Source organism: Apodemus sylvaticus, chromosome 9 (assembly GCF_947179515.1).
Source record: "Apodemus sylvaticus chromosome 9, mApoSyl1.1, whole genome shotgun sequence".
Lineage (NCBI taxonomy): Eukaryota > Metazoa > Chordata > Mammalia > Rodentia > Muridae > Apodemus > Apodemus sylvaticus.
In genome coordinates, this window is record NC_067480.1 from 40,394,022 (window position 1) to 40,465,855 (window position 71,834).

At 46.2% G+C, this 71,834-nt stretch overlaps 1 protein-coding gene across 2 annotated transcripts; it reads right to left on the reverse strand.

Annotated features, from left to right (window-relative positions):
- Positions 1-8,023: 8,023 nt before the first annotated feature.
- Smarcal1 (SWI/SNF related, matrix associated, actin dependent regulator of chromatin, subfamily a like 1) lies at positions 8,024-59,693 on the reverse strand. 2 transcript variants are annotated; one of them, XM_052192425.1, is made up of 17 exons: positions 59,501-59,692; positions 56,541-57,307; positions 55,796-55,846; positions 52,378-52,590; positions 51,771-51,821; positions 46,996-47,182; positions 45,020-45,170; positions 43,463-43,621; positions 40,905-40,970; positions 29,950-30,090; positions 28,451-28,666; positions 24,046-24,116; positions 20,811-20,913; positions 13,738-13,920; positions 13,323-13,423; positions 12,030-12,126; positions 8,024-8,616 (listed from the first exon to the last, which is right to left on the reverse strand). In XM_052192425.1, exons 2-17 carry the CDS (start codon positions 57,247-57,249, stop codon positions 8,395-8,397), a joined length of 2,721 nt encoding a protein of 906 aa, XP_052048385.1. In that variant the 5' UTR covers positions 57,250-57,307; positions 59,501-59,692; the 3' UTR covers positions 8,024-8,394. The 2 variants fall into 2 exon arrangements, with proteins under 2 accessions (XP_052048385.1, XP_052048386.1); XM_052192426.1 differs by lacking the exon at positions 12,030-12,126 and having other exon boundaries at positions 8,433-8,616; positions 59,501-59,693.
- Between the last annotated feature and the right edge of the window lie 12,141 nt (positions 59,694-71,834).

Sequence of the window (71,834 nt, forward strand, 5' to 3'; positions counted from 1 at the left end):
CACGACCTTCATAAAGTTGGAAAGGCAATGAGCTGAATGCATTCAGTGTTCATCGTGGTGCCGAGACCTAGCAAGCACCACACAGCTGTAATATCACTGTCTGGATGAAGAATTGAAAGCTGGGAATGTAGAACTCTGCGCAGTATCTCCCAGCAGTGTAGGGGGTGGGGCTAGAACACAGTCTTAGGCTGACTGACCCCAAAGGCATCTCTCTCTAAAGTTAGCAGGCACTAAGCTGTATCATAGTAACACTGACAAAAAAAAAAAAAAAAAATCAGCCAGGGTGCAGGGCAGATTCTGTAAGTACCGTATGGTATGACGTTGGGGAGACTCAGTCCCTTGAATAAAGTACCATTTCCCCACTTCGTAATCTGAAGAAAATACTTGAAAATAATCCCAGCAAAGGTGGACGTGGTGGCAAATGTCTGCCATCCCAGCACTTGGGAAGTAGAGGTAGGTGGTTAAAGGTCATCTTCAGCTATGTAGTGGGTTCAAGGCCAACCTGAGCTACTTTAGACCCTGTCTCAATTTTTTATTAGCTCCAACAACCCCAGTGGCAATAAGGACGCTCAGATCTTGGTTTCTCATATCATCCCCTGGCCCTGGAAAAACTATAAAGCAAAACTAAGGTTCCCCAGAGAAGCAGTGGACTCCATCCAGCACTGTGCAGGAAACATGTAGGATGTCTGGAGCCAGAAAATGAGGCCATGTCCTCAAATCCAGAAAATCCTATAATAACGGAGGAAAGTTGTAGACACAGGAGCCGATGAAAGAGCTCTTAGTAGACAGAAACGTGTGAAGAAAACATGAAATGGTACAGCTTTACTGTCCAAGGAATAAAATTAATATCCATGAGCTCATAGAAATAATTGAATAAATAAGTACTTGATAAGAAGAGAAAAATTGGGCCGGGAGAGATGCCTCAACAGTTGAGGGTACTGACTGCTTTTCCAGAAGCCCAGGGTTCAAATCCCAGCACCCACATGGCAGCTTGCAACTGTCTGTTACTCCAAGATCTGACACCTTCATACAGACAAAGCAGGCAAAACACCAATGCACAGAAGATGGAAATAATTTTTAAAAATTATTTCCTCTTTGGAACAATCTAAGTAATTTATGTGAGCAGGGAGGTGGTGGTGCACGCCTTTAATCACAGCACGCAGGAGGCAGAGCCAGGTGGATCTCTGAGTTTGAGGTCAGCCTGGTCTACAGAACAAGTTCCAGGATGGCCAGGGCTACACAGAGAAAAAGTCTCCAAAAAAAGTAATTTATGTGGAGCCTAAAAAAAAGTAATTTATGTGGAACCTAAAAAAACAGTAATTTATGTGGATCCTTTGCCTCCCATCAAGCAGGAGCATACATGCCACTCTCTCAGCATGGGCTGCACAAAACTTTCTTTGAAAGATGGCAAGTCCAGAAAAAGGACTTTAGAGAGGCCTCAAAAGCACCACCTTGACCAGGTGGTCAAGGTCAACATTAGCAATGATGTCATATTGGTGACCTGGGCTCTTGCTGTGATGTGATGCCTTTGTGATTGCCACAGCTAGCACAGCGTGGTTCTGAAAACCTGACCTGGGTGACAAGAGCAAAGAGAGGACAAACACACAAGGCACACAGACAGGAAAGCTGGGATCAGGTGGGCTCTGTTCACGCCCATGGAGGCATCCAATTACACAACCCAGAACCTCAGGGCACTTTGTGCAAAGGAAGGAGAGAGGTTAGCTGGTCTGTGTGGGAGGCCTCTGTGGGGAAGTGGTCTCAGGCTGTGAGCATCCAGGAGGGCGCTGTGGTGGATCCTTCTCTACACCGCCTATATTCCCACACAGACCAGAGGAACGGTTTGCCGGTTCTCTGATCCTGACCCAAGGAAAGCTTTGTCAGATCCCATGGTCTCAGGTAATAGTTCCTGTCAAGAGTACACATTCGCTGAGGGCTCTTACCCTTAAACACATACTCCTTAGGTGTGGTGTGCGTGTGAACGCCTGAAAGACACCTCGATCATTCCCCCACTTTATTCAGTAAGGCAGGGTCTCTCAACGGACCACAAAAGCTTGTAAACCCAGCTATTCTGGGTAAGCAGTTTATTTCAGGGGTCCCTTGTCTTCTTTCTAGTGATGGAACTGCAAGTGTGCTACCTCGTCTGCCCAGTGTTGAAGATTCTGATTCTGAACATGGCTGCTCTGGTAAAAAGATCACATCCAAAGACCTTCTTGGCCTGTGTGACCCAGCTGGAATATGGGCACACCGTTAATCCCAGGAGATGGAGGCGAGCAGAGCTCTGAGTTCAAGGGCAACTTGGTATAGAGCAAGATTTTTGTTTTTTTGGGTTTTTTTTTGGATTTGGTTTTTTCGAGACAGGGTTTCTCTGTATAGCCCTGGCTATCCTGGAACTCACTCTGTAGACCAGGCTGGCCTTGAACTCAGAAATCCACCTGTCTCTGCCTCCCAGAGTGCTGGGATTATAGGCGTGCGCCACCACAGCCCAGCGCCTTAGGTGTCTCTTGATAGCCATGAGGCTGCTTGCTGGCTTAGCTTTTTTGTTTGTTTGTTTTGTTTTGTTTTTTTGAGACAGGGTTTCTCTGTTTAGCCCTGGCTGTGTAGAGCAAGTTTTGAGAAAGAAAAGCTCAAGTTCAGGCATGGTGGTATATACTCTCTCTCTCTGTCTCTCTGTCTCTCTCTCTCTCTCTCTCTCTCTCTCTCTCTCTCCCTCACTCTCCTAGATTTACTTAATATATGTGAATACACTGTCACATGCATCAGATCCCATTACAGATGGTTGTAAGGCACCATGTGGTTGCTAGGAAAAAGATCTCTGGAGGAGTGGAAGAGTGGTCCACACTCAACCTCTGAGCCATCTCTCCAGTCCCGGTATATACCTTTGATCCCAGCACTCAGAAGACAGAGGCAGGCAGCTCTCTGAGTTTTAGTCAGTTCAGTTGAGTCAGTGAATTGAGAGGCAGTGCAGAACGGTGGAACTGAGTTCATGGCAGTTCAGTTCCTGGAATTTAGGGGCAGTTTTATGAAGTGTTTCACAGAGAGACTGAAGATAGAGGAAGCTAGACACATGGAAAGGCAGAACAGACCAGAGAATGAAAAGAGCCAAAGATTACAACAGATTGCCAGAGTTAGTCTGAGGCCAAGCAGAGCAATTCAATGAGAAACAGAAATAAATGGGTTTGGATCAGTCAGCTTGGAGAAGAGTTCTGAGCCAGAACAGCTGAGTTGAACTCAGATCTAGAAAGGGTGAGTTTATTCAGCAGTAAGTTTTGAGACTAAAAACATTGTAGGCCTAGGTCAACAGAAAGAGGCAGTCAGCAGACAGAGGCATTAAGCCTCCAGAGGACAATTCTACCAGGTGAATAAAAGACACTCTTACAACCCAGCATTTAAATGGGTTCTAGAAATCCCAAATGTTGCCATCACACCTGAATGACAAGTGCTTTAGCTACCGTGTCCTCCCTGTTGGCCCATCGTCCTGTTCTAACCACGGGAGAAATAAATCCTAATAGGCTCCTACAAAAGTCCTCACCAGAACCTCTCAAAATTGTAAACGTCACCAAAACCTCGCAGAAGCCTGAAGTCACATGAGGTCTAAATGTGTCTAAGAACTGTGAGGGTTCAGGAATCATCCCACAAACCATGGGAAGACTGACCTCAGGCAAGAATAGTTTATTGAACCCACACCTTAATTCTGAACCAGGGACATAGTTCAGAACTGGGTCTGAAACTATGACAACGGACTTTTTTTTTTTTTTTTTTTTTTGGTTTTTCAAGACAGGGTTTCTCTCTGTACCCCTGGCTGTCCTGGAACTCACTCTGTAGACCAGGCTGGCCTTGAACTCAGAAATCCGCCTGCCTCTGCCTCCCAAGTGCTGGGATTACAGGTGTGTGCCACCACGCCTGGCTCAGACATCTTTTTCTGTCAGCTTATAAGGGAAAAAACCCACAAAATCCACTATGAGCTGATAAGCAGGTGCAGGAAGTGTTGTCCAGTGGTCAGCTCTGACAAGCTATTTTAGACATAAGTTTATATATTACCTTTGTTTTTTTTTTTAAGATTTATTTATTTATTGCTTATGAGTACACTGTAGTTATCTTCAGACACACCAGAAGAGGACATCAAATCCCATTACAGATGGTTATGAGCCACCATGTGGTTGCTGGGAACTGAATTCAGGACCTCTGGAAGAGCAGTCAGTGCTCTTAACTGCTGAGCCATCTCTCCAGCCCATGATATGATTTGATTTGATGGGCCCCACATAAAACTTTGTGGAATTTCTTAAGAGTAACAGACCTCAGATCATAACAGGGGATCTGGTCAGCAAGATCCTGCTTGCTCTGAGTCGTGGCTTTTCTGTGTCACCAACTGGCACACATGTTACAGTAACAATGCAATAGCTGGCAGGCGTGGGACAAGGTGGCCACAGCAATTCTGGGTGGGGGTGGGGAGGGGTTAGACCACAACAGAAACCATGGGACAGAATAAAAGATATTGTAAAAACCAAGATCTGAGTAAATCAGGGAGTTACTAAAACTATTAATATAGGTTCATTAATTGGGTGAAAAGATATACAAAATATCTGCAGTATTTTATCAGTTTTCTGTAAATCCAGAACTGTTCTAGCCACCACCGAACAGGTTTCTATCTGAAACCAGCACTCAGGAGATCCATAACTATTGAGGGCACTGCTGTGCTGGTCTTTGCATCCCAGTGCACTCTACCCTGGTTCTATAGTCTAATATGGATCACCAGTCAGCAAATGAACTTCCTTGCTTGGCATGGCCTCTGGCCTGCTGGGTCAGGGATGAGAAGAGACTGCGCATGAGTGAGATGTGGCAAAGTGGCCGAAAAGGAGACACTTCATGACAGGAGGAAACTGTTCATGCTCACAGCAATCACGTCAAACCAAACAGTTCTCTCTAAATAGCAAGCTCAAGGAGATACAAATAGCTCTCATGAAATCAGCTCTAAGTGACTGTGGAAAAGTATGCCTCTCATAAATTCTCAATTCGTCTGATTTATGGGCAAATTTCTCTGCTATTAGAGGACCATGAATTATAGACATTCACCACATCATGTTCCCATGCAAGTCTCAGTAAAAATCTCTTCTGAATCAATCACCTCATTCTTTAGAAGCACTCAAAGTTCACCTTTCATCTCTAAGATCATTAACTAAAGTCACTTCCAGAGAGAGATCCTTTTAGCTGTCGAGTCAACCAGTTTTCTTGGGGCATATGCAACATTTTATTCTTAAAAGCCATCTGAGGCACAGGTTCATCTCATGACACAGACATAAAGGTTTATCCCAGAGTCACAGGAATGTCCAGCGTCCTGTTGATGCCTCCATAGCTAGTTCTGGGCACAGAGATCAACATGTCCAAAACAGGTTCACATACATATATCCTTTTCTTTCTTCTATAGCTCCTTAAATTCATTTAAGAAAATCACCCAGGTGCCGGGCGGTGGTGGCGCATGCCTTTAATCCCAGCACTTGGGATGCAGAGGCAGGTGGATTTCCGAGTTCGAAGCCAGCCTGGTCTACAGAGTGAATTCCAGGTCAGTCAGGGCTATACAAAGAGACCCTGTCTTGAAAAACAAAAACAAAAACAAAAAGAAAAAATCAGCCAGGTTTTGTTAAAGGACCAATCCCAAGAAGGCATCTGACAGAATTACAGACCACTTTAAAGGAGACAGAATAGACCAATCTGAAACATCGTGAGCAAGTGTATCATAGGAAATGAACCACAGCAGTCCAACAAATTCAGTACAATTTTTGCAAACAACTTTTAGGTATATACAGAACAAATTACAAATGGCCCCACCTCATTCAAATTGTATTAATCACCTTTGAGAAATAGTAGGCTGAGGTGAGAGGGAGAACGTAGGATTTTAATTTTTTTCTTATTCATTTCTAGAATAGTTTTACATCAAATACATAGTAGTGAGTAAGTGTCCGCACAGAGCAACAGCTGAAAGGATGGCCTTTTAATATATGGTGCTGAGAACAGCTGCATTTTCTTCCAGGACAAATGAGCTGCCTTGACCTATCTCATCCCAGGCGGGTAACTCCAAACATCAAGGCCAAGCAGCAACGGTTCTAGGTAGCATCTTTATAACACTGGGCTGTGCTTACTCAGTGCTTACTCTCAGATAAGCTGCAAACTGTTTTGTGAACTTTTTGGCATATTTTACCCTCAGAACAAAAGGATTGGAAGAGTGGCTGGCAATACAATCCATCAAATGGGAGAAGGGAAAACATGGGCAGAGAGTGCTGCAAAACTGAGTGACTGGCAGCTGCCGTGGTACCCAGAGGCTCACAGGCTTAGTGCCGTTTGCAGAGGTTAGGACTGTTTCCCTCACTGAGACACCATAGGAGAACAAAACCAAACACAGGTGTTTGAGACGCTCTAATGAACCCCGTCCAAGGCCCTTGTGGTGATATTCCTGAACTGACTTGGTGGGAAGTGGAAGGATCAGACCTGATGTATCCCTTTTTGCAAAATGAGCAGTTTTGGATGCAACGCCTGTCAATAAGATGCGGATGAGCCTATAAGTTTAAGGAGGAAACAGGAGGTGGGACATCCAGTTGGGAGACTGAATTCTGGGATACAGCTAAGTTCGAGAAGATTCACCTGGAAACATGGAGGAGGTCAGAATCATGTGAGCTGAGCAGAGGTAACCAGCCATGTTGCAGAACTTAGATCAGAGTAAATGGGTTATTAGTGTATAAGATGGTCAGAGAATGGCCAAAGCTTACTGGCCTAGGTATTTCTAAATATATTTGAATCTCACAGTTATTCTGGGAGCCTGGGGCCAGGAGGAAAAAACACCAACTTTTACAGGGTTCTTTGTTTTCCTATGGGGTCTCATGTCCCCGAAGACAGCCTCAGGTCATGAGGGAGAACTTCCTGATGTTTCTCAAAGCATGTGATATCAAACACACACAGCATGGATGAAGATGGGTGTAGAAGTGGGTGACAAATGTTCCTTTCTGATTTTCTCAAAACAAAACAAAAATCTCTCTGGTTCTTAACTCATTCCAAAGAATTTTTCTCCTAATGGTGTGACTGCTGTCTCCATTAATGAGTTAGGTGGGTCGGGAGGGGGTGTATACCTCCAGCACCAGGGAGGTAGAAACGGGAAGACCAGCAGTTCAAGGTTATCCTTTGACACATAAAGACCAACTTGGGATATAAGAAAGGAACCCTGTCCCAAAAACCTCAAGTTTTTATGTTAGTATGTTGACTGTAGTAGGAGAAATACATTGCCTTTGCTTCTAAATTTAATGTTAGAAAAATAAATCACACTATGTGGTTTGTATATCACTATTGGACTATGTTGCTTTAATCAGAGGCTGGCAAACTATGGACCACACATGCGCACGCACTATCTGCCCACTGCCTGCATCTAAGTTTGTGACCTCAGAATGTTTTTTCACATCTGTGATGGTTTTAAAAAAATCAAAATAAAGCCAGGCGGTGGTGGCACATGCCTTTAATCCCAGCACTTGGGAGACAGAGTTTGAGGCCAGCCTGGTCTACAGAATGAGTTCCAGGACAGCCAGGGATACACAGAGAAACCCTGTCTCGGAAAAAAAAAAAAAAAAAACCCGCACCCCCCCCCCCCAAAATCAAAATTCATGATATGAAGATCAAGTTTTACATTTCATGTCCATAAATACACCTTTTCTGTATTAGGAAGGAGGGTTCGCCATCACTGCTGCTTTTCCTGTTGGATCCCCTCACCAAGGCTTTGCCTTTAGTTTAGAAGGTTACTACCTTGGACAGTGTCTGTACCATGAGGTGCTTAATAAATGTACTAGTTGAAGTTTTTAACTAGATACTGGGGAGTTATATAGGAAGCACCTCATTATTTAAGAATGTAAATTATGACCACTCTAAGCCATGGTATCTTTTTTTTTATAGATTTATTTATTTTATGTATATGAGTACACTGTAGCTGTACAGATGGTTGTGAGCCTTCATGTGCTTGCTGGGAATTGAATTTAGGACGTCTGCTTGCTCCAGCCCAAAGATTTATTTTATTATCATATGTAAGTACACTGTAGCTGTCTTTAGACACACCAGAAGAGGGCGTCAGATCTTAGTACAGATGGTTGTGAGCCACCAACTAGTTGCTGGGGCTTGAATTCACCCACTGAGCCATCTCACCAGCCCCACAGTATCTTTTAATCCAGAAAAGCTAAAAATAATTAAGCCTCCAAGCAAGCCCCTGTTTAGGAACACAGGAAAGGAAATGTTGGTCCCCACTGGCCTTGGACTCTTCTGCTGCATGACAAAAGGCATACAGGCTTTTAAACAAAATACTTTATTTTAATGAGACCCATGATTTTTTGAATGCTTTCTTTCACTTCTTTTCTTTCTTTGACCCATTCAAAAGGGAGAGGTAAAGCTGTCCCAATTATCATAGAATTCAAATCTCCTTTTCTGTGGTGGACTGTCAATGTCTTCATCTAAGAGATCTCCTAGATCCTGGAAAGTATGTCCAATACTTCCTAGTTCAAAGGACTCTGCTGCTTCCAGGAATTCCATGTCATTTCCATCGTCTTCAAAAGACTGCTGGAACAGGTCATAGATCGTCTGCTGCTTTGGGTCCTTTATTAGAGAGAAGAGGAGAAAATGTAAATGGAAGAAGCTAGGCCTAACACTGCCCCAGGACCTAAGGTGAGAGATGGTGCAGTGTTTAGTCAGGGAACTACAGTAACATCAGACTGGCAGTAACCAGCGACCTGCAGATGTCACCTCCTTGCATCTTCTCTTCACTGCTAGAGATAAACAGAAAAGACAGGTGCAACAAAGAGGCTGCTCTCACAGTCAACTTTATGATGGGAATTTCTTTTCCTTCCTTTTTAATTTTTCGTATCTTCATATTACAATAGCTGCAGTAACCCACTCCTTCCTAAACCCATGTCTTTCTAAATGGAAGTTATTTAAGCTGTAATTTGTCTTTATGATCATTTGTTGTGCCTCACTTTCTGAGTGGATCTGTCCTTGTGTCTAATGTTAAAGCTACAGATGATCAAAATCCACCCCACATCTGTCCACTGTAGGCAATGTTAAAGCCAAGCCCAGCGGTGACAACCATGACACAACAGGCTGACTCTAAACTCTTAATGCCGACTATCTCATGGTCCAGGGATACATTTTTAACATCATTGTGGCAATCCACAGATCCAGAAAGCTGTTTAAAATCAAATGCTGAGATGGCTCAGTATGTAAACAAATGCTCTCCAACCCAGCTTCTCCCTCACTTCACTAGTCCACCAGTGTTCTCACAGACCCTCTGCTTGAAATTGCCCATATGTTGACTCAACAGGCTTATTCCCGCCATCACTTTTTCTTAACAAGTTGCTTTTAAAAACAGATTTTTTAAATGTCTATGTATATGTGCCATGTATGTGGTACCTGAGGAGGCCAACGGAAGGCATCACATTCCTGGAGTTACAGAACTATAGGCAGCTGTGCGCTATCCAGTGTGGATGCTTGGATTTGAACCCTGGTCCTCTGGAGGAGCAGTGAACACTCTTAACCACTGAGCCATCTTTCCAGCCCCTCCAAGTTATTTGTAACTCGAGCCACATCCCTTGGACTATGCAAAGACTACCATAGCTCAACAGCATTTCTGCCCAGCTTCTTCTCAGCCGCACAAGCCGGATTTTACTCCGGGAAGTCCTTTAGCAGGAGTCCTGTTGTGAGTCATGGTCTCTCATGTCCACCTCAAGTCTGAAGTAGCTTCCCCGGCTTTCTGGTTCTGCAACTAGGTCTCAACCTAACTAGTCCCTGTTTCTTACAGAATTTTTCAACACTGATGAACATCCTTGAAAACTATCAGGGGAGCATGTCACATAATTCCAGATTATTCTATCAGCCCATGCCCCAGGATCCTACCCTTTCAAAACGAAGTGATTTTCAAGACTATTAAGGCTGAATTTATCTTCATGTGCTCCCAAATACACTTGGTGGTTCCTTTGTGAACAAGTGCAGGGGCGAGGAGATGCTGAGATGGGAGGCAGCCTGGTGCAGCCAGGGGCTTGCCCAGGCTCTTTAGATTAAGAGGGTGACAACACTATTCACAGACCTGGAACATGCACAGTTGCCTGAAAAGGAGTTCCAAGATCAGATGATTCTTTATTTCCCCTCTTGGGAGGAAGGCTGTTTGACTGAACATAAGCTCTGTTTACTTTTGTCTTCATGAAGGAGGAAGCATTTTCTTTTTCTAGTTGCTAGAAAATTCTCAGCCCTGTCTTAGTAAAAGTAGGCAAGCTTTAATCAAAATAAATACTGATAAGTCTCATTTATATCACTCTGCACTTATATTTTAGGCAGAAGGTTTTTTTATGCATTCAAAGTTTCTGAGGGTAAGACCAGGATGAGAAGGGTTGAGGACAATCCTTCAGAATAAACCTTTTCAAAGGACATGAGTAACTTAGGGTCCTTAGTGTAGTCACCACCCAAATGTCAGAGTGCCAGCAAAACTTCCAGGGAAGGCCATTTTCCAGTGTCTTAGTTCCTGTTTTTGTCTAAAAGGGTAAGTTATGGTTTAGTGATTTGAATAGGAATGCCCCCAGGCTCGTGTGTTTGAATAGTTGAGCTACAGGGAATGGTACTATTAGGAGGCATGGTCTTGCTGGAGTAGATGTGGCCTTGTGGAGGAAGTATGTCACTAGGGGGTGGGCTTTGAGTTCTTGGAAGCTCAAGCCAGGTCCTGCTACCAGTGGATCAGATGCAGACCTCTCAGCTCCTCCTTCAGCTCCTGTGTGCCTGCGTCCCACCATGCTGCCTGCATGATGATAATGGACTGAAGCCTTGGACTAGCCTTAATTAAATGTTTTCCTTTATAAGAGTTGCTTTGGTCATGGTGTTTCTTCACAGCAATAAAATCCTAAGGCATATGGTCAACATTCAAAACTATGGTGTCTGTTGAATGTGGTATCTCAGGCCTACAATGCACAAGCAATCAGGATGCTGAACAGAAGGACCTTGAGTTCAAGACCTGCCTGGGTGATAGGACAGCCTGACTCAAAAAGGCAATTATTCCAATAATTACAGGAGCACTTGCACACACACTTTTCAGATTTTTAAGTTGTACCACATGCTCTATAGCACTTCACTCAAACAGTGCTGAAGAAGCCCGGGGTGGGTAAGAGAGGAGTGGAAGGAAGCCCTGAGTGACCGTGTCAGGCGGACGGCCATGTCAAGGACCCGAGGCAGCGGCAAAGTCGCCTCGGTCCAAGTGGGATGATGACAGTGTGTACAAGAACAAGTATTTACAAATAACCAGCTTCCTCCTCCAGTGATGGAAACCTGGGACTGCTTCTCACATAAGCCCCCACCGATGTTAGCTAACTTCTCATTGCTACACACAGTAAACACGAACTTTTAGCTTGATTTGTAGTATCTGCTGCCTTTAGCAGAGTGAGCCTAGCCCACCTGATCCCAGCTTTTCTGTATGTGTGTCTACCCTTTATTTCCTAGTCACCCCAAACATTTAGGTTCCCAGGCCCAAGCCGTGTATGATGTGCCAAGGCCTGGTGGCCCCATCCTCTCGGAGCCAAGACACCTCCTTTTGGCACCTTTTAGCAGGCACTTGCCATGGGGGATGTTCTCTGGTCTCTTTACATCACTTCACATTTGATGTTACAGCTGATGTTACAGGAGGAAGCTGGTTTCACATGTCATGTAGCTATGCTGGACAGTTCTGTGGTGGCCCTGCTGTATGGCTGAGACTGCCATCTTATTTATGGGGACAACTAACAATTGCCATGGGGAATGTCCATCTTTTCCTCATGGCCTGATGAAAGAGACAGCAGGTCAGCCTTGGTTTTGGAGAGTCTTTAGGGCACATGAGAAGCAGCAGCAATGACTACCAACCCCTTCCTCATAAGGGATCACACAGATGAACAGAATTACTGCAGAGTGACTGACACCTCCCCATTCAGGACCCAAGAGCCTGGCAGCCAGCTCACTGCTCGCTTTCTATAGGATGAGGAGTCATGTGCTGGCGTTACCTTGTAGACACAGCCAGTAGCTTCCACCATCTCCGAGAATTTGGTCTCAGAAAGCCCAGCTTCCCCCAGAACTTTAACCTTCTCTTGAATCAGAGGCCTGTGGGGAGAAATGAGCTGAAATGAACTCCCCCATACAGGACCGGAAGGCTGACAGATGAGGCCCCTTCATTCCTTCAGGCCTGTGAGGCGGTATCAGAGGCTCATCTTTGCATCTCTCAGTCCTTCCTGAAATACTTGCTCTGTCTCAACCGGAAATAGCCCACACTCTGCTCATAATTCCAGATTCAACATTCCCTCTAGCACAAGATGTCTAGGAAATAAATTCTGCCTCTTTACAAGAGAAATCTGAGTTTGCTGTTAGAAGCTGCCCCATGAGCAAATCCATTCACAAAGAGGGGAGGCAGGGTGACCTGCCTGCGCTGCAGAGGTCAGGCACGCATGTCACCACTGAACACTGCACAGAGAGCTGTACTAATGGGATACCTGGGGAACCTCACACCAGGAAGAGGGAAAGGGATTGAGAAAGACTCTGGAGGACTTTTACTTAGATGATAGACACAAGCTTCAACGGTTGAAATGTGATCCTTTAGGCCTGGTGGAGCAGGCCTATAATCTCAGCACCATAAGAGTCTGAGGCTGAAGGAGCCAAAGTTCAAGATAACCTGGGCTGCAGAGACTTCAAGGCCAGCACAGGGCAAACTTAGTGAGGTTCTATCTCAAAATGAAAAATGAGTACTGCATGGTAAGGCTGAGAGGCAGAGAACTTGCTTAGCCTATGCGAGACCCTATGCTCAGTCTTCTATAATATAGCATACACACACACACACACACACACACACACACACACACACACACACACACAGACTGCAGCCCCTGCCATGAAGCATGAAGCATGAAGCATGAAGCACTGCATGGTTAAGAAGCACTCTCTCCATGCCTAGCCCTGAAAGAAGTCACCATCATATTGCATATCACAAAAGAGAAAAGAACACTGACCCTATCCTAAAAAGTGCCACAGCTGAGAACAGTTTTCTTAAGTGAACTCCATTTAATATCTAAGTTCTTCTCCTTCTTTGACCAGTGGGAAGAGTCGTTGCTTTCATTATAACTGGTTTTACCCTGCACCCTCCAAGTCTCCAAGGAACGCTAGTGAGGAGGGCCAAGCATGGTGCTGGGAAACAGAAAGCCATCACTAACTGGTCTCAGCAAAAGCTTAAGTACTGAAAGAGCAAAGAAACCACAGTCTGTGATGCAAGACAGCTCAACACAGCCAAGGCACTCGCCCACACATACCAGAGGTAGTCATCTGCTGTGCCTTTTGCCACCAGATAATGGATGCCCACACAGTGTGTCTGTCCAATGCGGTGCACACGGTCCTCGGCCTGGATCAGCACCTGTGTGTCCAGGGAACAAGACAGTTAAGGAAAGGCCTAAGGACGTCCATCCTATCCCACTGAGGGATCTATCCATTAAGTCCCACTGAGCTGCCTCTACCACACATTTCCCCTATCTCTTATAAAACTGAGATTCTAACAAACCTCAGGACCTGGTATCTAGCAGGAATCACACCTGGGCACTGTGCTGGGGCTTGTGGGTAAAGCATGGATACACTCTGCCTCCATTCTAGGTGCAGGGGGTAGGGGTGGGGCAAATGATAGAAATAGGCACACTTTCCTTTCTAATCTCTGGAAAATTAGAAGTTTCTTACCCCTGGGTTCCAAAACAGCTCAGCAAACACCACCAGGTCAGCTGAGGAGAAGGTGAGGCCCATGTTGGCGGCTGTGATGGACAACAGGGCCACTGTATGCCCTTTGGCTAGTTGGAACTGCTGGCACAGAGCCTCCCGGTCTGCTGAGGGGGTGGAGCCATCAATCCGGATGTACAGAACATTCTGTAACAAAGGGGGAACTGAGGTGAGCAGCTACAGTCCACAGGGGTTGCCCAGACAGCTCGTCTAGGTAGAGCCCACAGGCAGAACTGCTCTGCTACCCAATCCTTTAATTTCAGGGCTGTCTCCCTTTACAAAACACAATTATACAAGCACATATATGTCAAAGGAAACAATACAAACAGGCCTCTGTACATGGTGCAAAGTTTCCCATGCAGTAGGCTTTTGTATAAGTATAGAATAGTATTACCACCAGGACGCCAACTTTGATACAACTCAGAGATCTTCAGATATCCCACGCTACCCGTGTACCTGTGTGTGCATACACATGAGGGTGGGGTGGGGGTAGGAGGCTGTGTGTGTGTGTGTGTGTGTGTGTGTGTGTGAGTGTGTATGTGTGAGTGTATGTGTGTATATATGTGTGTGCCCATGTCTTTACAGGGATACTCATTCCACACATTTTCATCAGCAGGGATTTTTATGTATTCATCTCCATAATGGTGATGAATGGTTCCTCGATCACAGGGTCCTTCTGAAGCCGTTTAAGAATCGACTCCCCTACCTCTTTTTTCCCCAGTGAGGCCCCCTGCCCCAGTACAGTGCCTGCATATCCTGTATTCTACAGTGTTCAATCCATAAGCATTATATAAATGTGATCAACATGATGTCTGCGGGCTGAGCTTTCCCGCCCCCCCCCCCCCCCAGCAACATTCACTGTAGAGCTGTCCGGTGTCCACATCAACAGTCTGCTCATGGTACTGTGGGGCGGTCCCTGCACCGTGGCACACACCTAGGATCCCATGTGGCAGGCCCATGGGAGGTCACTGCCAGGAAATCTGATAAGAATGTTTGTGAACAGGCTATTCTGTGAGAACTTAAGTTTTTGTTTCTTTGAGGTTGCCCTGGAGCCAACTTCTAGATTGTATAGTAATTACATGTTTTGTCTGGCTGTGCATATCTTTCAAAGAAAAATTGTATTTTATCTTTCACCCAAGTCATATTTAAAGCTGCTAAAATATTTTTAAATTTATGTGACAAATAATTTAACATTTTCTTTCCCTCCCCCCTCTTTTCCTCCCTCTCTCCTTTCTTCCCTCCCCCCTCCCTCCTTTCCTTCCTTCTTTTCATTCTTTCTCTCCTCACCCCCAAGACAGGCTTTCTGTGTATAGCCCTGGTTGTTCTAGAACTCACTTTGTAGAGCAAGCTGGCCTTGAACTCAGAGATCCACCTGCCTCTGCATTCCTAGTAATGGGATTTATAGATTTAGGAGTTATCTGATTTTTTTCTAAAACCGAAGTGTTTGTAGGTATTTATTCATCAATAGGCGAGCTAAAAAAAAAAAAAAAAGTAAAAAAAAAAATCCCTGTGGTGTATCTATGCAGTGAGGCTTTTCTTAGCACTGAAAACACTGTTGATAAAACAATGATGAATCCCAGTATATGAACAAGCGACGAAAACCAAACACACAAACGAAAGCTAAAAAACCCAGAGTCCATACTGAATGATTCCACACTTATCCCAAACTCTGAACAATGCAAACCAATCAAGACTGAGAGTGGCTGAGCTCAGCCCAGAGAGGGGCAGGAGGGGCAAGAGGGGAGGAGGACAGAGAGCCGGGGAGGGGGGGGCAGAGGGTGATGGCCAAGCTCACTGTCTCATCAAACTGTGCAGTCTGTCTGTAATATATCATCACACTGCAATGATTTTCTTAGGTTACAAAACTCAAATACCCTAGCAAAAGGAAAAACAAACAAACAAAACCCCAAGATTCTCCCTATCTTTGCCAGGTTGCTGTGTGACATAGACCGAGTCGGAGCCACGCCAGGGGGCTCCACCCTTATCAACAGTGCAGCAGCACACACTTAGAGCCCTGGATGATCTCAAGGAAGACAAACTTTTGCCGAGTGTGGTGGTACACACCTGTAAGTCCAGCATCTAGAGAGGATGGAGGCTGGGCAGGTGTGAGTCTAGCCTGGGCTATACTGGGCAAGATCCTGTCTCAAAAAAAGATTAAAAGAAAGGAATCGTGCTCTGTTTCCCTCGCGCGGTCATGGGCCAGTGTTGGTTTTACACGCAGCTGACGCTGTGTCTACTTCACACTGCTCGTTCCCTTTTATCAGTTTTCTTCCAAATCCTCTTTTACTCTGCATTTAGAAATATCTTAGCTTTCCACATGAGAAGGTTCAGTGGGCAAAGCCGTGTCCTGCCCAGTCTGAGCCCAGGAGGGGAGCCCAGCACCCACAGTGTAACACAGTAAACAGTCAGGTAAAGAGTCTCGGACTTCCTCTCCCTGCCTCAGTTACCCAGAGAGCTCCCCAACAGTTATCTGAGGAATAAACTAACGACTCCTTGGTTACACGCTTCCTAGCTATCCGATGCCATGATCCAGTGCTAGTGACGTGTGCATTATATTTAATATAAGATGTTCAGGATCAAGTCTCCAATACTGCTGTTCTTTCTCAGACCTCTCCTGCTTATTTTCTGAGATGTCCCTTAGGATAATAGCTGAGGTTCCTTTTATAATCCAAGTTTAACTGAGCTCTGCTGAGTTGTCCAAGTCCCTAGTCCAGCTATTTGGAGGCTGACATGGGAGGACCACAAGTTCAAAGCCCTGTCTGGCTAACTCAATGAGATACTCTATCGAATTTTTAAAAATTAAAAAAGGGGGCCAGGCTAGCTCCATGGTAGAACACCTTTGACTGCTGAACCATCCTTTCACACATAGCCAGTGTATTTTTAAAAATAACTCATTTAGTATACTTATTTGAAATCCATGGATTGTACTAAACTGTTTTTATTCTAATAGTTTTGTCATTAACTGTCTTAGGTTTATTGAAAACCCAGAAAACTCTTCTAGAGATTATAAATTTAGCTATTTCAGCCTGCTCCTAAACTGTTTTGTATGCAAGAACCAAACTCCAGAAGGTTAAGAAGTCACCTCTACAACTCCAGATAAAAATTCCAAGAGACCAGGCTGGCCTCGAACTCAGAAACCCACCTGCCTCTACCTTCTAAGTGCTGGGATCAAAGGCATGTGCTACCACTACCTGGCTAATATCCAGAATTCATAAAGAATTTCGAACACCCAGAGGAAGCTCCACCTCCAGGCACCCAAGATCATAGGATCAGAGGTGAGGAGGACTTAACATCTGTCCCAACACCGGTAGTTACTGGGAACAGCAGGACTCAGTTTCCTTCCAGGCTGGGCCAGTGCCCTGAGCAGACCTTGGGCACCAACTCTTCTTCTTCTGGGAGAGGAAGCTCCACTCCCTGGTGCTTTTACATGCCCAGGATCCCAGGATCCCTAGATCCCAGGAGCCCAGGAGCTTGGTCACACCAGGATCTCAGGGTCCCATAGGCAGCTCAACTCCCAGGAGCTCAGAAACACCCAGGATCTCAGGATCACAGGATCACAAAATCACAGGACCACAGAGATAGCTTGACTCTGAGGAGTTTTGACACAACCAGGATCACAGGAAGGTTCCAGTCAGATATAGCGAGGGCAGGTAGCACTAAAGATAACCAGATGGCGGGAGGCAAGCATAAGAACACAAGCAACAGAAACCAAGGTTACTTGGCATCATCAGAACCCATTCTCCCACCATAGCAAGTCCTGGATATACCATCACACTGGAAAAGCAAGATTTGGATCTAAAATCACTTCTCATGATTATGATAGAGGACTTTAAGAAGGACATAAATAACTCCCTTAAATAAATACAGGAGAACACAGGTAAACAGTTAGAAGTCCTTAAGAAGAAACACAAAAATTCCTTAAAGAATTACAGGAAAACACAACCAAACAGGTGAAGGAAATGAACAAAACCATCCAGGATCTAAAAGAGGAACTAGAAATAATAAAGAAATCACAAAGGGAGATAACCTTGGAGCTAGAAAACCTAGGAGAGAGATCAGGAGTCATTGATGTAAGCATCACCAACAGAATACAAGAGATAGGAGAGAAAATCTCAGGTGCAGAAGATAACATAGAAAACACTGACATAACAGTTAAAGAAAATACAAAAAGGAAAAAGCTCCTACCCCAAAACCATCTAGGAAATCCAGGACATTGTAAGAAGACCAAACCTAAGGATAATAGGTATAGAAGAGAGTGAAGATTCCCAACTTAAAGGACCAGTACATATCTTCAACAAAATTATAGAAAAAAACTTCCATTACCTAAAGAAAGAGATGCCCATGAACATACAAGAAGCTTACAAATAGATTGGACCAGAAAAGAAATTCCTCCCATCACATAATAATTAAAACACCAAATATACTAAACAAAGAAAGAACATTAAATGCAGTAAGGGAAAAAGGGAAACATATAAAGGCAGGTCTATCAGAATTATATCAGACTTCTCACCAGAGACTATGAAAACTAGAAGATCCTGGGCAGATGTCATACAGACCCTAAGAAAACAGAAATTCCAGGCTACTATATCCAGCAAAAATCTCAATTGCTATAGATGGAAAAACCAAGATATTCCATGATAAAACCAAATTTACACAATATCTTTCCACAAATGCAGCTCTACAAAGGATAATAGATGGAAAACACAACACAAGGAAACTAAACCCAAGAAAATGCAAGAAAGTAATTTTTCAACAAACCCACACAAACATAATTCCACCTCTAACAAAATTAACAGGAAGTAATAATCACTTTTCCTTAATATCTCTTAATATAAAATTAATATTACCAACATATCCTAATTGATGGAAATTCAAAAATATGAGGAATTAGAAATTTGTTGGCTGTCATCCAGTGGTCTCTCTAATTTGGTAATTGGAGAAACAGGTCCAATATTGTATAATCTATATACACTTTCTGCTTGTTTGTATGCAACAGTGTCTTGCTGTGTACCACATAATGGCCTTGAAATCATGCTTCTCCTATCTCAGCCTCTTTATTAGTAGGATTGTTTATTTGATGTTTTTTACACTATACTATGGTTTTCAGAACAACTTACATATTTCAAAATTATTCATACAGCTAAAAGAAATGTAGACAATTAATTTGGGAGGTGACTTGTAAGAGAAAAAAGAATGAGACTGAATGTTTTACTTGATATTTATAATTATTGTATCAATTTTGAAGAGGATGACCTTTTAAGTTAATCTTTATCTTCATCCAGTCTCGTGGACTGAACAACTGCTGGGCTCTTGGACCTTCTCTTCCTGGGTAGCCATTGTTTGATTAGCTGAACCACAGCCTGTAAGTCATTCTGATAAACCTCTTTCTATATATGAAGGAAGCATTCTGTAAGTTCTGTTACTCTAAAGAACTCCGACTAATTCAAGACAGGGCCTCCAAGGACTGAAGGAGGGGAATGAAATTAGATTACTACCTGGGGCCCAGGTATTTTATTACTTAAGAACTAGGGGCTGGGAGGATGGCACAGTGGTTAAGAGCATGTTAGGGCTCTTGCAGAGGAGCAGAGTTCAGTTCTCAGCTCCCACACTAGGCTGCTCACAATTACCTGCAATTCTAGGCTCCAGGGGAATCTAATGCCTTTGACTTCCACAGGCACCCACACACATATATGTAATTAAAAATTAAACAAAATCACTCAGGACTGGTGACAGAGCCTGTCATCACAAGTAAGAAGGAATCCAAGGCCATTAGTTCAAGGCCCGTCTGAGCTACAGAGTGAGTTCAAACCAGTCTCAATAACTTACTAAGACCTTGTCTTAAAAAAAAATGTATAGAGGTCTGGAAATACAGCTCAGTGGTGTATCACATACATGCACAGTATCCAAGAGACCCTGGATTCAGTACCACAAAGATTAAGTAAATCTTAAAAAAAAAAAAAAAGAAAGAAAGAAAGAAAGAAAGAAAAAGAAAAAGAAAAGAAAGGAGAAAGAAAGAAAGAAATTACAAAAACAAAAACAAGCCGGGTGGTGGTGGCGCACACCTGTAATCCCAGCACTCTGAGAGGTAGAGGCAGGCAGATTTCTGAGTTTGAGGCCAGCCTGGTCTACAGAGTGAGCTCCAGGACAGCCAGGGCTACACAGAGAAACCCTGTCTCGAAAAAACCAAATCCAAAAAACCAACCCCCAAAAACAAACAAACAAACAAACAAACAAAAAACCCCAAAAACCAAACCAAACCAAAACATCCCTAGGTCTTATGTTTTGTTTTAAGATTTATTTATGTATTTTATGTACACTGTTGCTGTCTACAGACAGACCAGAAGAGGGCATCAGATCCCATTACAGATGATTGTGAGACACCATGTGGTTGCTGGGATTTGAACTCAGGACCTTTGAAAAGCAGTCAGTGCTCTTAACTGCTGAGCCATCTCTCCAGCCCCCAACCCTAGATCTTGACATGAATACATTGAAATTTTTCCTTATTCAGCCTGAGTGGGAGACTCACAGATGTTGGATTTGACTCTCTATTCCTTAAACACTGTAGAAGTGCAAACAATGAGGAAGATAAAGAGGATTTATGATCCTAAACTAAAGCAAAGGTCAAGAGGGGGTGAAAGTATGACGCATTTTAGTGACTGTCCTCGGAGCTCCCTCTCCTCTCGCTTGCTTTACCAAGATCCATCAAATGGTACTGAAAAGCCAGACACTACCACACTACCATGTACAACTTACAAAGACTCCTGGGTAACAGTGCGGGTCATTGTGTTATGAATGCAGAGAATGGAAGGGTCCCTGGAACTTAGAGCAAGGCTCCTGCTTACAATAGGAGGATGGCAGAACCCCGTCTGAGGAAACACCTGACCCCGCTGTGTACCAACTGCTCAGAAGGCCTTCAGCAAGGTTTCTAGAAACCATAGCCTCACTTCTTTGCGTAGTCCTGACGCAATGCTGTGCACAACAGCCTGATGCAGGAAGGGCATCAGTCACAGCAGCCCAGACTTTCAGAGGGGGCTTACCTTCCTGCCAAGTTCCTTAGCAACTGCGTCCAGAACCACCTTATGGTGCGCATACACTAGAAACTTCTCTCGTCCGCTCTCCAGAAGGTCCAGGACATATTCACTATATTTGCAAGATAACAAAGCAGATTAAACCTCCAACTGCAGTTAGTTCCCAGAAAGTGATGTTAAGAACCTACAGGGTACCCGCCCTCCCCTGCCCACCCCCTCCCTCTTCTGAGACTTACCTTTCCCCCTTTACTCACAGCAGGTCATAGGGACAGAGGAAAAGGAGGTAAACCATCTTCTGACATCTTTAGAAAGAATTTTACATTCTAGTCATCCTACATTCACAAACTGAATTCTCTGTAAGCAAGAGCTCTATGTGTCTCTGGTGTGTTACTATGTGGGATTCATGTCATGTTGATACTGAAATAATCAGCCTTCATATTAGTTGATATTACCAATTTAGTCTGGCTTTAGTTCAACCCTGAAAGATTAGGTTAAAAAGATTCTCTACACAAATTCAGGCTCAGCATTGAGAAAAAAGTGGTAACTGAGAGCAGACACTTAGGGCGACTCTCCTCTTCCCTTCCCCTGAGACCACAGCTGGAAGAGCCAGCGGTTAGATCAGTGCTAATGGAGGTTGTCCCCAGACAAGGGAACATGGTGGGAGGGTCCACGGGCTTGGTCACCATTAATTTACTTTTCTTTCCACTATGTATGTCTGTTTGTTTTTTATGGTTTACTAATTTAATGCATATGAGTGTTTGCCAACATGTGTGTATGTGTACACATGTGTGCAGAGCCTACAAAGGCCAGAAGAGAGTATCAGATCCCCTGGAAATGGGGTTATAGACAACTGTGAGGAGTCCCAGGGGTGCTGGGAGCGAATCTGTGTCCTCTACAAGCACAGTGAGTGCTCTTAATCACTGCACCCTCCTCTCTCCTGCCCCAACTGTATTTTTCCTATCTTTGTTTTTTTTTTTTTTTTTAAATCTACTATACTGGCTGGTTTTTTTTGTTTTGTTTTGTTTTGTTTTTTGTCAACTTGACACATGCTGGAGTTATCACAGAGAAAGGAGCTCTAGCTGGGGAAATGCCTCCATAAAATCCAGCTGTCCAGCTGTAAGGCATTTTCTCAATTAGTGATCAGGGGTGGGAGGGCCCACTGTGGGGGGTATCATTCCTGGGTACTCTTGGGTTCTATAAGAAAGAAAGCTGAGCAAGCCAGGGAAAGCAAGCCAGTAAGAAACATCCCTCCATGGCCTCTGCCTCAGCTCCTGCTTCCTGACCTGCTTGAGTTCCAGTCCTGACTTCCTTTGGTGATGAACAGCAATGTTTCCACAGTGTAAGCTGAATAAACCCTTTCCTACCCAACTTGCTTCTTGGTCATGATGTTTGTGCAGGCATAGAAACCCTGACTAAGACATCTACAAACCTTGGGTCTTAAAGGCCGAGGGAGCCATTGCTGGGAAGCTGTAGGGTAAGGAGTCAGTCAGTCAGCTCTATTCCCCTTGGATTAGCACACAATGTCAAAGAAGAGCTGACCAGTACAGGTGACTACAGCTCATTTCCTGGGACACCAGAGTCCTCCCCCAGGCGTGGTCAGCCTTTCCAGGGAAAGGGCTCATAGGCAGAGTAAAGGCTCTTCTTGGAAAGGACAGATCTCAACAGATTTCAATGATATAGACAAGGCTACAAACACAAATGGGCCGCCCTATAAATATCTCAGAATTATTTCCAAACAAAATTACATCTGACCAAAGTATCAAATTAGATCTCAATTGTAACCACTATATTAACAGGATCTAATTATTCTGAGAGACATAAAATTTGCCTGATATAAATGAAAGTTTATTGCCATAGCATTGAAAAACCACAGGGTCACAAACCCAACTTGGTCAGCTCATAAAAACCTCTGGCCCCAATTTTCTTAATGACCTTTTCCTCTCCATACCTGACACAGCTAACTGCTCTGCTTATTTCAAGTTTCTCTTGTGATTCCCAGAATGGACATGTTTGTTTTCTATAATGTAGTTGTCTGTTTCACTGAAGGATGCCCATTAAAAAGAAAACGGGCAGCAGCAAAAAAAAAAAAAAAAAAAAAAAAAAAAGGGGGGGGGGGCAGCAGAGAGCAGAGGTAATCGATCAGGTTTTTATGATCCACAGTCTAATTTCTACTCCTTACATGTGTGTGACTCAGAGGTCTAGAGACTCGCATGAGACTTACTCAGTATCAACACTTAATGGGGCCAATGTAGTGAGACTCCAGATTTCACAAAGAGACTCAGGTGTGGAATACACTGACTTAAAAATTGTCTAGAAACACTAAGTGCTCCACATATGGTGGTGGGGTGGGGTTTGAGAAGCATCGGTCAGGCATAGCCCAGGCTAGTAAGGTAGTGAGACAGAGTTCACTTAAGCCGGGGATGTGGTTCCATGCAGTGTGCCTGCTCTGTAGAGGGCTCTGGGTTTGAGCTCCGACAACACAAAAATAAACCCAAACCAATTAACACATGAGAATTTGTTTAATGGTTATATTTAAAATTCTAAGGGAAATGGACGGCTGTGGACCTAATAACTGAAGAGAGGCACCTCACAGACCCCGGAGGGACTGGGGCAAAGGACTGTCCCCTTGTCATCTGATATGCAGCAGAATATAAGACTTGGGCCAGTAGGGTCAATCAGAGACAGTGGGTTGGCCAGAGATCTGGGGGAGTGGGGGAGGGGAGGTGGGAGGAGGGGAGTAAAGGAGCAAGCAAGCTACTTCCCCTCCTTATACACAGGTCTCGTCTCAGAGCCAGTGTGGCACCTCTGGCTCACATGAAATATGCTCTCATTGTGAGTGGGCCGTGTGCTCCATTATGCCACCATACAACACGAGTGTCAATCAGGCAAAGTGCACATTGTCAGGACTGCCTCAAGTTTCGACTGCAGTGAGGCTGTTCATGTGTGTGCCTGCATGTATGGAGGCCAGAGGGCAACATCGGGCATCTTCCTCAGTCTTTCTGATAACCTCAGTCTAAAGGTCTCTTTCGGAACCTAGAGATCCCGAGCAGGGCCAGCTGGGACTGCAGGCCTGTGCCATGGCCCGGCTCTCTGTGTAGCTCTCTGTGTAGGCGCTGGAGTTCCAAACTCAGGCCCTCATGCTCGTGTGGCAAGCAGGGCACTCACTGAACCATCCGTATCCCATCCCATCATCACTGCTTTTAAACATCGCCGTAGCAAAAGGCGAACCTCGGCGAGTACTTACACGACACACGGGATCTTAGCTTCTGCCGTTCTGTTGAAGAAGACAAGGAGAGCTTCTTTCTGCTGCTGTTTCTATGGAGGGAGAATGAGAGTTTACTAACCCACCCTCGGTGCTCTGGAATCAGCTGTCCCAGGAGACACCGCGGACTTTCTTAGCAACTACTCTATTCCCGTACATTTCAAAACATCATTCATGTAACAGCTTTCAATTCTTGTTTTAACAATTCCGACTCGTGTTTTAAATACATATATTAGGCTGGAGAAATGGCTCAATAGTTAAGGACACTGGCTGCTCATCCATAGGACCCGGGTTCAAGTCCCAACACTCAAGTGGCGGTTCTTAGGCAGCTGTACCTCCAGTCTCAGGGAGGTCTCTGCCACCCTCTTCTCGCCTCCACAGGCACCAGGCGCACAGGGAGTACACGGGCATACACGCAGACAAATCGCCCACACATATCAAATAATACATATCAAATAGCGAGGGATGGCACGGACGGAGCGCTGGCTCGGCAACTCTGGGCACTCGCTGCTCATGCAGAGACCCCACGTCCAGTCCCAGCAGCCACATCGTGGCTCACAGCCATCCCTAACTCATGCTACAGTGCATCCGATAACCTCTTCTGATCCCTTTGGGCATCAAGTATGCACATGATACACAGACACACATATACACAAAACACTCATGCATAAAAAATATGAATACATCTAATAAACTTTAAAAACTCATTTGCTTATTATATATTAATATCTAGTTATATTTTATATACTTTATTTTTTATAATATCTTTTATACAGAAAGTTATAAAATAGGCATATAAAATATATTTTCTATAGAATGCCCATGTATAGGGGTGTCCATTGACTCGCACTTGTGTGCTGCAGCATGTAATTGCCCCAGTATACATGCATGATAATATCTTAATATACAAATGTTACATACGAAAATATATGAAATCAAAGACAGTTATTTTAATAGAATGGTGAAAAAATAACAACAGTCCTTTCTCTGGCCACGCGGTATTCTAAGAACTCTAGGTAGTGATTCAGAAGTGAGGAGTGCGATGCGGAAGGTCTCACTGCACAGAAGAGGAGGGGAAGGGAAGCACGGCGCTGGCCTAGCTGCTGCACTTGTACTGAATAGCAGAAACTGAAACAGTGTTTCTCAGGAGCTCAGGTATCTGGGCTTGGATCTGAGGGTGGGATTCAGGAGCCAACACACATAAGCTAAGCGCCGCGCCACGCCCAGAAGTCAGTGTTCACTGAGTGCCACTGTAGCTGTGCTTCCCCTTCCTCTACATGGCGCACATCTAGTGTATTACTGACGCTACTGTATTTTCCGTTTTTGCAATGCTGGTGGTCAAACCCAGGGGCCTGCCAATGCTAAGCAAGCACTTCAGCACTGACCACCATCCTTAGCCACAGTATATTATAATGGAAGAGAAATCAATAGTTTCATCTTTAAAAAGAAAAGCTTTCCCAAATCGAGTAGAAATCATAGTATCCATTAAGGGTCTCTAGTCATTTCTAACTATGGGCAAAGGATTTTTAAACTACTTGCATTCTTTGATCCTGAGTCCTAGACTCATTAAAACAGATACACTGGGGCTTTCAGATTTCTATTCTACAACGGACATCTGAGTGGATCACCAAGGGAGAAGAGATGCTGTCCCTGGGACTCTGCACGGACCTGTTTCATCTTCTTGCTTCTTTTGCTGATCAGAAAGCAGCTTAGACGAAGGACCATCATAACCAATTCCTCAACAGCCTTCATTTAAAACAGATTTTAATAAATGGCTGCTCTGCTTTCACTTTTATACACAAAGGTTATAATGACGTCTTCTAGATGGAAAGATGTGAAAGAACAAAGAACCAGCCCATGACAGACAGGCCAGAAGGGACCGATGGAGCAACAATGATGCAGGCTGACAGGTACCTGGGGCTGAGCGCACAGTACCAAGGGGACTTCCTGCAGAGCCACGAGTCTCCTTCTCTGCCTAACCGTGCAGACATGGCTCCCTCACGGACTCAGGGCTTTTGCAACAGGTGGGGTTTTGCCTGTGACCACCCAGTCCACTGCCAGCCACTGCTGCTTCCCCGTCCTGAGTGAAGTTAAACACTGCATTTCCATGAGGATGTCCGGGGATGGACAGCAGATCTCAGGCAGACTGAGAAGGGTTCTGGCTCTCAGCTGGATGCTCCAAGAACTTTACCACAGCGCAGACTTCACATTCACCATTTCCAAAAGGGAGTGAGAAGCCATCATATCTGAGGCAAGGGTGACTGTCACCAGCAAGCAGAACTGGAGGCAACGGACACTAACCTTATGAGCATCCAGCAAGCATCCTGTCCTACGTGTGGAAGCACTAAAATATCCCCTCAAAGGGAAGGGATCTGTATGGCTGCTTAAGGGTATGAAATGCCCAACATTTCTAACTGTCATGACTTACCTGAAATTCCACTAATAAAATATTAGTTTGGTATGAAGTCAAACTCTTAGGCTTCAGAGGAATAACATGGGAGGTTATGCACTACACTTACTGAGCTATGCACACCAGTGCAGGTCTAAAAGCTGCTCAAACAACTCGCTGAACTAACTACAGTCCCCAGAGCTTCTTTTCATTCTTTTTCCTCTTGGCTGCACAGCCCAGCAATGTGATTTTCTTCCTTCTTTCCTTCTTTCTTCCTTTCCTTTTTTTTTTTTTTTTTTTTTTTGAGACAGGGTTTCTCTGTATAGCCCTGACTGTGCTGGAACTCACTCTGTAGACCAGGTTGGCCTCGAACTCAGAAATCCACCTGCCTCTGCCTCCCAAGTGCTGGGATTAAAGGCGTGCACCACCACTGCCCAGCTTTCTCATTCTTTCTACTGTCTTGATTTCTATACCAGATGCTCTCAAGCTAGTTCAAAAGGCAGTCCAGGTACAAGAAAGAAACACTCAGGGCCTTACTCCAATCACACACATGACAAACCACCATTCTAGCAAAAACAAAACAAAACAAAACTGTGCCGCTGGATCTAAAACCATGCATGCCCGAATTCTCCTGGTTCACAGTAATATTTGCTGTCCATGTCAGGTGTTAAGGTTCGCTTGCTTCTTTAATCCAAGCACCTAGGGGGTGGAAGCAGGTCATCCCTGTGGGTTCCAGGATAGCCAGGTCTACACAGTGCGACCCTGTCTAAAAGCAAGCCAGCGTGAGCTCAGTGGTATAGCACACCTTGAGCATGAGCAAGGCCCTGGGTTTAATCCAAAGCACCCTCCCCCACAACAACCACAAAGGGAAGATAATACTTAACATTTATACAGTTTCTATTTACTAAATTTTATTTGTAGAAATCAGAGCAAGACCACCAAGGCTAATTTTCAGTGCCAGAGAACCTTGTGATACCAAATTATAACTTAAGAGCACTACTGTTCTAACTAGGCATGGTAGCAAAATCCTGCAACCTTAGCCGCCAAGAGACAGGAGGGCCTTAAGTTGGAGTCTAGCCTAGGCTACAAGCAAAACCTTGTCTCACAAGAAAAACCAAGCTACTATCAACAAAAGAGCATAATCCACTATGTCCACATCAGTGGAAAACTATACAGTGAATATCCCTCCCTTTCTCTGGGGTATTCAGGGTATGACGTGCAATTCAGCACACGCACAATACGGCATGACAATCCACCAGGGCTTCCTCTTTCCTGCCCAGTCTTGCTTCTCCCTCCATAAGCCACACTAAAAGCATCTCTCATTTTGTCTGGTCACTTTTGTGTGATCTGTCACATCAGAGAGACTGGGATTGCAGCAGTGTTTGACTGCCTATGTTTGGGGGACTATCAGGGCCCAGATGTAAAAAATTATAAATGGTTGTGTATTTTTTCTCTTTTGTTTTTGTTTTTTGTTTTTTTCGAGACAGGGTTTCTCTGTATAGCCCTGGCTGTCCTGGAACTCACTCTGTAGACCAGGCTGGCCTCAAACTCAGAAATCCGCATGCCTCTGCCTCCCCCCAGAGTGCTGGGATTATAGGCATGTGCCACCACCGCCCGACAGTTGTGTGTTTTCTTGCTCGTCAAAATTATAAGGCAGCCTGACATGGAGTAAGAGAGTGGAATAAAGCAGCCAGCAGAGTGTCCTGGACGCAGCTCTAAGGTGAAGGCAGGAGAGCCGCATCTAAGCCCCGCTCTGAGCCTTTCACTCTCTGAATACCAATCCCAGCTCCCGACAACCCGATCCCCGGCCGACACCAGCACTCTCACGGCTCCCTACACACACAAACTCGGTCAGGTGAGGAGTGACACGGCTGGCTCTTCCTGCTTAGGAAGGCAGAAGAGGTAACAGAAAGCCAGGTTCAGAGAGCTCCACACCACACACACAGAGCAGCTTTCGGGAGGACACTGTGGATGCGCCCACTCACAATCCACACTCACAGTTTTGTCCTTGGTCATTTCTTTGGCTGCTGCATCCAGGGCCGCCCTAGTCCTGCTGCTGATGCGACCGGGGTTGACCACCACCATCTTGCGTTGCTTGGCCGGAAGCTGGGAAAGCACTTCCGATTTGAGCCGCCGCAGCATGATCGCCTCCTCCAGCAGCAGCTTCAGCTCGCCCAGGTTGGAGGAGCCCGAGTAGTCCCAGCCCCAAGGGAGCTGAAGAGAAAGGGGGGACAGACTCTGTCAGCCTAGGAGCTCCAGACTGCACTCTGTCTTACTCTGTCTTCCTATCACCACCACCACCACCACCACCCCCCGCCCCCACCACCACCCCCGTGACTGTGAGTGGAGAGCTCAAAGAGGCTTAAAAGAACTGCATGAAGCCCAGTCTAGACAGAAAGGATGTGGGAAAGCCAGCATGAAATAACCCCAAAACTCCTGTCACAGCAGCCCACCATTTGAAACTAGCATTTCTAGCAGCTTAAGTGACTGATGTTTCAGTTTGAAGAGCCCAGAACATAGGTTTGTGCTGGTCTAGCTGAGACCAGAGCCAAGTTCTAGAGAACCTGGGCTACTCTGGAACCAATCATGGGGAGAGTGAGCTGCTGACTGTGATAATGAAATATATGGCTTTTAAACACATTGGAGAACCGAGGAGCCACTTCAACAACCACCTGACGAAACAGTCTGCCACGAACCGGCAAAGCACTGTGATTACATTATATGAACTTGGTGAGTAAATGGAAATGGTTTTTAATATCTGAAGGTTTTCTATTTCAAAACTGGTTTTAAAATATTGTGACTTCACACAGCAGGAGTCTCACTCACAGACTGCCATTTCTCGGAAGCATCCGTGTCTCTGATGCAAACAGGGACTCAGTATTTTTGCTCTTTGACCATAAAACAAATTACTAAGGTCTGAATGGGCGAGGGTTTATAAACAGTGACAATGACTGCACAGCATTTCTGCCTGCAATACCCTCTGCCATCCTTGAAGAACTGGAGCTATGCAGTCAGCAGGTTTAGAGTCATATTCAGAGCGGTGGTTTGTGGGCCAGGGGCACACACTGGGAGTCACTACTTACAAGCACAAGCTCACAGAGACGTCTGCCCAAGGCAGCTTGCACTCTGGCTGCTGTGTGCTCGGAGGTTCTCTATGGTCATCTGTAGAGAGGACTTCCTCCCAGGCCAGACACGATCATTATTTCATCTGCCTTCTGGGCTCTGCCTGGGCTCTTACCCTAGCCCGCCTCCGTGCCGTTTCTGGGGCTGTTTCTGGCTTAGGTCCTCCTTCTGTGGCCCCAGCGCTGAGCCCTGCACAGGAGCTGCGAGCTGGACCCGGACAGTACCACTCAGAGCCCTTCCTATCTGTGGAGTAACTGCTGGAATCTTTCCTAGACAATACTACCTGGTTTTCCGGCCCATTTCTTCGTTCATACCAAGAAGCAGAAAGAAAAGTGTCAACGTGAGGGTAAGGGGGCGGGGCTATGGAGACGTACCCGCTTGGCGGCACAGTAGCGAAGTCCAAAGGCATGGAACTGAGGGAAGAAGGTTGGCTTGACAGCAATGATCTGTGTGTAGAGCTCTGAAGGCCGGGACATGGCTGGAGTGCCCGACAGTAGGATCACCCTCTTGGCAATCTAAAGACAAAACAGCCAAAGATGTTCTCCACAGAGTCGGGAGGAAGAGACTGCTATTATGAGGGATTCCCTGATACAACACATCAAAAATGCCACAATGAGGCGGAAGCTGGATGACCCCACCCCCCACCCCCACCCCGGGAACAGCAAAGAGCCCCAAGGCTGCAGCAGCTCCACCTCCCACGTCCTGGGCTCTCTCACTGCTGCCTGGCTGGCTGTTCTCGACTCTATGTATTTGTTTCTATGAGTGTGGGCACAAGAACATGCCAGTGGATGCCCGAAGGCCACTGGACTCATGGCAGCGGGAGTCACAGAGAGTCGTGAGCTGACAGTCTGGTGCTGAGAAACAAAGTCACTCCTTTGGGAACAGCAGCAAGCACTTTTCTTCTCCGTCGCTCCAGCACACTCTCAATTTTAAACATGTCAGATCGTTCCTTTACCAAAGATAGCGAAAACAAGCCTCATTCCAGAACTGTGTGGTCTCTAAATCAAGGTATCCTATCCAAAAAAGAACACACGCCTTGCTAAAAACCAAACGGTCTGCTGATGCAAGCAGTTAGGTGTCAGCTGCCCCTCACAGTCCACCTAGCTGCTGTCACAGCACTTCTTCCTCCTGAATTCCCTGGGCTAGCTCTTGATAGTTCCTTGAGAAGGGGATAACAGCACCTAAGAAAACCACAGTGGGACGGTGTTAAAGAACTCCTGTGTGCTGCTGGGAAGGTAATGCAGTTCACAGGCAGACAATGGGGGGCAGCTGGCCTTCTAAATCTCCTCAGAGTATAGCAGCTCTGCAGGAGCCGCAGAGGCAGGGCAAGTTAGCACACATAAGGCACCATGGAGAATGCTGTTCAGTTAGCCAAAGCACAGAAGCTACACGGATTTTAAAGTGCGAGCCCAGGGGTGCTCAGAGCAGAGCCAGGGTTGTTTCAAGTCCTCCGGAGAGCAGAGAAGTTACCACTTTCTATTTACGCCCCCTACTACACCTGAGCCAATAACTAGCTTTGCTGAGCTATTCTGATTGGTTGTAGCATTTCCCCAAGGAAATAAAATCACATTCCCCAAAGCTGAGGCACCCCCCCCCCCCCGCCCTTTTGGCTTTTCCAGACTGGTTCTCTTGTAGTAGCCCTGTAGACTAGGCTGGCCTCAGACTCAGAGATCCGTCTGCCTCTGCATCCCTTTAATCCTGGGATTAAAGACGGGCACCATCACATCTACTGAGTTCCATTTTTATAGTCAGTGTTTTCTCCAGCACTTGAAATAACATTATGAGTAGGTTGTGCAGAAGCAGGCGGCAGCAAAGAGAAGGTGAGTGTGCCCAAGTCCCACCTCTCCTAACCGTGATGTCCCGGGGCACTAAAACTCAGAGCTATTGAGTTTTAACTGGTCCACAAGTCACTCTAGAACCTTCCCAAATAACGTTTGGAACCAATAATCTTCAAATAATGGCTACCCTAGTCAGGAGTTAAGTTATTAAAAATACCCATATCAAAACCTAAAGCAGGCTCGCAGGCACTCCCAGGAGGAAGTGAAAATGACTGCCGTGGGTGAATGGAAGACGTGAAAACCCAGAGATGTTTCTGCCACATTCCAGAGATGCTATAGGGCACCAATGTTTTGTTTTATTTTTTAATTTTTTGTTATAAAAATGTGTTGAATAATCATAAAAATGATGACATGTTATTAAATGAACAGATAGTCTTTTTGTTTGCTTTGCTTTTAGTAGAGCTTAAAATCTTGGTTCTTACTATTGTACAAACCCAAAATAAGAACAATTTTTAGACATTGGAATTCATTGTAATAAGGCTGTACTTCAATGTCCTGCACATCCCCAAAGGATTTTACCTCCATAGTAGCCAAGCTAAGAACTGACAGTTCTGTTGTGCCAAGGACTAAATTTTAGGCACGAATTTTTGGATACAGATTTCCTGTTATGGTCCCACAGGTAACAGGTTACATTCATCTAAGAAATGGTGTTTGAGGCTGGGCAGTAGTGTCACACGCCTTTAATCCCAGCACTTGGGAGGCAGAGGCAGGCAGATTTCTGAGTTCAAGACCAGTCTGATCTACAGAGTGAGTTCTAGGACAACCAGTGCTATACAGAGATACCCTGTCTCAAAAACCAAAAAACCAAAAAACAAAAACAAAAAAACAAAAACAAAACAAAAAAACCAATCAACCAATCAACCAAACAAACAAACAAAAAACCAAAAAACAAAACAAAACAAAACAAAACCCAAAAACCAGAAATGGTGTGTGTATTAGGATGGTCTATCCATGAAGTCATTCATCAACTAACTGTTCAATGAACAATGGTTCTGCTTGGAGGGTGGCACAGACATTAGGTGAGGGTAAGATTCTGGTTCATTGGTTGTTATGATTTTGAAAAGCATTCATCTCAGATAAAGAGTAACTTATAAGGTCCTCTTCAAAATTGACACAATAATTATAAATATCAAGCAAAGCATTCAGTCTCTTTGTTGTTCTCTTACAAGCTACCTCCCATATTGTCTACATTTCTTTTAGCTGTAAAAATAATTTTGAAATATGTAAGCTGTTCTGAAAACCACAGTATAATGTAAAAACATCAAAAAAATATCCTACTAATAGAGAGGCTGAGACAGAAGAATGATTCAAGACCATTAGGTGGTACTCAGCAAGACACTGTCATATACAAACAAGCAGAAAGTATATGTGGATTGTACAATATTGGACCTGTTTCTTCAATTACCAAATTAGAGAGACCACTGGATGACAGCCAACAAATTTCTAATTCCTCATATTTTGGCATTTCAATTAATTAAGATATGTTGGTAACATTAATTTTCATATTAAGAGATATTAAGGAAAAGTGATTATTACTTCCTGTTAATTTTGTTGTTAGAGGTGGAATTGTGTTTGTGTGAGCTGGCATTTGTGTTCTCTGAGGGTCTGTATGAGATCTGCCCAGGATCTTCTAGCTTTCATGGTCTCTGGTGAGAAGTCTGGTATAATTCTGATAGGGCTGCCTTTACTTTACTTGATCTCTTTCTGTTACTGCTTTTTTTTTTTTCCAAAGATGTATTTACTTATGATATGTAAGTACACTGTAGCTGTCTTCAGACACACCAGAAGAGAGCATCAGATCTCATTACAGATGGTTGTGAGCCACAATGTGGTTCTGGGATTTGAGCTCAGGACCTCTGGAAGAGCAGTCAGTACTCTTAACCGCTGAGCCATCTCTCCAGCCCCTCCCCGCTTACTGCTTTTAATATTCTGTTTAGTACATTTGGTATTTTGATTCTGTGACAGGAGGAATTTCTTTTCTGGTCTAGTCTATTTGGAATTCTGAAGGCTTCTTGTATATTCATGGGCATCTCTTTCTTTAGGTTAGGGAAGTTTTCTTCTATAATTTTGTTGAAGATTATTTACTGGCCCTTTAAGTTGGGAATCTTCACTCTCTTCTGTCCCTATTATCCTTAGGTTTGGTCTTCTCATTGTGTCCTGGACTTCCTGGATGTTTTGGGTTAGGAGCTTTTGTCCTTTTTGTTTGTTTTCTTTGACTGTTGTGTCAATGTTTTCTATGGAATCTTCTGCACCTGAGCCTCTCTTCTAACTCTTGTATTCTGTTGGTAATGCTTACATCTATGACTCCTGATCTCTTCCCTAGATTTTCTAGTTTTATTTTTTTGTGATTTCTTTATTGTTTCTAGTTCCTCTTTTAGATCCTGGGTGGTTTTGTTCATTTCCTTCGCCTGTTTGATTGTGTTTTCCTATAATTCTTAAAGGATTTTTGTGCTTCCTCCTTAAGAGCTTCTAGCTGTTTACCTGTGTTTTCCTGTAATTCATTAAGGAAGTTAATTATGTCCTTCTTAAAGTACTCTATCATAATCATGAAAGTGATTTTAGATCTGAATCTTGCTTTTCCAGTGTGATGGTGCATCCAGGACTTGCTATGGTGGGAGAATTGGGTTTTGATGATGCCAAGTAACCTTGATTTCTGTTGCTTATGTTCTTATGCTTGCCTCTCACCATCTGGTTATCTCTAGTGCTACCTGCCCTCACTATTTCTGACTGGAGCTTGTCCTTCCTGTGATCCTGGTTGTGTCAGAACTCCTCAAAGTCAAGCTGTCTCTGTGATTCTGTAATCCTGTGATTCTGGGATCCTGGGTATGTCCAAGCTCCTGGGAGTCAAGCTGCCTCTGGGACCCTGAGATCCTGGTGACCAAGCTCCTGTGATCCTGTGATCCTGAGCGTGTTAGAGTGCCTGGGAGTAGAGCTTCCTCTGGGTGTTGTGGGACTGGCTGCAGAGTTTGCACCTAAGGTCTGCTCTGGGCACTGGCCCAGAGTGGAAGGAACCCATGGCACTGGTCTGGCAGAGTTCCTGCGTGCCTGGGTCTCGCTGGTCCCAGTAACTCCAAGCATCTTGGGACAGATGTTGTGTCCTCTTTACCTCTGATCCTATGATCCTGGGCATGTTAGAATGCCTGGAAATGGAGCTTCTGGGTGTTGTGGGACTGGCTACAGAGTTTGCACCCAAGCTGGGTACCAATCTTATTGCCTGGATCTATAGTGCAGGGCTCTTATATTTCATTTTGTTTTCTCTGTGCCTACTTGTACATGCCTGCCAGAGGCCAGCACTGGATTTCCTAGGACTGGAGTTATTTTATGGGAAGATTGAAGCCACAATGTGGATGCCGGAAACAGAACCCAGGCCCTCTGCAAGACCACCCAGTGCTCTTAACTGCTGAGCCATCTCTCCTGGCCGACACGGTGCTTCTACACTGAGTCAGTATTACTGCTCTCTGTTATGACAACTCGGACGCCACACACTCCTTGGCTAAGATCAGTCAGAATGAAGACTCTGACTACAGGTCTAAGGATTAAACACACTAAGATCCTATAATGAAAATACAATGCAGAATATAATCATGGATTATTAAAATTATACTATTCTGAGCTTTAAGGCTCCTGTATAGGTATTAAGATAGCATACATAATAAAATTAAGTATTGAGGGGAATTTTTTTCTTGGAAGAATAGTCCATTTTTCCCCAAATATTAGACTCCAATAATTTCCCTTTGAATCTGTAATGAACTAGAAGAAACCAGGATGGCTTGATACAGGGACCTCTTTTTGTAGCTTATCATTCCCAGGGTTATGACACCCTTCTTCATGGTCTGAGAAAGGCAGAGAAGCCCCTGTCTCAGAAACAGAGGGGCCTTTCTAACCCTGCCCCTCTTCTGTGTCCCTGGAAAAGATAGTCACTGCAATGTTGTATGTAAAAGCTTCTGTTGGGTCCAATTTCAAAGAGAACAGAAGATACCTATTTTGATAGACTTGTACAACGTTTAAGAATGAGGTGGTCATTTGGAATGCATGGGATGATTTTCAGGATGCACAGTCTGGGGAATTCATAGGTATAAAGCAGTGGTTGTTATAAAACTAGGTGTGGGGAACAGATGAAGTCCCGAGTAAGTGTGCTTTGTAGACATGAGCAAGGCCAAGCCAAGGATCGCAGTGCCACATGCACCAATGGCAAAGCCTTCCCTGGTTACGCTCAGGGAAAAGCAGAGCTGTCCCCTTGTCTAAGTACTGGTGTGGAGGATACTGGCCTTTAGCTAAAGCCCGTGTAGCAGTAGCTATTAATCATTGCTGCTTCCTCCAGATGACTGCAGTCTGCTCCCCACAGAGACTTCCTGCCAAGATGAGCTAGTCATCCTCCTCCTCCAGCTGCATACAGACACACCTGCTTCCTCATTCAGTGCTGTATAATTAATGCACTGAGTTTGCGGGCTGCCAGTGTGCATCCACCCAGTCACAGCTTTTCAGTAGCAATGTCTGCTTGCCTTCTCTCTCATCAATGGGGCAGGCCAACTCCAAAGCTGGACAGGGTGGAGCAGCTGGATATGATCTTGGCACTCAAGAGACAGAGGCAAAAAGATGAGTTCAAGACCAGTCTGGGCTACACAATGCCCTGTCTCTTTTTGTTTTGTTTTGGTTTTGGTTTTTTTTTGAGACAGGGTTTCTCTGTGTAGCCCTGGCTGTCCTGGACTCACTCTGTAGACCAGGCTGGCCTCGAACTCAGAAATCCGCCTGCCTCTGCCTCCCAAGTGCTGGGATTACAGGCGTGTGCCACCACTGCCCGGCTACACAATGCCCTATCTCAAAGAGGAAGACCAGCCTGGGCTACACAATACCCTGTCTCAAAGACCAACCTGGGCTACACAATACCCTGTTTCAAGGACCAACCTGGGCTACACAATGCCCTGTCTCAAAGACCAACCTGGGCTACACAATGCCCTATCTCAAAGACCAGCCTGGGCTACACAATACCCTGTCTCAAAGACCAGCCTGGGCTACACAATGCCCTGTCTCAAAGACCAGCCTGGCTACACAATACCCTGTCTCAAAGACCAACCTGGGCTACACAATGCCCTGTCTCAAAGACCAGCCTGGGCTACACAATACCCTATCTCAAAGACCAGCCTGGGCTACACAATGCCCTGTCTCAAAGACCAGCCTGGGCTACACAATACCCTGTCTCAAAGACCAGCCTGGGCTACACAATGCCCTGTCTCAAAGACCAGCCTGGGCTACACAATGCCCTGTCTCAAAGACCAGCCTGGGCTACACAATACCCTGTCTCAAAGACCAGCCTGGGCTACACAATACCCTGTCTCAAAGACCAGCCTGGGCTACACAATACCCTGTCTCAAAGACCAGCCTGGGCTACACAATACCCTGTCTCAAAGACCAGCCTGGGCTACACAATGCCCTGTCTCAAAGACCAGCCTGGGCTACACAATACCCTGTCTCAAAGACCAGCCTGGGCTACACAATACCCTGTCTCAAAGACCAGCCTGGGCTACACAATACCCTGTCTCAAAGACCAGCCTGGGCTACACAATACCCTGTCTCAAAGACCAGCCTGGGCTACACAATACCCTGTCTCAAAGACCAGCCTGGGCTACACAATACCCTGTCTCAAAGACCAGACTGGGCTACACAATACCCTGTCTCAAAGACCAGCTTGGGCTACACAATACCCTGTCTCAAAGACCAGCCTGGGCTACACAATACCCTGTCTCAAAGACCAGCCTGGGCTACACAATACCCTGTCTCAAAGACCAGCTTGGGCTACACAATGCCCTGTCTCAAGGAGGAAGAAACATGACAAAGCAGGAGCTGTGGGATACTCTGCAGAGAAGAAACCACACACTTAGAATTAGGCTTTCTTACGGAAGTAAAGAATGAATCTGATGGCTGTAGGACAGGAAAGATGAAAGATCCAAAGATGGGAGAAAAAGACAAGGTTTTCTACTGAAACTTCTTAATCATCTAATTATTTAAAAAGAAACCAAACCAAAACCAAACCAAACCAAACCAAAAAAAAAAAACAAAACAAAACAAAACAAAAAAAAACAACAACAACAAAAAAACAACCCAAAGCCCTAGATATTTAGCTGATTCCTCGTTTAGCCAATTACTGAAACTGGGAACTAGACCTGGTGTCATATACCAGTGCTTCGAAGACGTAAACAGGAGGGTCAGGAGTTCAAGGCCATTCCTGGCCAGCCTAGGATACACAAGACTCTGTCAAAGACAAAACAAGCAAGCAACAACAAAACTACACTCACAGAAAAAGAGAAACATTCATCAGGAAAAATAGTGGGATGCTGGTGGCTTTTCTCCTTAAAAATTAATTTTGTAGCTAGAGAGATGGCTCAGAGGTTAAGAGCACTGGCTCTCTTCCAGAGGAACTGGGCTTGATTCCCAGAACCCACTAGCTCTTAACCTGGTTCAAGGCCTCCATCAGCATCAGGCAGGCGAGTGATGCAGAGCCACACGTGCAGGCAAAACACCCAGACACACAAAATAGAAGTTAAAACTAAAAATGAATTAATTTTGCTATTCGACTCAACATCCAAAAATTTTGTGTAAACAAAACCAACTAAACAAAATCCCACTCTAAATACTGAAGAGGAAGGACAATCAGCATTTGGAGATTATTTATCACCATTTTAGAGAGTGAACGGTGGCACTTGGTCAGATGGAACTCCAGAGTCCTCCCATGAAGGTAACGGACCCAGAAGTTCTGCTTGTAGGAACCAGCCTAACAAGAACATATTATAGATGGATGTCCATTTATATTCAGAATTATCTATAAGAGCCAAGTGTCTGACAATGGAGGTTACTCATTAAAGATGATCTTGCCCCATTACTGATTTGTTAGAAAAACAGTCCCACTGCTAAAAGAGGTTTGAGGAGATTTTAATTTTGCTCCTTGTTTTCTATCTTGCCTATTTTTACGCATTTATATATAAAAATAGAATCATCTTCCTTGGTATTAGTAGCATAGGCAAGCAGAGCTGTGGGGAAGAGAGAATTCTTATTTTCCTGGAGACAATGAGACCAGTTTCTTATAACACTGACTACCATCACCATGTATAAAAACTATGTTTAGGCAGGATGTAATGCAGATGGTGCTAGTCTAACATACCTACATATATACATACCTACCTACATACATACATACATGCAGGCATAATACACATATGTACATACATTCAACCCTGCATTCAATTGTTACATCAAAACAAACAGGCATTGTGGCATACATCTAAATGCTAGAACTCAGAAGGCAGAGGCTGGAGGGTCAAAAAACTCAAGGCCAGCCTCAACTGTATAGCAAGTTTGAAGTCAAACAAACACCCAGCCGGAAGGAACTTGCCTATCTCAGCACTTGAAAGGTGGAGGCAGGGGAATCAAGAACACAAGGTCATTCTCAGCTACATACAGAGTTAGAGGCCAGCCTGTGATTCTGTTTCAATCAGTCAATCAAATAAACAACCCTCAAACCCCCTAATTCTCTGGATTTGATCGTCCTCTACTATCTGAGTGTATGCTAAAATTTAATTGCCTCATGAGGCATTTGCTGAAAATATCTTGCTACATTATGAAAATATAAGGCTTTGCTTATTGGTCTGTCTGTCTGTCTGTCTGTCATTGAGGACTGAACCCAGGCCAAGAATATATTCCCAAGATCCTGTATATACTGAAGGAAAAATCAAGGGCAATTATTTAATTTCAAAAGCACCTAGCTTCAGACCAGCACGGGGGAAGTCCCCCCCCCCCCTTCCAACCGCCACTGGTTCACTAAGCACTAGGGGGAGTCAGTACTTCAGAAGAGCTCAAGACACTGTCATGAACAGCAGCCATATTCACTCAGTCCTACTCTGCAAATGCAAAGTACCGTATAGTAGCTAGCAGTTTAATAGTCATTTTAAAATATCACTTTGAAATATGCCCAGGATATTAAAGATGTGCATGTTGCTTCTGGAAGTCTGGCTGTAGACACTTACTTTACACCCCACTGTGAGGCCCCATTTACCCACCCAGGCAACAACTCAACACCAAAGTGGTTGCTAACAAAGATAGCATATCAGAACTTGAATACATAATTATTCTACTGTGCAATTTCTTTTGTCAAGAATCAGAGGTAGAGATTTAATTTTACTGATGATACTGGAACAATGGTACCAAGATGTATTAATACTTTTCTAAGGAAAGCATATTAAAGTTTTCCCCTAAAGAGGTCACCACCCTAGGATGACATTTCACTTAGGTGTGTCCAGAAGCAGATACTGATATATAAAAGTTTATAATGGAGTCAAACTTAAGTTAAAGACTTACATTTTTTGATCTGGAACATATAGCATAACCTTGACTAATGGTTATTTTAAAAAGCTGGAGCTGAGATTACTTTTTGGACAGTTTTGTGGACGGGTAGGAAACAGACAATGAACCTGGCTAGCATTTATTGCATTTGCTTTCCTTAGTTCACATAAAAACAAAAGCTTCTTGTAAGCAGTAAATGCTGTGGTTTTATTTTTATTTGTTATGTATTTAAGACAGGGTTGCTATGCGGCCCTGGGTGTCCTGGGACTATGTGGCTCTGTCTGGCACTGGCCTCCCACGTGCTGATAGTGAAGGCCCCACTACGCCCCACTAAATGCCCAGGCTACACAGGCTGTTCAAACAGAACGCAGTTGCTTCGTCCATGCCAAGCGGCAGTTCTGTGAGCAGTCATCTGAGAGCAGCTTCTCAGTGGCCACGAGAAAGCGTTAGGCTGGTACTCCCAACCTCCTAACCTTTGGGGGGAAATAGCATTTGGGGGCTTCTCTCTGAGGAGTGAGATACAGAACACAGGACAAAGACAAGGTCAGAACTGCATCAGAATGCGTATGGAGAGCCTTGGCCCTGCTCTCAGGCCCACTGCTGCCTGCTCTGAAGGCAGAGCACACGGCAGCCCACATGTTGGAGGGGGGGGGGCGGGTGCAGACCTGGGAACACGAAGGGACAAGGTACACAGCTGGCCTAGTTAACGGCAGGCCCCGGCCAGCGTAAAAGGACCAACCAGCTGACCAGGCAGCCTCAGCTTTGCCTGGGGTTATTCTCAGACGCCCACAGCCCTGGCACGGGTCTGCCCTTAGATAACACATCACACCTCGACAGCTTTGCTACTGCAACAGATGCAGTTTCTCCTGAGCTGTTTAGTGACACACTGTCACAGGCTTCTTGTGCTGGCAGGAAATCAAGGAGAAGACTCAGGGTCTCTTCCCATCTGAGTCTGCGACCCTCAACCGGACTTCAATTCATGTGGACTGGGTTTGTGGCAGGATATGAACGTGCACATAGCCCAAGGAGAGACGCCCAGTGTCGACACGGCATCCGCCCGTAGCTCATCAGCAAGGCTGCATCTGTTTGGCCTGCATACCCCCGTGCCTGAGCAAGTGTCATGTTAAGGCCCTATGTCTCCTCTCGACCATGCTTACCTTTAGGATTGGCACAGCAGCTCGGCAGCGGGCAGTCTTAATGTTTTTGAGGAAGTGCGATTCATCCTGCAACAGATAACCACGTGGGGTGAACGAGGTAGTCCTCGATCCCCGGCAGCCCACCCGACTGGAGGCTAGCGTGGTATCTGCCACCTCCCTTGACCCACTGCTGTTTATGGAGATGGAGCAATACGCTAGGGAAGGACCCAGACGTGGGGCAGTGCCTTTATTATACACTGGATAAGACAGTGTCTCTTTCTCTAGGGCAGTTTTCCACCTGGAAAGGAGGTGAGTTACTATTGCCCCAACCCACCCACTGGGTATGTAGGTGGATAAAACCCTGAGAGGCGACTTGCCACCTTGTGGGAAACACCTCACAACGGCGTGTGTGGCATTAGTCAGGTGTGTTGAAGACCCACTACATGCTCTCAACTCGTGTCAAGTTCTGAGGTCTGGCACTGCCTCAGCCTTTGCAGATACACTGGCAGCAGGCCAGACAGTTATGCCACCACAGCTGAACACACAAAGCACTGTGGGAAATGAGAAATGAGAAACAGCCTGACCCCTGTCCTCTGGGGAACTGTTGTGTTGAAAATATAGCATTTGATGGACTTTTTGAGTTGAACATTCTACAGTAAATAAACAAACAAATTTTGCCATGTTTTCTAAAGACAAAGAAATCATGAACGTATATACCTTCCCAAAAAAGAAGATCGTAGGTTGGTTGGCACACTCCAGTTGCTTGCTAAATCACTGTGAGCCACTCTATGGTACCAGTTTCTCTACCCATAAAATAAGATATAATGCTATCAGATATAATGGATATAAGTATATCAGCTTGCTGACTCTGAAACAAGCTAACACAGGGGCAGCCCTCAAAGCCACCCTGCCACCTAATGAGTATTCTCTGTACCAGGGGCTACTAGTGATCCTACCTCGGTCCCTGGAAGAATCTAGAAGTTTCCATTTCAGCTATGATTAAAAAAAAAGGGGGGGGGGGGAGTGTCAAAGACACAACAGACAAAGTGTGAAGTGACCTGCTCCTGGTTGTCAAGATAGCATCCCCCAGATGCCTGGGCTACTACATTTATGATACTGATTCGTGATAAATCCTTATGAAAGTCATGACAAAGCCATTTATAGAGAGAAGTTGCAAAAAATGTGTCAGGCATGAAAGGGAGTTGGCCCTTTTAAGCACAGGTTAAAGGTCCCCCTGCCAGAATCGGCCACAAGCAGAGGCTCCACACAAGAAGCTTCATCCGCAGCACATGCGTCTCAGAGCTGCTGCTCCAGCCCTGGCTGTGGAGAAGCCAGGAGATGGCAGGCTGCTTGCTTTATCCGCGGACAAGGTAACGCTGGCGGTGGCAGCTTGCCCGCGATCTCAAGGCTGACCGAGTGATGAGCCAGGAACAGAACCATGAATTTCCGGGCCACGAAGTTTCAGGCAGTGTGACTGCGGGAAAGGAGCGATGTGCCTACACTGTCAGCTCTGGTGAATTAGAGGCAGTGCTGCTTGGGAGCACAGGGGAGAGTAGTGGCGATGTGTGGACACACCTAATACCAGGGCCTAGTCAGGAAGGGCAGCCATCACTGTCCTACACCCCGGAGCCACCGTGCCATCCTGGGATATTTCTTTTAATATTTCATTTCACTGGGGTGCTGGCATCCTTTCAAAACCACACTTGAATTTATGCCAAGCCCAACATGACTCCCCCACAGACTCGGATTATCAAAACAGCTTTGATAAAATACTGTTCTCGTTTGCACACACTAAGAACACAGGGTGGTTCTCATGTCCAGAACACACTAAACATTACTGGGGTCTGCAGTCACATCTCCTTCTCTGCTCTGAGCTCCTGCAGCCTTTGTACTTGGAACCATGTCTACATAGCCTATGCTGACAGCTGGCTGGTCACCAAGTCTCTCCAGATGTTCATGTGTGTGAAGATGACAAGGAAAGCCAGTGGCTGAGAGCAGCACCTTCCATCTGGGGGCAGGGGACAACATCTCCAAGAACAACGCAAGTAAAAACTGGTCTCCTTTTAGCAGGGATAGGGCGTGGCTCAGGCGCATTGACAGAGCGGTACCAATGCAGGCACACAGTTCTGACACAGCTGTAGACTGGGACCTGGACTGGTCTGTTGTGCACACGCCGGCCTCTGTCCCTAGCCTCCCAGCACAGGAGGGGTGGACTAGAAACCTGTGAGCAGACTCGACCCACCTGTTTGAAATGCTCCTCAGGAAAGTTTGGTACATAGGCTTAAGAGCTGCTTCAGGAAGGGAACAAAAACATCATTCTCTATAAAAGAAAGGCAGCCGGGCAGTGGTGGCGCATGCCTTTAATCCCAGCACTCTGGGGAGGCAGAGGCAGGCGGATTTCTGAGTTCGAGGCCAGCCTGGTCTACAGAGTGAGTTCCAGGACAGCCAGGACCACGCAGAGAAACCCTGTCTCGAAAAAAACCAAAAAGAAAGGCAGCAATTTCTATCGCCCTCTCCCCCACAAAGCCCAAAGAGGATCAAGGAGGCCACAAAAGAGACAGGGCTCGGCCATTACTTACGACAATGACGACTTTGAAAGGGGTTTTTAGCTGCCTCTCCAACTTGCAAAGAAGGTCGAAGCTGACAATGTTGACCAAGCCAGCTGTTAGGCGGCCCTTCCCGGTCACCACCACATTGATGTCCTCTGGTCTAAGAGAGGGAAGCCACCGAAGAAAGGCCTGCAGGGGAGGGGACAGTATAGTTAAACAAAGCAGGGATTCCAGCCAAGGCAGCAACAACACTGGGGGTGGGACCTGGGGCAAGTTTAACTGACACAGTCCCTCTTTAAGACTCCTGCTTCAGCACTCTGGTCACCTCTCCCTGCCTTTGGAGGGACTTTATAGTTTCAGACAGGACTCCATTCCCATGAACAGGCCGGCACTTCCCAGGCCTGTGGTTTCCCCTCTGTCATCTCTAGATGTTCCAGTTGGGGAAGAACGTAGTTCTTTCAAGAAAACTGTGCTTACTGTGCACAATGAAACCATTTATGTCAATGCTTTCTTCAAAGCCACCTGCTGTCCCCCATAGTGGATCACTAGATAAAGCAGGTATCAGGAGTCTTAGGAAGGCCATGGGTGTCTCCATACTGAAGCCCCAGCACTTGGGAAGGCCACGGGTGTCTCCATATGGAAGCCCCAGCACTTGAGAAGGCCACGGGTGTCTCCATATGGAAGCCCCAGCACTTGGGAAGGCCATGGGTGTCTCCATACGGAAGCCCCAGCACTTGAGAAGGCCATGGGTGTCTCCACGTGGAAGGCCCAGCACTTAGGTGTCCCTCCCTTTGCCTGGATGTGCTATGTCCTGACATCACTTCTCTGGTTTTAAGAGTGACCTGACTATTTCTGGACTTTCTGAGGGAAATCTTGCCCCTACAGATACATAAGGACACTTTCAACAGGTCGTGGCAGGATCCAGACCTTACCAGCAGCAGGCTGAGGTGTATCCTCTGCACCGTGACTCTGGTACCTTAGGAAGAGCTTAACCTGTGAAGAAACTGGCACCACACCAGCAGCATAGAGCCACAAGCTGTGGAAATGAGCTGGGCCTTCCTTCATTGGATTTTCTTAAAGGGATTTAATTATTCAAGGTTCACATCAGGCCTCTACCTATTAGGTGGTCCAAACATACTGTGCACACCACCCCAGGGCAAAGAAAACACTGAGCGGAGGCCAGGAAGCTGCCTCCTTAGGATGAAAAGTTCTTGACCTTGAGATTTTATTTGTTTATCTGAAAAGTGGGTCATTGAGTATCTTTGTCACAGGATTTGGAGAAACAACGGAAATAAAGACATTGCAGAAATCGGGTGCAGGGTGGATCGAAGGTCTGATTTACAAGAGTGCAGAGGTCCAGTATCTGCTGAGGGACTGGGAAGGGGTCCCTAAGCTAGTAACTGCTTGGCTTTCCTCCCTGAGGAGAAAGCATGATTCCCTATCCTCAAGGGCCAGCTTATTTCTCTGCTGGTCTGTGATGCACATCTAAACCTTTAAAGGTCCCAGGGCTCGCCCTGACACTATTATTTTGATGCTCTAATCCTAAGGAGGCCCTTTCCCAAGGATTCCAGAGCAAAGCAAACTAACCTGCTCCCAGGTGAAGCGCACAGAGGACGGCACAACCACCAGCACTGGCCATTCCTTTCGGTAAAAAGCTGCTATGCAGATGGCTTGGATGGTCTTCCCGAGGCCCATGTCATCGGCAAGTAGCAGGCGGCCTCTTTTTGATATGGCAAAGCTGCAGCAGACAGACGGGTAAAATGGGCATCACACTGCACGGGGGTCGTCCTGTCCGTCTAAATCTCACTGCATGGGGCCATCCTGTCTCTCTTTCTCTCTCTCTCTCTCTCTCTCTCTTTTTTTTTTTGGTTTTTTGGATTTGGGTTTTTTGAGACAGGATTTTTCTGTATAGCCCTGGCTGTCCTGGAACTCACTCTGTAGACCAGGCTGGCCTTGAACTCAGAAATCCACCTGCCTCTGCCTCCCAGAGTGCTGGGATTACAGGCGTACGCCACCACTGCCCGGCTCCTGTCTGTCTTAATCACACGGCACGGGACCATCCTGTTCGTTAACTGCCACCCCACAGAGCTGAGGGGCTCCTCTATGCTGGCTGTAACACTGCCCAAAATGGGCCCTGCTCACAGCAAGACTTCTCCCAGAAAGGATAGGGCAGGAGCCATTTAGGGACCAGAGTAAGAGGAGGAGGAGCCGGATAGGGACAATGCATTAAGCTCACTGGCAGAGGATGGAGAGGACAGCAGGCCACAGGGTGAAACTGGAGTGGGAAAACTCAGCCTGACCCAAGCACAGGAGCACAGGGGAGCAGGGAACCCATGATGCCTCATGCGCATCCAAGGGCTTGATCACCACTGAGAAATGTGCCCAGGATGGAGTTAGAAACATGGCATCTGAAGACCACATGCTAAGGGGCAGGGTGGAGCCAGCTGTGGCTGAAATTACTGGCAAAAAGGACGATGGGGAGGGGATGAGAACTTGGCTGTGTTTGAGCCAAGGCTGGCGGCCTCCGCGCACCTCAAGCACTGGGCCTTGCTAACAAACAGTCTGTAGATAAAGGTGGCGTTTACTGCATGGGAGCCAGACAGGCCTGGACTGGATCTCAACCCTCACTCAGAGCTGTGCCTCCTGAGGCACCCTGAGGTGAGTCTGGAGTAAATGTTACCTGCCCCAGAGAACAGGGGAAGCAGGAGACAAAGCTCTGACATTGGTGCTCGGCAGCTTCCTAAACATTATGACCAGCATCGCACCAAAGGGAGGGAAGGAAGGAGAGCGGAAGCGGCGGTGAGTCACTGACAAACTACCAAGACTGCGCGTGCACCAGACATCTGGTCTCCTGCTCCAAACTCCTGTCCTCTTTATCTAATTTGTGAAAAGCTGTTGCTGGCTCAGACACCTAGTAATGAGCTGCTGAGTAGTTCTTCTTCTTTCCTTCTTAGACAGCAAAAAGGGAAGAGAGCAGTCTCTTCCAATCAGCGGATGGGTACTATAAGGACTTCAGCTGCCCTTGGCCTTTCTGGTAATGGTTTCCCTAGATGCACTGACTGAGCAGCTCTCTGGGGACCAGAGGCTAGCACACCAAGGCCAGCAGCACATGGGCCAGTGGGTATCCTTGTCCTCTCAGTAGCCCCAAGAAGCAGCTCCCCTGTCTGCAACACAGAAACAGCACTTAGTCTGTGCTGCCCAACTATGGACACCAGCCACAAGCCCCTGAACAGAGCGCCTGGCTGAGACATGCTGAGGTACAAGCTAAGAAGAAAGCAGGGGGTTGCTTGGGAAACCCTGGGTCTTCTGTTCCTGCGCTGAGAAACCTTTCTCCTTCCGCTGATGTGAACTGGGTTTCTGTGCCCGTGCAATCTGACGTCTGGTTAACTCATGGGCTTTGACGGCAATGGTAATAATGGGCTTTGGTGGCAGCAATCTGGCTGCTGATGCCTAGGTGCATCAGACGTGTATGCAAGGTATTCACAGACGCGCTCGAACTCCGCCTGTGCTACGGGAGGTGAACAAGAGGAAGACCAGGAGTCTACCTGACTCCCTCTCTCTACCTGACTCCCTCTCTCTGAAAGGGCATGAGGTTAGACACGAGCTTGGCATCCACTCCAGAAAGGTCAGCTTCTGGCACGTCTACTTTCAGTTTGAGAGACGTTTTCTCCAGCTGAGATGCAAATGCCAGGGTCACTGTCTTGGGCAGAGGGTCCAGCTGAATCTGCTTGAGTTCCCGTGACTTTGCAACTGGAAAGAAAATAGAGGTGTATGAGCAAGAACGCTGAGGTCCCAAAGACCTGGGAGAGGAGAAAGGGACAGGAATTCAGGAAGAGGCATTCTGCTACCTACACTGTGTTAAAAGGGTTCAGTGCAGAGCATTCTGCTAGCTGAGCACTGGAATAGACAGCAGCCAGTGCTCCCTCTCTAGTCCTCCACTGCTACACGTGAGGGTATTCAGTAACGGAGAAACGGTTTGGCATACTGCACAAGACTGGAAAGAGCTGTCCCATGCTTATTATTTTTTTCAACCTAATTTTTTTTCTTTATAGTTCCATTCAAATACAAAGACCCATATCTATTAAAATAGCATACCATTCGCCGGGCGGTAGTGGCACGTGCCTTTAATCCCAGCACTTGGGAGGCAGAGGCAGGAGGATCTCTGAGTTTGAGGCCAACCTGGTCTACAGAGTTCCAGATCAGCCAGGGCTATACAGAGAAACCCTGTCTCATAAAAACAAAAACAAAAACAAAACAAAACAAAACAAAACAAAACAAAAATAGCATACCATTAAAAATCAGCTCAAAAAGACCCCAAAAAAGCAAGTCTTCAAAACAATGATTCTAGTCTTAGTTTCATTCTGATGGCTGTAAATGTTTGGGGGACAGAAGAAACACTGGGCTTTTCAGAGAGAACCCCCTAGGTGTTCCCAGGTTAGAGTGGTAGACATCTATTGAAGCAGAGATGTCACTGGGTATGGAATGTGTGTGTATGCACACACGCACAGAAGACTCTCTCAGTAAAAGAGCTTGCTGTGCAAATGTCGGAAGCAGAGTGTGAATAGCTAGAACCCTTGTTTTTTGCCAAACATGAGTTTGTAATCCCAGGACTCCTCCAGAGTGATGGGAGACAACACAGGAGAATCCCCAGGAGCTCCCGGCCCAGCTACCTTCAAGTATGCAGCAGAAAAATACAAGGCGACCCAGTATCAAAGATGGGGACCCCTGAGGCTTCCCTCCGACCTCCACAAATATGCCATGACCCTGGATGCCTGCACACACACACACATACAAATAGAAGGAAACCACAATGTCTCCACCACTCTGAAGGTGGCTCACGGCCTCATCTCTACAGCAGGGGTCAGAGAGCAAAGGCCTATTTTAGTGTTTTATGCTTTTTAATGCTTTAATAACAACACACCCAGGCATTGATTCTGGACTGTCCCCTGCTATTCTTCTGCAATGGCAGTGTACAGCAGCTCGGACAAGGGCTAGACAGACGGTCCAAAGCCTAATGTATTATCTAGCCCAGTATCATTTATTTTTTACTGGTAAAATTGTGGTTCTCTTAAACATAGAGGCAACCAGTCATGATCAGCTGCTTCTTAATACTTAAGGGGATTTCAAAAGTTCCGGACTACCTGGATTACCAGGGCGACACTGATGTGCCCTAGAAGGTTGTGCCATTTGGTGCTATCTTCTGCTACTTGGTATTTTCAGTTTATTTAAATTCTTTATTTTTTTATTTTATATTTTATTTATTTATTTATTTATTTATTTATTTATTTATTTATTTATTGCCCTTTACTACATGAGTATCAGGTGCTAACAGGATGGATCAGCAGGTAAAGGTGCTTGCCACCAGGTCAGGAAACCTGTATCCAATCCCTGGAACCAATATGGCAGAAAAGTCTGACTCGCAACCAGTTTGTCCTGTGCGTGCTGTGGCACATGTGTATGCTTATGCCCCTCTCCACCCAAACCCAATATATGATAAAAATATATATACATATATACACTCGTGTATGTACACACACACACACACACCCATTGTTTCTGCAAAGTTTCCATGAACAAAATTAATAGGAAATAGATAAGGCTGATGGCTTCAATAGAAAGCAGGCAGTTCCACAGTGATGTAGAAATGCACTTTCTATCTTAAATGAAATCTGAATGTGCTAATTTCTACAAGCTCCGGGAGGCTGAGCGCTCGTGTACTGGCAGAAGCCATTATCCTCCCAACTTTAGCTCCAGTCTTCAGAACCGGCCCGCCCGCCCGAGGGAAGAAGCCGAGAGCAGCTGGCACGAGGGCTCTGGAAGCGCCACACTCTCACCAGCTCGGAGGAAAGCCACTGCCTCTTGCAGCTATCTCCAAAGACTTGTGTTGGCAGTTCAGCTCACTGGTGCTTCTGAGAATCCCACCCTTCCTCAGCGCTGTCTATTGTCCATTCCTTGGCGCTGGCGGACGACAGGCATGTGCTGTCTGGCTTCAGGAATCATACAGAAGTCATTTCTACAAAAAGCTCTCTGCCAGAATGCACTAGCCACGCATCTGAGAGTTGCTCGTGTTTTCAAACAGCAGCTGACAAGACAGGATCACGGAGAACCCTTCTGGACTGTGACAGCCAGGGAAAACAGAAGGCCTCATGCCAATCTCACTGTGGGCAGCAGGCCTCCAGTCACTGGAAGAGAAATCCTGAAAGGCACTTTCCTAGGAGATGACTCTCATCACACCTCTGATGACATATTCAGGCCTCACTGCCATTTCTCAGCTAGTTTGAGGTCAATAACCTGACTTCACACAGAGGAAGGGGACCTCCAAGTCAGAAGAAAGGAGCGGATTCCCCAGGTCTGCAGCACTAAGGGAAGCGGGCTCCCTTCAGCTGGGCCCTCCCTGGCCTCTCAGTGCTCCGAGCTGGCTTCAGGATTTCTTAATGGGTCAGGTTCCAGATGCAGCAGGGGTTTAAATCTTATTCTGTCACCACTGACTTACTTCACTGTAGCCCCCAAATGTCCCCAGGAAGGAAAGCAAAGGTTTCCTTGCTAAGACAATGTAAGAAAAGTAGGAATGTAAACAGTGTAGGAAAAGTCTATAAACAATTCGAAGTCTAGAATCGCTGACTTGGGACCCAGGGAATGAATGACTAACGTCTCCTGCAGACTCTAGAAGTCTGCCTATTGTGTGCATTTCTCTGCATGAAGAACTCACTGTGCTCACTCGACATTTTAAGGTCTATAGTCGCCAAAAGAAACCAGGAGCCACTGTGGAAGGCTGAGCCTGGTTTCCCAGCACTGCGTTCACCTGCTGAAGCTCTGTGGCCTGCGTTGTCAGCCCACAAAAGGCAGAGAGAGCTTCTTACTGCTCATGTATTTGCCTTCCCTGGTCAAGAAAGGCAATGCAGTGAGAAGAAAGTATTGATTCTCATCTGGCATCAGCAGAAATTCAGGTTAGGCCAAACAGTTCCCTCTGAACCTGGAGCTCCAAACAGCAGCCAGAGAACTTCTGATCTGTATAGGCCGGTCTTCCTACTTCAGCAGGTTTATGGATATTAAATAGCACTACCTCATGGTCAACTTAACCTTGCAGCTTCCAGCAAGGCCTTCCTCAAGGAACAAAAAGCCTTTCCTTTGTATTTAGTTCTGCCAGAGGCAGACGGGGATTTAAATAGGCTGTTAGGTGGCCCAAGCTGGCCTCAGATTTGCTAGGTAGCCAAGGATGACCTTGAACTTCTGATTCTCCTGCATCTATCTCCTGAGTACTGGGATAACAGGCACAGACCACTCTACTCCCTGGGTCAAACCCAGGCCTTATGCATGCCAGGCAAACAAACACCCTATCATCTCTAGCCTAAAGATATCTCTTCTTAATAAAAGGACAAGCAAGACACAAATAGTTATCTACCTAATATCTGATATTGCATAGTATGTTAGAAGACACAGGATGAGAAGCAACACAGCTCTGCCTCACAGCCCTAGCCTGATGGACAAGTAGCTAGCTCCTGGCTCCTCTCTCCCATGGCTAGCCAGCTCCCTGCTGTGACTGGCACCAACACACAGCTCCTCCCACTGTCTGGGCTGACCAGTGAGTCTATAGGGCACCAGGTAAAAGGAACACAACTGTGAAAAACCACCACTGCTTTAAATCAGAGGAGAGCAGTGTTCCAGAACAGGCTGAGCTATAACCACAACCACCTTTCTCAGGCACATTAGAATTCCAGTCCATTTAAGAAGAGTACGAGGAAAAAATGGTAAGAAAGCAGGTCTCCCTTTTGTGGTCATGGTAGCTATGCACACATCCATACCCTTGGTCAGTCTCCAAGTCCTGTTAAAGTTCTTCACCTATCATGTCTTGCCTTCTGCATTCGATACAATGCAGCCCATGACAAGACCTCCAAACAGAACACTCTACTACTTTCTAGGTCACCTGGTGCTGGACATAAACTGAGAGGCTATCTCAAGGAACTTGTGGAGATAAACTGAGAGGCTCTCTGAAAGAACTTCCTTTGCAGCTGGGTGATCCTGACCCTCCTCTAATGTCCTAAGTCTAGATCCTTCTCTTTGCCTGTCTGTGGTGACGGGAAGGCTTCCAGGCCCTGGGGATTTCAACAGCAGCACCCTGTCCTTGGGGAGGAGAGCCCTCTGACTAAGTGGGTTTCACCAAGCTCCTGGAGCCAGCAGGCCTGGCCAACCAGGCTCGTTCAGCCGCTCTGCCCTCAAGCATGAAGGTACCAGTGTTACCGTGGCAGAGAGGAGAAGCCTCTCTTCAAAGGCATTTTAAGGCTGAGGCCTTAACTCAAGGTAACAGCAGGGTAGCAAAGCAGAAAGGAGGGCTTCTCACTTAGTTTATTGTGCTCTTCCAAGAGAAAGTTCCACCTCCTGGTCCTGGCATCTGCAATGAGAAGAGATAAGCACACAATCACTCATGAGCGTTCCAACTTCACGAACCCCCGCAAGCTCTCAGGGTGGATGTGGTGGTCCTGAGGTAGTTACCACAGCCACCGCCAGGGAACGTCTTAGAAACACATGTCCATCCACCAGCCCCACCCCATCATCTCAAAGCTACAGCGTTATCAACCAGCCTCCTTTGCACCCCTAAGTTTGACACCATTGTCTTGGGGTACAGAAAGGCATTTCTGTGTAGGGCATCTTCTGTTTTACTGCTCTTCTAAGGCTAAAATGGAAACAAATGCGTTTGAAAAGCCCAAGCAGCAGTGCACCTGCATTTGTCAAGACAGTGCTGAGCAGGAGATTAAGAAAACTGTGGGGTGTTGTCTCTGGGAAGCTTGGAGGTAAGGCAGCTGCCATTGCTTGCCCCCTCTGTGACAACTGAGGTGTCAGTGTCCTGTAGACAGAGCTGTATCTCTATCAGGAAAGTCAGTCTGAACATTCAAGGACGGAGACAAATAATGCTGACATCACAGATTGCACAGACATCGGTCACTTGCCGTAAATCTTGGACTCCATCTGTTTAAACAGGCCAATCACCACCTCCGAATAGCTGATGTCAACCTCGAAGCGGGCTCTGGAGATGAGCATGCACTTCCCTGTCACAAAGGTAAGGGACGGAGCTGAGGGAAGGCTGGTGTGCACCCCGACACTGCCATTAACCTCTTCCAATGGCTGCAGGGAGACCGTGGAGAGTCGCTCGACTGACTTCACTGTGAAGAGGAAGAAAGGACCGACATGATAAGGTGCAGACACTGGACGACTTTCACCTGAGCCAGGACACAGGGAGAACACAGGGCAGGGAACTCAAGGCCACAAGGTAGATTAAGAAGGCTGGCGAGCACCCTTTAACTGAGGTGTTGAGCGTTTTAATATTTATCAAACATCCCGGGCAGTGATGTGCACCTGTAAGTCCATCTACTCAGAAGGCCAAAGGGCTTAATTAAGCCCACAAGTTGGATGCCAGCCTGGGCAACATAGCAAGACCCTTGATGGGGGTTGGGGAGAGGGACAAAGACAGGGAGAGAGAGAAAGAGACAGGGGGAGACAGAGTATAGATAGAGAGCATGTAAGCAGTTTTTTTTGTTCCTTAAAATTTTTACATTAGAAAAACAGATATCAGAAATTAACAGGAGGATGTCGCTTGCGATACAGGTTAAATGTTGTAAGGGATCTCTGTTCTGCCTGAGAATCTGCTGAAGTCACCACACCACCAAGACCCACTCGGAACTACTCTACCAACAGCTTAAATAACAAGATGAGAGACAGGACCAGCAGGCTGTCAATGTCACCTACCACTGATGGGCTTCACGGGCTTGACAGCATACAACTAAACTGATAAAAACAACGACTAGTATTTGAAAGGACAAACTACGAGACATGTGCAGAGAATTTAAAAAGGAAGACGACAAAATGAAAGGACAGAGATGCAGCCGATTTGAAGCAAGAGGAAAAGCGACTAGAAAACAGAAATGTTCAACTTAACATATAACCAAAGGAATGGAAAGCTATTTTTATATATTAGTGTTGCAAGATAAAAAAAAATAAAAGAAAACAAAACAAAACACCATCACCCAGCCAGCCAGTCAGAGTTCTAGCTGAGAATAGTTTTGGGGAAAACTGGAGAGATAGGCATGAGTTTTCAGAGGTGATCATCCTGATTCTCCTCCTGGGAACTAAAAATACAGACATACGCCTGTGCACAAAGCGGCTTCTGACCGAGCTCACCTGGTCCTCCATTCTGTCCCAGCACTGTAGGGAAAGGAAAGGAGGGGAATGCAGAATCCACACACTCTGACAGCGGAACTGTCGGGGACAACAGTGATATGTGACGATGCTCTCCAGGGCCAAAGGACGCGCATCAGTGTTGAGTACTTGCTCACTATCCACAAGGCTTGGAGTTTAATCCCCAGGACTTAAAAAAAATACCAAAAAAGAAAACAAGGCATGGCGGCATACGCCTTTAATCCCAGCACTCCACCTCAGACGCAATGGCAGGCGGATCTCCAGACCAGCCTGGACTACAAAGTGAGTGAGGGTCACACAGAGAAACCCTGCTTCGAAAAACCAAAACACAAAAAACCAAATATATATATATATATATAAAATTTAAAATATATTCTAATCTAAAATAAAAAAGACACAAAAATGATATACCTATGTGAAACTTAAAAACAGAAAGGCAGTTTATAAATCCGAAGTTGCTGTGAGGAAGGCAGGCAGGGTATAGAGAGGGTCCGCACTCCGTTGACCTCACCTAGGAAGCCACATGGAAACTGTGGGGCCTAATACAAGGAGGTGGAGCAGTACAAGAAAAATAATCACACCAAACAAAACCTACATAAACTCAGAAGAGTCATCCAGAGTCATCCAAGTCACAAAGCCCGGCAAAGCCAACAATGGCCCAGTGGAAGCCTCTGGTTTCAAAGCCCAACAATGCCAGGTATCAGGTGTTAAACCTGAAATTTTAACCTGGCACTTGGAGCCTCTTCTAATATTCAATGGCTGCATTAAAGAAAAGGTCGCCACCACAGGCATCATGAGCTGAATTATGGCCCCTAAAAGTCCCAGGTGGGCGTTGTAAGTTCCAGTGCCTTGGAATAAGACCCAAAGATAGAGCTTTTCAAGTTAAATAAGATCACTTGGGTAGGCCTTAATAATTCGAGATGACTGGTAGAGAGGGAAGAGTAGAGAGATGGGGTGGGGGAGGAGAGATAGTACAGGGAGGAGGGAGGAAAAGGGAAGGGAGGAAAGGGAGAGAGACAAAGACAGAGAGACAGAGAGAGGGAGGCAGAGACAGAGAAGCAAAGACAAGGTAAAACTTGTATGCTTGGAGGCTGTGAGGATCTGGACCAATAGTTCTCAATCTATAGGTCATGACCCCCAAACAATTCTTTCACAAGGGTCACCTAAGACTATTGGTAAATAAAGCAAATACTGAATTAAAAAAAAGACTATCGGGAAAAAAAATCACAGATATTTACATTATGATTCATAACAGTAGGAAAATTACAGCTAGGAAGTAGCAATGAAAATAACTCTATGGTTGGAGCCATCACACATGAGGAACTATACTAAAGTGTCACAGCATCAGGAAGGTTTGAGAACCATTGCCATCAACAGAGGGTGACCACCAGCACCTCAGACAAAGGCCACAGGGGAAACCAGGCCTGCACACACCCTGGCCTCAGATTTCTTCCCTTCAGAACTAAGCAAACACATTTCTGTTGCTTAAGGTCCAGTTTGTGGCACAGCAGCCCTACCAACGTGCAGGACACCCCCTAAAGAACAAGTGAAGTCTGCAGAGACTGGCTATCACCCCCCCCCCAAACACACACACACACACACACAGAGAGAGAGAGAGAGAGAGAGAGAGAGAGAGAGAGAGAGAGAGAGAGAGAGAGAGAAGTGATCGGAGCATTGCCCTCAGCTTCTGGGATGGGTGGGGCAGAGTCAGTGTAGATGCAGCTGCTGGGAGTGGGAAGACAGGGAAACAAGGGCCACAGGACAAGGGGATGAATACACCAGAGCTGATGGTAACTAGATGCATGGACCTGCATGAGGAACCCCGCCCCCAAACCTGGTTCACTACCCAGGGTCAGACGTTAAACAGCCATCTCCTAGGAAGCAAGGCCTGACACAGCTATCTGTCCCTGCTGGATCTGCCAGAGCCCAGGGGAACAGGCGCACTCTGGTTTGAACTGCAGTTGAATAACTAATTAGCTGTGTGTCTCTTTACTAGCTACTCATTTAAGACTTCACTTCCCCATTCATAAAATGGTCGTTATGAGAGAAGAGAGATCATCAGTGCAGAGAACCACCAGGTGCCAGCCTGTGCCAGCCCGTGCCAGCCTGTGCCAGCCCGTGCCAGCCAGCTCTTGCTAACTTAGCAGCAGGCGGAAGAATGTGTCCACTTACTCAAGGCTTTGTAGTCGCTCATGCTGAAGTCCCATGTCTTTGTAAAAGCATCTGAAATAAACAGAAGGCTGATCACCTTTTGTCTTCATTTGTAGTCTGAGACTCTCTAAGAATTTATTTCCTGGACAACCAGACAGAGGCCAAATTCAAAGCACTGACTGGCAGGCTCTAAAGGGCTTAATAAAAAAAAAAATCTCTACATAAGACAAATAGCCAACCCCGTAATTTTTTTGTTTTACATAATGGCAGTGCAGGCTCACAGAAGTCGTTTAACTAAGTGGGCTGAGGCAGTTAGGACTGGAACCCAAATCCTTGGAATTGTGTACAGTGGGGCAACACCGCAGTGAGCAGCTGTGAGGGCCAGCAGAGCTGGCCACGCCTCAGCACTCCCTCCAGATCAACCAACCTAAGCCTGTAACTCATGGCTACTGAGCAGGCTCAGCACTTTAAGACTGAAAGAAGAGAGAAAAAAAAAGTCTTTGGGATTTCAAACTACTGCTTTTAGGCTCTAATGTCACAATACACATAGAGCACCTGGCAGAGGACCTGGCTCCTCAGTAAACACTGGAACGTTCTCTCTATGGCCGTGTACTAGCTAAGTTTAACAGCTGCTTGAGACAGTGTCTATTACAAGGGGAGACGCCAGCTGAAATAGAGAAATGCAATGTGCCAATGTGCCCTCTTAATATTTATGAGGGGCTGTTAGAAGAGGGTCCAAAAATAGAAAGAAGAAAAGTCTCATTACCATAGCGTCTGCTGGGCAGAGACTTAAACACGGCGATGAGCTCTGGGTTGTAGCCGATATTTACCCGGAAGCGATTCCCAGTCCTTATGCACGTTCCCCGGAGACAGCTTCCTTTTTGGGGTGAGGTTTGCAGTGTCTTTGGGGGTCTCTCTTCTGTCCTAGGTGTTTTTCCCCCTAGGGCATAAAAGGTGTCCGAAAAGCTCTGCCCAGAGGTGGAAGGCCTCGCTGCCTTGGCCTCTAACTCGGGATCCCTGGGAAATGCTCCGGAAGAGGACGCTGCTGTGTCCTGGGCTGCCTGGGGAGGACCCTCACTGGATTTATAGCCCAAACGCTGTTGCTTAGAGACTTCTGGACTTGGGTTAGGATTCGGGCAGGCTGTGGACATCTCTCCTTGGTTCTTCCATAGCCCCTTTGCTTCTTCTGCTGGGCTGGGCTGAGAATAGTGGGAACTGTGAGGTCTCTGATCAGTAGGAAATGAACTATTGAGATTCTGTTGCTTGGAAATGACAGCATGGCCCGCTGGCTTCGAAGGCTCCCCGAGGAGATTGAGGAGCCGGCCCTGCTGGGCCTGGGAAGGGCCAGCAGCCGAGGAGCCCGAAGCTGTGCTCTGTGGCTGTTCTGCCGACAGCTTCTCAGCTCGACGGGCCAAAGCCTTCTGCCGGTTCTCCTCAATCTTTTTCCTCTGCTCCTCTGTAAGTGGCAAGGACATGTTTAACAGGATGGGCTCATGCAGGAATGTCACCCTTTAATTGGGAAGTTGGTAAAAGCTGGGAAAGGAAAAAAGACAGGAATAAAACTTACGTTTTATTAATACCATGTTTGATTAATAAGGTTTTGTTCAAGGTAACATATTAGAAAAAGCTAAAGGCTGAATTGAAGTTTCTTTTATAATTAAAATGAAAGAGCGCGCGCACACGCGCGCACAAACACACACACACACACACACACACACACAGACAGTAAGTAGCATATTCTAAAATAGCAATCCAGATGAGAAGGCAAACAGTAAATCCAAAACTGTGTTTCACTGGGGCATTTTCCCCCTTCTCATTTGCCAAAGTGAGTTAGCAGATCCCAAGAAAGTTTTACAGTGAAACCTAACTTCATTGGAATGGACAAAGACTGCATTTTAGACTAGAAAGGTTAGTGCATCAGACAGAAATAGACTGACCAACTACCAACTACACACCATGCCATGACGCTTGCTACAATAGCCTGCTTCCCACCTGGAAGAAGCAGGAGCCTCACGGAGACTGCACGCTAAATTCTTCCCTTGCCTTCAATCCTCATTACATTTCTGTTGAATCTGCAGGTGGCCAAATGCAAGCTAGAGCAGCTGGTCCTAGAGCCTGGCTTTCAAAATACAAGAGCAAACTGACTTTTGGAAAAAATAAGGGGACGAAGAGGATAATGGGGAGGGGCAAGGGTCACTGTACCAAATTCGGACAGAAGATATAAAGGGTTAAGTTCAACTCAACCAACACACATCACCACCACTCAGAGCACAGCATAGTTCTGAATTTTTCTTGCCACACATTTGGAAAACACAGATATTCAGTACAGAGTAAGGTCATACACTTTATTTTGTACCGTGGTTTCATTTACCCTAGACATTTTCCTACAGGCTGAACCAGTTTTACAATGCTCTGGAAGCAGGAGTCTGAACACCAAATTCTCTGGCTGGGTTCTGACTTAAGCCTTACCCAACTGGCACTGCCTCATAATGTTACAGGATATGTGAACTGGGGTTACTAGTTAGGGTTTGGCCCAGCCCTTGGCACACACCTTTAATCCCTCTGGCTGGAATACAGACATGCCTGCCCTTAGTACCAAACACTGAAGGTAAAGTTAGTGTATAGAAGAAAGCACTCAGGCTTGAAAGTGATGCTTAATTGAGTGGCAGAAAAGGTGACGAGAATCAGAAAGATTTGACAGAACAGGATATGCCAACTCTCATGAGGGAAGTCACTTAAGGGAGAGACAGACCATACAGTACAGGAGAAGAGAGTTCAGCATAGTACTCTCACGGTACTCACACGGTAGAGTTGAGAAGGAGAAACAGGCAGTTTTCCTGGGAGAGCTTTACAGAGACAGGTTGAAGAGAGAACAGGCTAGACACAGGTAAAGACAGAGTGAGCAAGAGAATGAGAAAGAGCCAGAAGGTTAGAACAGATTCCTAGGTTCGTCTGAGACCAAGCAGAGCAATTCAGAGGCAGAGTGAAAAGCCAGATTGAATAAGTCAGCTGGGAGAAGAGCCTGAACCAGAGCAGCTGAGTTGAACCAGGCAGCCAGAGTTCAGAAAGAACCAGAAAGGGCGAGCTAACTCAGCAGCAAGTCTCAAGAGGCTGCAAACATTCAAGGCCCAGATAAGAATATAAGGCGGCTAGAAGCTTCCAGGCCTAGGCCTAGGCTAGCAGATGGAGGCAGTACGCCTCCCAGACAATTAAACCAGGAGAAAAGTTATTTTTACATTATAATGCTTGTAACACAGGAAATACTCCAGGAGCACGGCTAGTCGTCAAAGGACGCTCTAGAGTCTAGACTGCTGAGACTCCCTTTAAACAAAGCACCCCAAAACATCTCCTCTCAAAGATGTTACACTTAAGCCAGCTAGCCAGCTGTAACTAAAATCCTCAGCCTTGTACTCAAGTGGGGTTATCTACCTAACTGCCAAGGCCTGGTATGATGACTGAGCACCCAGCTGGGGAAGTGAGACCAGGGAATGAGAGGTCCAATTAACCATAGACCACAAATGCACCCGCCAAGCTCCTTGCTGAGACCTGGGCTTCACTTCCTTTCCCGGGAGCATCCTGGACGCCCGCGAAAACAGGAGCCCCGCCCTACTTTGCCTCTAGCATTTCCACTTGGATCCTCCCGTCCCCACTGCTCCTTCCTCCCTCCGAGTATTTGGTCTCGTCCGCCTCCAATGCCGCTGCCTCCTTCGCAGCCCATTTTCTTACCTAGCGAGGTCAGTAAGGTGAGGCACCTTTGCAGAACAGCCCTAACCCAGGAGCGTCTTTCAGAGCCTTGCCTAGGCAGTTTTCGCTTCTGGGTGGACTGTTAGAGGAGCTAAATCTCAAGCGCTGCAATTTCACCCATCTTGGAGAGGGCCGCTGGCTTTAAATGGCTCGGCCACCGTCGAACTACATTTCCCAACAGCCAATACAGCCGCAGATTCCGATCATAAGTTGTGGACGTTACTACATTTGGTGTAGGGACTTCTGGGGTTTGTAGTTTGAGTCCGAAAGCCTGCCCATTGGAAGTTGGTGAATTTGAGAGGCGTAACGTTGTGGGCGGGTCAAGGTGTGATGCACCCTGGGAGTTGTAGCCAAACGTTTAGTCAGGCGGAAAGCCAGTCTGTGATACTGTGCATTCAATGTCAGCGGTGTCTCCAGACATGTCAGTCAGTCAGATTGATTGATTTGATACTTAATAAAGACTTTCCTGGCACACCCGTTTTTTAATAGTGTTGTTCTTATAAGCCCCAGCCGCTGCTGAGTATCTGCTTTCCTAGACCAAAGAGGAACTGGAATTGTTAGAGCCTCCATCAGTCAGCGCGCTGATCATTAATATGAACTTAAATTAATCCGAACTACAACCTATGAAGCACAGACAGGAACTCATGTATCCCAGACTTGTCTAGAACTCACTTTGTACCAGAGGATGACTTCCCTGCCTCCACCTCTTACAGACTTGCACCATCATAAGATCATTATAATACCTTTCGTTCTCTCTTCAAAGACAGGATCTTAGCCCGTATCATTGGCCTAAAACTGACAGAGATCCTTCTCTGGAGTGCGATTAAAGTTGTGCACCGCATAGTCAACTCCATTATCCTCATTTTACAGCCGAGAAAACTGAACCAGAACTGGTCCACAATTTTCTCAAGGCTGTATTCAGCTACTTCGTTATTCTGATTCCAAAGCCCTCGCACCTATCAGGTACTGTCATGGTTAGTTGACCACATTCCTGAGCACCACCATTCTTGACACCCTGCAATGGCTGAGTATAATATTCGTCTGCCACCAGTGTACATGTGAAGGTTGTTACGATTCTGTTTCCAAACAGATCTCATTACAAAGAGGCAGATCTCTGAATACAGAGTTAGTTGGGGGAAATGACCAGACATTTAAGGAAAGGTGATGTATTTTTTTAATAAGAAAAGAGGATGAGGTGGTTGCAGTAAGAAACCACCAGCGCAGGAGCTGTCCAATAGCAGCCCACAGCAGGTGGAAGAGGCCTGTTGCTAGTGTTGGCCATTCATGACAACTCAAGGGGCAGGGAAGGCTTTCTGTGCCTGGACTCCCTGTGTAAACTTAGTATACTTTGTAAATGTTATAACTCTCAAGACACACAAGTGGCCAGGCCCCGCCCTGAAGATGTCACTAGTGGCTGTACCAGTGTGGCTGGAGAGTGTTCAGGCCCCGCCTTACAAAAAAAAAATCCCACCAATCCCTGAGACCCAAGGCCACCCTGGAACTCCCACCTACCTCCAAGAAACCCTATATAAACCCTGCATTCTGCCCAGTTCTCTGCTGTTTCTGCTGTAGCAGAGGCAGCTGCCCTCCTGACTTTCTGCCTCTCAAAAAAATCTATTGTGTGAAGTTTGTTGTGTGGTGTGACTTTGTGGTATTCCCAACTGCCAGGATACCTTTCCCCTCAGAACTGTAACATTTTGGCCAGAGCAGAGTTTTGGCAAAAACGATTTGGCTGGGGAAGCATCCCCTTCCAGAGCAGAGCTATAACCCTGGCATTGGGGAAACTTTCCAGGCAGCTCAAAAGAACTTCTGCAAGTTAGAAGCCTTCTTCCTAAGAGCGCTACACTTACAGCCAGTATTTGAGGTAAATCTTATATCTTTGGTTTCCCCTCTACTCAGCATCCATTTCCTGCTTCTCAGTGTGAATAGCTACTAATTAGCCAACACCTGTCTTGCTCTTCCTGTCCCCTGCAGAGTCAGTTAATTTGTTAAGACCAAGTACTTTGCCCTTCATCCTGTCACCAATTCACAGGGCAGCCACTTCACTCTCCAAGCTCAGCTGATTCACCCATACAGCAATATATTGTCCTTTGATATAAATCAGAGGACATATGGACCCATACATCCTAATCCCAGAACCCTGGATTCATGTATCCAATGAACCAATTCATGTATCTTGCTCCTAGATATTTCAATGTAGAAAGTCTGGAATTGGACTAAACAATGTGGCACTCTTTCTAGCTCTAACGTCCTAAACTTGAAGTCAGTGTTTAGTCTAAAACTTGTCTTCAAAAAAGCAAGCCAATCAGATTTCAATCAATATTCCTAGCACTGGCTCTGTCAACAATATAATCTATCAAGGTCTTGCTATAGTCATGCTTTTTTTTTTTTTTTTTTTTTTTTTTTTTTTTTTTTGGGAAGTCTGTTTTGCCAGACTGGCCTCAAACTCCACAACTTCTCACCTCAGTCTCCATAGCGCTGGGATTACAGGCATGCGCCAACACGTCCACTTTTTAAACAGTTCATCTACTTTAAGAAGTCCTTAAGGCAACAGTGAGAACCCATTCATTAAAATGGTTAAAAGGGCTGGGCAGTGGTGGGTATACCTTTAATCCCAGTGCTGGAGAGGCAGAGGCAGACGGATCTCTGTGAGTTTGAATGTAGCCTGGTCTACAGAGTGAGTTCCAGGACAGCCAGAGATGAACAGAGAAGCCCTGTCTTAATTACAACAAACAAACAATATATAAATATATATTGAATTATATAATATATTCAAATATAATATATAATATATTATATATTTGAATTTTGTGTGTGTATATATATACATATATATATGTGTGTGTATATATATATATATATATATATATATATATATATGTATTTCAAAGTTAGCTCCGTGTCATGCATGTCAATGAAAGTAGCTCATTCCCCTGTTAACATTATTTCAGGACTGAGTTAAGTTCCAAATAAAAGGATAAAAAGCCATTGGTAAATAGATGACTCATAAATGTATACCTTGATTTTTAGAGCTAGAAGTTACTAGGGCCCACACCTGCTTCCCTCCCTCCTCTCCCCCTACTCCTCTCTCTCCTCTCCCCTATTTATTTGTGTGTGTGTATGTGTGTGTGTGTGTGTGTGTGTGTGCGCGTGCCTGTCTGTCTGTCTTAGGGATTGCTGTGAAAAGACACCATGGCCATGGCAACTCTTATAAAGAAAAACCGTTTGATTGGGTGTGGCTTACAGTTTCAGTGCTTTAGTCCACTATCATCATGGTGGGAATCATGGCAGCATGCCGGCAGACAGACATGGTGCCAGAGAGGTAGCTGAGAGCTTGGCATCTTGATTAGCAGGCAGCAGACAGTGATTGGGACACACTGACCAGGCTTGAGCTTCTGAGAACTCAAGTGTGATACCTCCAGCAAAGCCACACCTACTTCAACAAGGCCTCTTGTCTTAATAGGGCTACGCCTATGGGGCCCTATTAAGGGGCCATTTTAATCCAAACCACCAGTGTGTGTGTGTTTGTGTGTGTGTGTGTGTGTGTGTGTGTGTAGGGGTATGGGGGTATGTGAGTTCTGGGAACTGAACTTTAGTCCTCTGCCACAGCAGTATGCACGCTGACCCACTATGCATGCTAAGTCTCCAACCCAAGAGTTTAATCACGAGGGATGCAATGCAAGGGGAGAAGGAGTTGGGGCAATTATGCAGCCCAATGTCATCTTTAAAGGTAGACTATTCCTTAGCTCTTGCCATGCAAACTTTTAGAATGGACCTTGAACTTGCTATTGTATTTTTTAAACAGCCCCCACAGGTTGGCGTTCCGAGTGCTCATTGATGTTGATATTTTGGGAAGCCATGGAACTTTTAGGAGGTGGGGCCTGGCTGGCAGAAGCAGGCCACTAAGGGAGGCATTTGAAATGTATAGGAGGCTCCCTGTATGTGGTTCCTGACTAGCTCTCTCTGCATCCTGGTCTGTTGTGACGTGAGCATCCTCTACTACCCTATTCTGGCCATCACGAACAGAGCTGCTATGCTACACTCTCCCCGCACCCCCCCCCCCCTGAAGCTGTGATCCAAAATGAACCTTCCTTCCCTGAAGTTGTTTCTACAGTATTCTGTTCCTCATGACTTAAAAGCAAGGCGACTGTTGTTTTGTTTTTTGGTTTTGGTTTTCTTTTCTTTCTTTCTGTCTCTCTCTCTCTCTCTCTCTCTCTCTCTCTCTCTCTCTCTCTTTCTTTCTTTCTTTTTGTATTTTTGAGACAGGGTTTTTCTGTGTAGCTACAGCTGTCCTGGAACTCATTCTGTAGACCAGGCTGGCCTCCCAAGTGCTGGGATTAAAGTCATGCGCCACCACCACCTGGCGACTGTTGTGTTTTATAAAGTGGTGGTGTGTGCTGGGGCAGAGAGCAGATCCTTCCAAGGTGTCCCCCTGAAGAATCAAGCCATGGACAGGCCTACTATAAATGCAAGTTTATTGGTGAGAAGGGAGGGGGACAGAGAAAGAGGGAGGAGGGAGAGAAAGAGGGAAAGAGGCTGACAGGGACATGTGGGAGAGGGAAGGGGAGAGAGAGGGACAGAGGGAGAGGGAGGGGAGAGGGAGAGGGAGAGGGAGAGGGGAGAGAGAGAGAGAGAGAGAGAGAGAGAGAGAGAGAGAGAGAGAGAGAGAACCTGTCCTTTTTGTAAGGGAGCCAGGCTCCTATCTGGCTGTTGCTAGGTAACTGTTGGGCGGAGCCTTGAGGAAAAAAAAAAAAAAACCAAACACCCACAGCGACTGTCCGGGAGAGTGCAGGTTTTAACCTAGGGCCTCCAACGCGCCAGATAAGTACCCTACCACAGCATCCCGGCTCTTGTCCTCTCAACTCTTGATTCCGCTTCCTTCGTGAATTACACTTAGCTTTCCAGTTCTTTTCTTTTGGAGCCAAGATTTATTAGTTACTTCCTTCATGGCTGTGACAAAGTGCCTAACACGAGCGACTCAAGGAGAGCAGGGTTTCCTGTGTCTGGCAGTTGAGGTGCGGTCCATCACGGTGGGAAGGTGTGGTTGCAGGAGCACGACGCAGCGGGTCACATCGCATCCGCGGGTCACATCGCATCCGCAAACCAACGCTGATGCTCAGGCCATTTCGTTCTTATTCAACCCGGGATCAGTGCATAGAACGGTGCTACCCACACAAGGGGCTCTTCCCACCTCATTTAACCGAATATAGAAACTCCCCCCACAGACTTGCCCTGCGATTTGTTTCCATGGTAATTCTGAATCTCATCAAGTTGTCAATCATGATTAACCATTACAGAAGGAGAGGGGTATAAATTATCCAAACTCAAGCCTGGTGTTTAGATCCAGAGATCGATGGCTCCTACCTCTCAGGTCAGCCTTCTTCTCTCCCTTCTGTCCACTCAGTCATCGCTTCCTCCCTCTCTTCCCTCCGTTGACTACCTAGCTGTATGCTTACTATGAGAAACAGGCACAAGGCTGCATTGATCACAAAAGGATCCAAAGGCATGCGCTTGTCATTCTGAGGCTTAGCCCAAGTCCTTTAGGATTCTACATCCTCTTGGGTGGTCCCTAAGGGACAAAGGCTGTGTCTAAGTCACATTATTTCCACCCGGTAACTCTTAATTTTCCCCCTTGTGTACTCCAGGAACCTGAAAGAAAAGTAGAAGTGTTGCCGATACATTCCCAGATATCTCTGTAATTTTCATTTCTTGACCCAGAAAATGAAATCAGAAGGGACCTTAGAGGATATTCGTTTCCTCCCTTAGGAGTAAAGAAACAGAAGTCCGGAGAGGTCAGTCGGACCTAATTAACCAGGCCAGAGACAGGTGCCTTAGCAGGCCTCTTTCTAAGGCTTAATTAGATGTACAAATGGTCACTGCACGCCTTCCCTTGCCTAATGGCCTGTGTCTGGACACCTAAACCAGATTAAAGTCTCCCCGGGGAGCTTCCTGCTGGTGATGTAAACGCTGGGCTTCCCTCTCCGTCCTTCTCCAATGCCCTAGAACAGGGCCTGACAGTCTTTGGGGAGGATTTTTTGACAACCGCCTCAAGGGCACACCACCACTCAGGTTAATTACACCGAGAGCGAGCGAGCGAGCGAGCGAGCGAGCGAGCGCTCTGGTAAGATCCCGGAGCAGATGCTCGGCTTTGGGTCTTCAAGGAGGCTGCTCCTTCCCGCGTGCTGCGGGCAGAGAAGGCATTTGCATATCCAAAGCACAGAGGAGCACTGTGAAGGTTTATAAGGCTCGAAATTCACCTTCCTTAGCGGTTGTTCCGTTCTGATGGACTTAATTACCGACTCCGGCAGCTCCGCGCCTGTTTGCCTCCCCCAAGCCCCTCCCCCAAACTCTAAAAGTTAGGACCTGCTTGCTTCAAGCTCTGTACAGCACTCATTCCAGGGGCTGCAGAGAGGTCCCGCCTAGTGTCTTCATCTCTCTGTTTGGCCTTCCCAGTTGGAATTACTTCCCAGTCCTCCCTCTCAAATCTGGCACTTCCCCACCCCCACCCCGCCTGGGACAACGTTGCAAGTCTTTTGCCGACATCATCCCCCTCCAAATTTCTTCTTGTAAAATATCACTTCTTCCGTCCCTCCAATATTGCCACTCCCCTTTAAAACAAAACAAAAACAAACAAACAAAAATAAAAATCGGCCTTTCATTCATTTCTTCACTTGAGGAAGGACTGCACAATGGGTGAAGGTGTCCGAACTGCAGACCCAGATTAGAGCCAACAGACACTTCATAAAATTCAAAGTCAAGTGAAAGAGGTTGGGCAGAAAGAAAGGGAAGGAGGAGACTAAAGACTTCAAATAATGACGGGCCTTAGAGAAGCCAGAGAAAGAAGGCAGAGGGGACCAGTTCAAGAGGTCTGGGAAAGGCAGCATGGACCCCAAAGGAGGAGAGCAGGCAACCACTAGGCCCCAGATGCATGCTGCCGCCTTACTTGTCCTGGGGAGATGTGAACAAACCTGTATTCACCTAAAACAGGGCAAAGACCAAAAGAGCAAAGCTTACTTACAGGACTGGAGGGGGTCCCTAAGGATCTGCATTAACCAAATGCCTCCCTCCACAATGGCTGACTGACCACCTCAAAGCTGAATAGATGGAGCCCTCCCTTCTCCTAGCCGCCTGCTCCCTACCTGCTCTAGTCCCTCTAGACAGCAAGTACAGCTGGGACTGACTGAAAGTCAGCTGGGATGGGGTGCAGGAATGAGGGCTGAAGTCTCACCAAGTCTAGTGACCTCCTGCCTGTGAGGGAACATCTACAGACCAGAGCCTGTGAAGGTGTCTTATGGGTAATCACGGCTGCTCTGGTGAAGATGGTAACTGCCTTGCTTATTCTCAGAGGATGGCACTGCACAGAACAGGTCCACTGCAGAAGGACCCAGGCTGTAAGGAGGCTGGCCCCGGATGGGGGTGGTATGTGAGGGGAGCCACCACACGGAGGGGTTAGAGAAAAAGGAGTTAGGTAACTGGGGCCCTGAAGGTCATAACAAAAGTCTGGATGTTTGTTCTGAGAACTGGGGAAGCCACCCAAAACATTCCTATTGGAATGCGTTGATATATGAATCTGTGGAAGATCCTTCCTCTGCAGGGTGAAGGTTCTTCAGGCAGGCAAGTGTCCACAGGAAGACTTGGAGGGAAGTTAAGAAAGAAGTCTGGGGAAGAGGTGAGAGGGACTGGGCTAGATGGCCAGGTTGGAAGACTGGGGTGGCGTACTTAATGTTTTCTTTTTCATCATAGCATGATATCACAGGCTAATATAAAGCCAAGTTATCAAGGAAGAGGTCTATTTGGGCTTGTGGTTCTGGCACACGTTCTGGGGCTGTATCTAGTGATGGCCTTCTGATTGCTGGAGTGCCAAGGTGACAGAGAACAGAACCCTGGAGCTGTGCTCAGGAGGCAGAATTCCTCCTTGGAGACAGGCAAGGGACCGAGAGAAACCCAGACCAAATAGCTTTTACAGCAGACCTGCCCTCCTGTAACCTGTTAGCCCATTACTCTCATGCATGGGCGGTTCCGCTCAGGAGGGGAAAGCCCTGTTCACCTCTCAACAGTCCTGCGCCACTTGACATCTCGTAATGGGCATTGAGTAGGAGAATCAAGCATCACTGACCGAGTGCCTGGATCCTGCAGCGGCCAGCCGGTGCTGCAGAATGCTATCCTCCAAGCATATAGCTCTCCCAGGGATGAGAACAGACGTGAAATGGACTTCGGAAGTTGGTGTGACGTGCTGAGCTTTCTCACGGACGGTTGTTCCTAACAATCGGTAGGTCTTCACAGAATTGTGAATCAGAAAAAAATGATGGCTTTCTCATGGATTTTCAGGGAAAATGAAAACCATCTGAAGGCAAGTAACTTGTTTAAGCATAGAGAGGATTCTGGGGTCTAAAGTAGATCCCAGAAGTCCCAGTTCCTGATGCTGACCTCGTATGCTGCTCTGTCGATGCTACGACAGGGGTGAGCCACCAGCATTTGATAGGATTTCATCCACTATGTCTACAAGAAATTTCCTAGTTTGTATCTGATGTGAGTTGAAAATTAACATAAGTCATTGGCCAGTTACAATGTCCCTGAAGACCACAAGGGGGCAGATGACAGGCCTGAATGCTCACCTGCATCCTTCCTTTCCCCACCTCCAGAGCTCATCTCAGGGTCCCTCTTTTCTAAGTTCTTTGTTTCATTTTATATTTCTATGTTTACGTTCATTAACTTCTTTTTCTCTCTGGTATCTGCGCCCACATATGACCTGCCCATAGCATAGAGCAGTGGTTCTCAACCTTCCTGATGTAGCCACCCTTTACAGTTCCTCATATTGTGGTGACGCCGCCCAACCATAAAAGTATTTTCATTACTATGTCGTAGCTGAATTTCACTACTCTAATGAACCATAATGTAAATATTTTTGGAGATAGAGGCTTATCAAAAGGGTCATGGCCTGCAGATTGAGAAACTCTGGCCTAGACTACGTTTATTTTAAATTATTTGCTCCTGGCTTTGAGATGAATCATCACTGTGTATCTCTGGCTGGTCTGGAACTCACTAAGTAAACCAGGCATGTCTTGAACTCATAGAAATCTGCTGGGATTAAAGGCTGCAGGCTCAGAGCTCAGCTCTTAATAGATATAAAGGAGAGACCAGTATGCTGAGGAGTTCCGAGAGCAAAGGAAGAGTTAGGAGGCATCTGCACCCTGTCTCCACTCTAACCTCATCTAAGCACCACCCAAGAGGTGGGATTCTATGGATCTTAGAGAAAAGGTGACTCCTTTCTGACTCCAGCATTTCATATTTTTCGCTGTCAGAAGGTTCTGCTTAGTGTCCACCTCAGATTCTGGGCAAGCTCAGATTTGTTTTGTTCAAAGAAAAATCCTTAGGGGAAGCTACTAGGGGCAGCTACAAACTGCAGGGTCAGACATCGAGGGTGTGGGAGGGGGTGGGGGGTAAGGGGTAGGGGGTTGGGGTTGGGAGGAGGGGGGTTGGGGAGATGGGGGGTGGGAGGGGTGGGGGATGGAGATATGGGGGGAGGGGGAGGGGGAAATGGGGTAGGAGGAGTGGGTGGGGTGGGGGTGGGGGATGGGGATGTGGGGGTAGGGAGTTGGGGGGAAATGGGGGGGGTGAGGGGGGGTAATGGTGTAACAAGGCTTTCTGCAGCGAACAGAACTGTTCACATCTGCACTTGATGGAGCCACTCAGGCTAATTCGGGAAGGAATGGTTCCATTCATCACGAATGTAAATTATCCTAATAGAGCAGTTAAGAGCAGAAATGCTTTCTAGGTAGCTTACAGGAAGGGACCTCCCACTCCTGGCTGCAGTAATAGGAAACCGCCGGCTCTCAGCTCCATTTGGGGAAGAGCGTTCTGCCCGTCTGATCACTTCCTTGGGCCTTAGCACTGGCTTCCAGGAAATCAGCCCCCTCTTAGCCATCAGTTCAATAGTATTTGAGTTTTCATAGTATTTTCTTCTGTAGGCTTCAGGGGGGGAAAGTACGTTTATTCTTTCTTAACCCTATAACAACGATGCAATCTTCCAGAAACTACCCAAAGCCTTTAGCTTTCTGGCACCTGTTTCTATTTGGGGGTTAGGGAAGCGAATAGCTACATGCCACTAGCCGCCTCCCGTTTGCATAGACTCTTGCACATTTTTCTCAGCGCCCTCACTAGCTGGTCCGTATCCTGGCATTTGTACGTAAGTGAAAGCATTGTCTCAAAAAAAAAAAAAAAATCCACAAACAAAGATGGACGGATTGCTCTAGGGATTTCGTGAGGAGCTCCGATCACGAGTACTTTGGAAAAAGTTCAAGCTGAAGAAATAGTACCTTAGTTAGACCTTGAAAGATAAGAAGGGATTTGACATTCGAAAGCAATGCGGAGGATGGTGGTTATCCAAGAATATTCAATCTGATAAAACCACAAACGTAGAGGAAAACTTGCTTAATTGAATGAAATAATACATAAAACACTTATTATTATTATTATTATTATTATTAAGCACTAGGGATAAACCCAGAGCTACACACTAGGCAAGCACTCTACCCCTGAGCCTCACCTTTCATTTGAGAGCTTACTGTTTAGCTGAAATTGATTAACTGGCAGGATGTTTTCCTATATGACATGATCTTTGGGACTCTGTGAACAAGGCTGCGTAAAGAAAAGGAGAGCTGGACAAGTTTCTTGATGAACTGTGACTGGGTCAGGTGTCTCCGTGTAATGAAAGAGACCACCAGCCTCCATATTAACTCCAGTCCCTCCTGAGCACCTCACCCTGCCTTGCCAGCTGGCCCTTTATCAGTGGTGTGTCCTAGTTACACCCGAGTCTTCGAGAATATAAAGCCCTCATATTGATCCTCTCTGCATGATCCTCTCTGCAAAGTAGATTTTAGTCGCAGGGACTGATGAATTTCAGTTGCTCAGATGAAATGCGGAGCTTATCAAATAGTGTATTTGATTAGATCTGTAGATATTGATAACCCAAGGTTTGGAGCAAGGGTTCCCTAACCCTTCCCACTGCCACCCCACATATCGGGTGTTACATCACACAATCAAAATGTTTCAAAGGCTATCTGAAAACTCCCAAAGGTCAGATGGGCCATTATAGAAATTGGATTCAAAGCCATAATAAAGTTGATACCTTGATCTCTCGAATTAAGAAGGCCTGTGGCTGAGTGAGCTTCCAAAATCAGGCTCCAGAAAGAGTCAGTTCCCCAAGGATCCAATTCATCAATCGTGCAGAGGGCCTGGCATATACAAGGTGGGCATCATCTTAGCATCTGACACCTCTTTATCCAACCTCTCCCCCCCAGTCTAGAGTTCGCTGGGCCTCTGGGGCTCACCTAACCAGTGTGTGCTGTTTGTGTGATCAGCAGGCCATTTAGGGAAAAGCCTTTTAATTAAGAGGAGAGCAACAAATGATTAACTCAGAGCCGTTTATTACCCCACCATCTGGCCAGAGCTCTTCCCGGCCCCCTTCTTTCCTATGCCTTCACAGGCATTCAAAAAAAAAAGCAATCAGAGCAGAATCAGGATACCTGCTTGAACTTGGAAAGAATCATGTAGCCTTTGCTGGAAGCAAAGGAGGGATTCTAGGAAGACCTCTTAGTGTCCGACCTTCTCATAGATTGCGTTGACACCTGTAACATGGAGATGCCTGCATCTAGCTGGAAGCTCTGTGATGCCTCCCAGAGGGACTTAGGAAACAATTGAAACCAGAGGCCACAGGTGAGAAGCTTTGCTATGGATGATGGTGGCCGCAGTGACCACTGTGGTGACACCAGGGTGAGGCCCCTAGACATCTCCTCCTTGTAAGTCCCAACTGGATACATTTTCCTGTGACCCACAGGGACATTCCTCATTCTCCTTCTCTGTTAGGGCTACTCGGGAAACCTATGGTCAAATTTTGGCCCACTCCACACAAACCCAGATGCCAGAATGTTAAGGGAAGGGCAGCTAGAATTTGGGGTATGATTAAGCACTAAGATAAGAGAAATACACAATAGGAAAAGGCTAGGGGACCAAGCTTTGGGATGCATTTAAATATGTAGCAACCCCGGGAGAGTCTCACTGCGTGGCATAACAGACAGTCAGACACAATGTCCTAAAAGTAAAATCACTATGAACAAGCCACAAATAAAGGCTCCTCCTATAAGCTTACTGGAGACTAAATTACCATGAACAGCATAGCTGTCAGGGATGTGATTTTCCAGAATGGTGAACAGCTCTGGTAAAGAATGGAATGAAATAACATGCTAAGAGCTTTCAGCCTTATAGACTTAACATATAATAAAAGTCACAGCTAAAAAGCTCTGCTTATGGGGCTGCC

Bases quoted from the DNA above. Each gene is read 5' to 3' on its own strand.
- Smarcal1 (XM_052192425.1), bottom strand. From the start codon at position 57,249: ATGTCCTTGCCACTTACAGAGGAGCAGAGGAAAAAGATTGAGGAGAAC. The intron at 13,921-20,810 runs GTAAGCCCCCTC...CCTTTGTTACAG, and splicing joins CTAAGGAACTTGGCAGGAAG to AATGTTCTGTACATCCGGAT. The intron at 13,424-13,737 runs GTAAGAAACTTC...CTGGACACACAG, and splicing joins AGCTGTTTTGGAACCCAGGG to GTGCTGATCCAGGCCGAGGA.